This window comes from Budorcas taxicolor, chromosome 1 (assembly GCF_023091745.1).
Source record: "Budorcas taxicolor isolate Tak-1 chromosome 1, Takin1.1, whole genome shotgun sequence".
Lineage (NCBI taxonomy): Eukaryota > Metazoa > Chordata > Mammalia > Artiodactyla > Bovidae > Budorcas > Budorcas taxicolor.
Window position 1 is genome coordinate 172805982 of NC_068910.1, and position 72089 is coordinate 172878070.

The window sequence follows — 72089 nt, forward strand, 5'->3', positions numbered from 1 at the left end:
TTCAGGAACAGTACTTTCTGATCATTAGAAACTTCCTGTGGAAGATTATATTAACATTCTCAATCATTTGCTCTGCCTTCTGGCCCATTGATGCCAGACTTGACTACATGATGTGCTTTGGCCAATGACATGCAAGCAGAATTGAAGCGTAACTTTCTAAGCAGAAGTTTTAAAGGACATTGCATATTTCCTCTCTTGCTTTTCTTCCCCCTGTTATAAGACAAACATGTCCCAGACAGGGGCCATTCCTTCAGCCTAGATCCCAAGATGAGGAAGAGAGATGGGGAAGAGCTGACCCTTACTCACAGTGGCACATGCAGAATGAGAAGCAAATCTGTGCTGTTTTAAGTCATTAGGAGCTCAGGGTTCTTTGTTATTGCAACATCACCTGATGAAAGCTGACTGACACAGTTACCAACAAACTGAAAATCACAAAAATGGTCAGTCGTCACAAAACAACTCATAAAATTGTGAGTAGCAAGACCAACCTCACAACTGTTTTTGGAGATGAAGACAAGTCATAATGCATTCTTTTTTTCTTTCATGTATTCACTTTCACATTGTACAGAATTTCCAAGAGCACTGTGGAAAGTTGGCTATGGGATCATTAATAGGTGCTTTTCATAATGTTCTATATCATCACCCATGGCTTCTAGAAAGGAGGCTGAAGAGTAAGGGCCATTGAGAAATTCAACACACAAACAGCCAAGACTTTGGGGGCTGAAGGCTCAAGCTACTTTTCTCTGTGCCCATCCATGACGGTGGTTCCCCAAACAACTACTGTCTCAGAGGCTAGCCTGTCATCATCTGTATGAACCCAGCAATGAAATCCACCCTGCTTGGGTAAGAGAGACAGTATGGCCCTCCGCAAAGCAAGTCACTTGTCTCCCTCCCTTCAGGGACAGTACACAGCCCACTCCATCATTCAGCTAAGATCTGTTGAGTGCCAACTATGTACAAAGTGCTCTTAAGCCTGAGAATATAAAAAAAGAACAAGACTTCCCTGGTGGTACAGTGGAAAGGAATCTGCCTGCCAATGCAAGGAAAATGGGTTTGATCTCCACATGTCTTGGAGCAACTAAGCTCATGTGCCACAATGACTGAAGCCCGTGTGCCCAGAGCCTGTGCTTTGCCACAGAGGAGCCACTGCAGTGAGAGGCCCATGCAACTAGAGAGTAGCCCCCATTTATTGCAACTGGAGAAGCCCGCACAGAAACAAAGACCCAGCACAGCCCAGGATAAGTAAATAATTTCAAAGAGAAAAAACAGAACAAGACAGACAAGGTCCCTGACCTCAATTAACTTATATTTTAGTGGCATACAGACAAAAACCAAGCAAAGTAATAAAGACATTGTAAAAACTATGGAAAGTAAATTAGGTGCTGTAGGAAGGAATTACAGCCCAAATTGTTTTAGATGGTAAAAAGCCTTCTTAGAACAAGATATTTTAGCTAAGATCTGAAGGATGAGATGAATTTGGTCATACAGAGAAAAAACTGGGCAAGTGTGCTCTAAGCAGTGGGGCAGGAATTGTAAACACTTTGGGGCATGGACAAGCATGATGTGTGCAGGGGACAGACAGGCCTTCAGGGAAGTGAGCTTGTGACTTGGGTCCTGGAACCAAATTCAGCATGAGAATAATCCAAACTGAATGAGAGTCAAGGAATGAACCATGGGTAAACAGGCTATCCAGATGCTTTAAAGCAAGAAGCAGACATTTTTCAGGCTTAACTGAATATTGACTCTCTGTCAATGTGATAATGTGGCTTTGCTGATGCTGAATTTGGTTCAAACCTGGAAAACCAAAGGACACAGTACACAGAAGGTTAGGTTAGGTCTTGAATTGAGTCCTATGTGTAAAAGACTTGAGGTACAGCCAAAATCTGGCTGCTTACTTAGACACAGCAGGCCCCTGTCCTGTTCTGTGCGCACATGCCATGGGGGGTCTAGCACAAAGGAAAAAGTCCTACCATAATAGACTGCATCTGCTCCTGGCCTCTGTGGCTACCTCTCTTCTGAAAAATTCCTCGGCTTTGATGACACCAATCAGGGTGTGGTGTGGTGTGTGTGTGTGTGTGTGTGTGTGTGTGTGTGTGTGTGAGAGAGAGAGAGAGAGAGAAAGAGAGTTTTCTCCTGCTGCACACCCATAGCCCAACGGACGCATTGCAAGTGTGGCTACAGCCCCATAACTAGGGGGTAGAGAGGATGAAATGCAATTGAAGTGTAGATAAGGGACAAGACCACACAGGACCTTGTGGTCTCTGGGAAGACATTTGGGGTTATTCTGAAGGACAGTAGGAAGGCAATAGAATCCCCTTAGAAGGGTACAGAGTCTGATTTTTGCTTCATGCAGATCATTCTGACTGCTGTGCATGGAGTAGGTAAGAGGAGGCAAGACGACAAGTGACAGGTACAGTTGAAGTGGACAAAAGATCCTGGTGCAAACCCCAGGGTGGTGGCAGTGAGTAGGCAATGGTGGATGGTGTGACAGATACCTGGTAAGACTTAGTGATAGACTGGTGTGGGAAAAGGGAAAAGAGAAGAATGAAGAATGATTTCTGGGATTTTGCTTGAATGACTAGATATATGACAGTGCCATTTACTGAAATGATAGAGTGTTCAGCAGAGAGGCAGATTTGGTAGGAGAAAAATGAGGAAATTAGAAGTTCACTCTTGACCACAGGAGATTAGTAAAATCTACCTAAAATATCCAGGTAGTGCCAAACAACCGGATATACAAATGTGGAGCTCAGGGCATGGAACAGAGAAGGTATGGAGGAGTTATCAAGACATGGATGGTGAGAAGAAAACAAGCTTCAGATATTGTTTAGAAATTATTCTTCTAGAATCACAAATATACTTTCCTCAGATAAACTCTACAACAAGAAAGCCAAGACAAAGGGCTTTAATGGTTCCTGACTAGAAGCTGGGTTTATGCATTTATGTAGAAACAGAGTCATGGGACAAAGTGAGTGAAGTCATTAACAGGGCTGGTAGGCACATGACTGCTTAGGTACATAAACTCTATCTCCTACCCAAACATATTCCAATATATACAATTTCTTATAACAGATATATAGTGAATAAATGGAATTCCCCACAACAAATATGTAAAACAAGCTTTGCAGTTACCATAGCCTCGAAGTTAAAGATTGTAGACCATAGATTATTACAATAAACCTGTATAATAAGGAAGGGAAATATCCCAGGTGAATTCTTTACCTTCTCAGCAAGCAACCCAGTCAGAAATTTAGTTTCACAGGGAGAAAAGCAAGTATTTACAGATCTAACTTTAACAAGATTTTTAACCCACCTGGCTAATACACTTGATGTTTTGTGTCTTTATGGTGCATGGTGCGTGCAAAGTTGCTTCAGTCCCATTTCTTTGCGACCCTATGGACTGTATCCTGCCAGGCTCCTCTATCCATGGGATTCTCCGGGCAAGAATATTGGCGTGGGTTGCCCTGCCCTCCTCCAGGGGATCTTCCAGACCCAGGGATCAAAATTGCTTTTCTAATGTCTCCTGCATTGGCAAGAGGGCTCTTTACCACTAGCACCACCTGGGAAGGCCCATGCCTTCATGGTAACTACTTCTAAATATTCTCATACATTATCGCTTATGTTCAGAGCAAAGGATAAGGAGTAACTCAATGCTTTGCCTTCTCAGATACACTTGTGTCAACAATTTTCCTTCCTCTCAAAATTTCCCATTAAGTACTATTTCTTATTATATTCCCTGGCCTACCGTTTCAATACCGTGTGTGAACCAAGGTTTTCTCAAACTGGTTTGCGCAATGCCCAACTTCTCCTTTCATAATGGACTAGATGAAATTGCCTTGAGAACAGTACAGTCATACAAGGGGGGAAGATTTGGAGCTTGGCCACAGGGATATTCAACATTAGAGATCCAGTTGAGGTGAGTGACACAGTGAGTGAAACTGAAGAGTGAAGTCGGAGGCATATTAGGAAAGTGTGGTATCAGAAAAACTGCTCTGGGCATTTGCTGTTTTTGCTATCCCAGAGTCAGTCCATTTCTTGTGGTAACAGGACCTCAAATATGCTTTAGGGGAACCACCCTTTCCTCTCTCTAATATATGGGATTGGGGTGAAGCCAGCTCTCTCTTAGGTGGAACATTTAACCCCAGCCTGAGTCAATCAATGCCTTCCATCTCCTGGCCATGGTGGTTGGTTCAGGAATGGACACTGAGCCCAGGATAAAACAACAGGACCAATCATTGCTAATCCCAGGACTTCCTGGCTGAGGCATAATTTTTCTTGCCAGAGTTGCACGTAATCTAATGAGAGAGTGGAGTTTATGGCAGCCATCTTGTCACTATGAGGGGAGAGTATGTTTGAGAATGGAGCCAATTTGGAGAAAATGGAACCAAGAAATACATATAAAGAAAATGGTCTTAGTAACTCTATCTGAACTCCCAAATCAGACCATGTCTAAAACCAGCATCACCAGGACAGTGATTATATGAGCTAATAAATTATCGTTTAGCTTCATCTCCGTTCTCACCAGCAATGAAGTCTTAACTAACGGAGAAAGCAGGAGGCAAGGCACTTCCAGGAGTACTGAACTGCAATATGGTAAGAGGTTTAAATCAAGTCAGAAAACTCGCCAAGTCCAGAGAATCTGGCAACTTGGTGGCTATCGAGAGCCTTTATCGAGAGATCAGTTTTGGTGCAGTGGCAGGTTGGAAACTAGATCTGGGTAGCTCTGTGGGATATCCTCCAAGAATGTATATTATCAGTCATGGCTTCTAGTGGATAAAATGGAGCAGAAGGAGCCCTGGACGGAGAGCCAGGAGATCTGGACCTCAGATATGGCAGCCACTAGCCAGCTGTGTCTCCTTGGGCAACCTGCTCACTTAATCTCCTGGGGTGTAACAGCTGCCTCATCTATCAAGTGATCACCCCTCCCCCACACCCAGGGTCCCTCTAGCTCTCAAACTCTCAGTATTTCTAAATATCTCAGTATTTCATTGAAATTCAGCACACTTGTTCTGTTCTGAAACTTAGTGGAACAATAAGTCATCCAAATGTACCCAGGTTCCATTAGCATTCTCTCCAATGTTGCTAAGTTACAGTCCCCTTGGTTGCTGTCTATTTCATCATATCATTTCACTGAAAGTCACATCACGGATGTGGCTGGCTTGGGCAGAACACTGGGGTGTGTCCCCTGCCTCTGGAATACTAGACTCTCTTCTCTGTGACCATCCACGGCTGACACTCTACCCGCGTGTCGTGTTTGGGGTTGTCCACTCTGCTTCTATTCTCATCGCTGGTCTCATACAGAGGGCACAACTTATGGCTCCATAATATCTGGCCAGGGGAGTTTCATAGGCCTTTTGAATCTCTAAAAGGAAAAAATATTGGCAGAGTCTTCCGCTCTTCGGGCTTCCCTAGTAGCTCAGTTGGTAAAGAATCTGCCTGCAATGCAGGAGACTCTGGTCCGATTCCTGGGTCAGGAAGATCTGGTGGAAAAGGGATAGGCTACCCACTCTAGTATTCTTGGGCTTCCTTTGTGGCTCAGCTGGTAAAGAATCTGCCTGCAATGCAGGAGATTCTGGTCCGATTCCTGGGTCAGGAAGATCTGGTGGAGAAGGGATAGGCTACCCACTCTAGTATTCTTTGTGGCTCAGCTGGTAAAGAATCTGCCTGCAATGTGGGAGACTGGGTTCGATCCCTGGGTTGGGAAGATCCCCTGGAGAAGGGAAAGGCTACCCACTCCAGCATTTTGACCTGGAGAATTCCATGGACTATACACAGTCCATGGGGTTGCAAAGAGTCGGACACGACTGAGCGAATTTACTTTTCCGCTCTTGACTTCATACCATGGGCCTGCCCCATTGCAAACTGAACATTGTCCAGGAAGCAAAACATGCAACAAAGGTCAGTGGCTATTAAAAGGCATTCTTATTTAGCTCAATCAGGAACAGGACAGGAGAGGTTAATTTTTCAACAGAATAACATACTGTATATATCAGCACTAACAATGAGGTTTTATTTCCCTGAGTCAGCTTTAAAAATAATGTTGACTTTTATGGTCGATACATTATAGATCACCATATTTATGTCAGAACATATTGGCATGCAAATAAATCAATGAAAATATTAATATGTGAGCCTTGTGTTTAAATGAAACCCCTTGCAACTCCACACCTTCCCCTCGTATTTCACTGTGGCACTTTCTGAGCCCTCACCTCTGACATGTTTTACTGAACATGACATCAAGGCCTGATTTTACTCTCTGCAACTCCTGTTTTTCATACATCTTGCATATAATGAGGTTCAAAAAATATCCAGTTGGTTCTTTTACCATAAACATACATATCTGCATTCTATCATTTATAGGACTGTCGATTCAAATATATAGTTTATGCATGAACAAAATATCTCAGAGTCAAATCTCTGACTGGTATACTATTAATAAATGAAACTCTGTGTTGGAGACCACCTTCAAATATTATGTTTGCTATCGACAATCACTTTTAAGAGTCATGGTAAGTTTCTGTTATAAATATGCAATTTAGAAAGCAAGTTCACAATATACACATTATTAAAGAAAATTGGGTTTAGTGAAAAAGAAAATCCATTCTCTTAAGTGTATCTTCTCTTTCTAACACTCTTCTGTACTCACAGAGCATGCCAAGTGCCAGCTGCTCACAGCCCTCTTCTGAGGGGGAATCATCTTTCTCAAAGCCTCCCCAGAAACAGCAACCACTGGTGTGCATCCACCAAGAGTGGCCTGCTCCTACCTCCATGCTCGCATCCCAGCAGCCCCTGGGCACCATGCAGGAGCCACCCAGGCAGCCAGCAGGCGTGCAGACCCACAGCGTGCCAGAGGCCTGGTGTGGCGCTCCTATCCAAACAGGAATAATGGTGACCCCCTGGGCCAATCAGAGTCTCTTGGGGAAAATTCCCATGTTTCCACGGGCAGAGTTAGCCACCTGCCGCAGTGATGGAAGGTGAAGGAAGCCCGGAGGGAAAGCTGAGTCAGAGGAAGCAAGGAGGAAGCAAGAACTGAACAGAAAAGCAACGAAATAGAGGAAAAAAAGAAAAGGGTGAAGGTGTCAGTTAGAGCAGCAGAAAAAGAGGTCACTAGGGGTAGTCGTCAGGTCACCCCCCATATTTAATTCACTAGCTCCTCCCCAATATTTAATTCACCAAAAACTCACATTCATTTCCCTCCCAAATATCCACTGAATACACCCAGAGCTCTCTGGGTGAGGGGTGTACGCCCTCACCACTCAGTCAAAGTTACCATGCTGTCCCTCCTGGACTAGAGCAAACACCCTCCAACTGTCTCCAATGCTCCCCGCTCTCCACACTACACATCATCTAATCCAGTCATGCCATTCTGTGTTTCTTAGACACACACACATACACACCCACACACACACACATTAAACCCTTCAGTAGGAAAAATCAATTAGATCTAAATGGGGAGGGCTTTCATATGCTAATTGGACAAGGAAATAGCGACCCACTCTAGTACTCTTGCCTGGAAAATCCTATGGACAGAGGAGCCTGGTAGGCTACAGTCCATGGGGTCGCAGAGTCAGACATGACTGAGCGACTTCACTTTCACTTCACATGCTAATACAGAAGAATATCTTTATGACCTCAGGGTAGAGAAGGAGTCTTAAACCAGAGACAAAAGGTACAAACCATAAAAGCAATATCAATCATTTCAACTATGTTAAAATTAAGAACTTTGTTTCCTATATATATATATATGCCCTTAAGTCCAGGAAAGCTGGAGTAGGAAAACAAAGACTTGTAACATGAGTAACAGAAAACATTTTTATCCAAAATATGTAAAGAACTCCTAAAACTCAATAACAAAAGGACAGACAACTCAATAGGAAAAAAAAAAAAAAAAAAAAAGACCAAGAAGAAACTACAAGACTCACTTCACACAAAGAAGCAGGTCCAGAGGCAGCAGGAGCCCCTCTCCCACATAGAAGCAGCACAGAGCGCGTGGGGAGGGAGAACACCTCATAGGAAAAGAGAAATAGGGCTCAGTGAGAAAGTCTTATGACAGAGGGTAAGAGTGGACGAAGGCAGGTGCTTCTTTCCCCGGGTCACTCCCCGGGTCCCTCACCCCTGCTGCCTGGAGTTGCTCGCCCAAACAGGATGGTACCACATCCTCCTCCTCCTCCCTTCTCGTGCTGAGAGTCCGGAGCCACTGTGGATTCCTCCCTCCACAGCCCCACCCCGCCCTAGCAACACCCTAGCAACAGGAAAGGCTCCGACAGTGGACCGCACATCCATCGGCGCGTTAGTGCTGTAAACGGCCCTTTAGGGAAGCTGTAGGAGGAGCGTGATGCCTGAGGGTAAGAGTGAATGAAGGCAGGGTCCCGAGATACAAGTTCTCTACTCCGCCGACGCCTTGGGCAACTTTACCACTAGTTCTTGAGCCGCAGGCTCTGCCACTGATCTCCTCTCTTGCCCCAAACCAAAGCAGCTTTCTACATTTCTGCACACAGCACACAGGAAAAGACTCAGTCGTGATGCGTTTAAAGATCTTTGATGCCAGGTGAAATGAAAAGGAAAAAGTTTCCTAAAGATCTCCTTTCAGGGTCATGACTCCAGAGGAAATGATGGACTTCCAGAGCCACAGGACTTTATAGCTATTTTTACTGCATCATTAATGTAAAAAAAAAAAAATCTGATTTCAAAGTCATTGACAGGGTGGTATTACACTTTTGTATAGGTGAAATTAAAGGATTACTTCTTCAGCAGTGATTATTTTCCAGACAGTAACATCCGTTTCAGAGCAGCCACCTTCTCTGTTGTGACAATACAATGTCAGAGCAATGCTTCCCAATCACTCCCTGTGTTTACACTAATTTGAAGCTGCCAATTTTGTCAGATCCTTGTCAACAGAAAACAAAAATGTGCAAGCTGCTATATAATTATTGAAATTAAGTACTCACAGTCTCTAGATATTCTTCTAAATTATTTAAAGGACCCAATTTGCTTTTCCTTTTGAAAAAGTAAAAGCCCTTGCATTCTTATGTTTGGGGACAATTCACACATGGAAAAGAGATCTAGGTACGCAGCAGGCATAAGCCCACACTGCAAAAATATAATACAAAATTATTAAAAGGCTAATCAGCACCTTTTATATTAAGACTCAGGTATAGTTTAAAACTAGGTTGCTATGTAGGTATCATTCTTTTTTTCAAGATATTTTTCTTTTTTGATGACCATTTTTTTAAGTCTTTATTGAATTTGTCACAATATTATTTCTGTTTAGTGTTTTGATTTTTGGGTCATGAGGCATGTAGTATCATAGCTCCCTGACCAGGGATCAAACCTGCACCCCCTGCATTGTAAGGTGAAGTCTTAACCACTGGACTACTAGGAATGTCCCTGGACAGTTTTTTAAAACTCAGATCTGTCCTCTCTCTCTTTACCATTATCTCCAGATCATGTTTTTTGAGACCTGGGTTCAATCCCTGAGTCAGAAAGATCCCCTAGAGAAGGAAATGGCAACCCATTCCAGTATTCTTGCCTGGAGAATTCCATGGACAGAGGAGCCTGGTGGGCTACAGTCCATGGGGTCCCACAGAGTCAGACATGGCTGAGTGAGTAACATTTATACTCTGTCATCTATAAGAGGCACTACCTCTAGTGACTTCAGGGATGACCTGCTTTTCTATTTCCCTTCTTTCTTTGTTATGTGATTAGGTGGGTGAGATGGGGGAAGGTAGCTTAAAAAAAAAAAGAAATCCTCTGGAAACCTGGAAATTTGCTGTCTCTGCTTTGTAAAAGAAGCCAGGCTTTCCCCAAAACATCACAGAAGGGACTTCCACTGCACCTCAGTTTGCTCAGCTGTAAAATGGTGAAAACTCAACATTCAAGAAACTAAGATCATGGCATCCAGTCTCATCACTTCATGGCAAATAGATGGGGAAACAATGGAAACAGTGATAGACTTTATTTTCTTGGGCTCCAAAATCATTGCATATGGTGAAGAACTGACTCACTGGAAAAGACCCTAATGCTGGGAAAGACTGAAGACAAGAGGAGAAGGGGACAACAGAGGATGAGATGGTTGGATGGCATCACCGACTTGATGGACATGTGTTTGAGCAAACTCCGGGAGTTGGTGATGAACAGGGAAGCCTGGTGTGTTGCAGTCCATGGGGTGGCAAAGAGTCGGACATGACTGAGTGACTGAACTGAACCAAACTGAAAATGGGGGAATTATTCCAGCCATGCCTATCTCACAAGATCTTTTTATAACTCAGTCTCAGCAAGGCTGCTTTCAGCTGATTGCAACACCATTTTATTGTGGGAACCTAACATAGTAACTTTAGATAAAAGACCAGTAGGAGGTGGTATAGCTGCTGGGATTTTCTGTATGTCCTCAATGAATTATGTCCATTGACAACTACTAGGCCTGGACCTAAAACCAATCCCAATTCCTGCTTTCATTTGGAGGGAAAAAATTATCAACTGTCAGTCTTCATCGCCACCTAGTGGTTCATTGGCCAAATAACATCAAACGATCTAGTGGATTTCAAACATAGGAAAAGTAATTCAAACTACTAACTCCTGTAATCCACCATCTAATTAAATGTAGCTTGGGGCCCCATTTTAAAAGCTTATTGAAAGACAAATTATGTTGTGAATATGAAAAATAAATTTCTAGTTCATCTTTATAAATTAAGAAATCTTTATAAATTAAGTACTGCATACATTAGCTTTTTTTGGTTGCACCATGCAGCATGTGGCATCTTAGTTCCCCAACAGAGGATCAAACCACCGCCCCCTTCAGTGGAAGCACAGAGTCTTAGCCACTGGACCACCAGGGAAGTTCCCTACAGCAGCTGTTTTGAGAAATCGCCATACTGTTCTGCACACCTTTGTGGGAGGGGCATCATAGGGGAGCAGGAGGGAGAAACTATGGGGTGTAAGACAGGCTCAAGGATTTACAACACGGGGAACACACCCAGTATTTTGTAATAACTCTTAATGGAGTGTAACCTTTTAAAATTGTATTAAAAATAAAAACCCTAAAGAAATGCATCTATTTATCAACAGTTTTTCAGAGTAACTTGGAAAAACAAATTTACTGTCTGAAAGCATTTATAAGCCTCCATTAAGTAGCTCCACTTCTCTAAGGAAGGTTTCTAGATATAGGTAAAATATTAAAATCAATGCATAGATTAAACACATGTAGAATACAAGAGTGGCATTCAAAAATGGAAATAAGAAATGTCCACTTCTTTGGCCCAAAATTTTTTTAAGGGAGATACTATTTTCTTACTTCAACAACCACTCCTCCACAACTGAAAGCAGTAATACTTCGTTGTTACTCACATTTATTCATAACTTTTCCCTTTTCTGAACTCTTGAAGTACGTATCTTACAGATACTTGTTAAAGGCGAAAGAAGAGCCCTTTCTTCATCTTGGCTGAGTCATTTCTCTGGGTAGTGGTAACTACTTCAACCATGAAAATGATAAAGACTTCCCTATTCCCATGGAAGAAGAAGAACTAAAGAGCCTCTTGATGAAAGTGAAAGAGGAGAATGAAAAAGTTGGTTTAAAATTCAACATTCAAAAAACTAAGATCATGACACCTGGTCCCATCACTTCATGGCAAATAGATGGGGAAACAATGGAAACAGTGACAGACTTTATTATTTTGGCTCCAAAATCACTGAAGATGGTGACTGCAGCCATGAAATTAAAAGATGCTTGCTATGCTTGCTCCTTGGAAGAAAAGCTATGACCAACATAGACAGTATATTAAAAAGCAGAGACATTACTTTGCTGGCAAAGGTCCATCTAGTCAAGGCTATGGTTTTTCCAGTAGTCATGTATGGATGTGAGAGTTGGACTATAAAGAAAGCTGAGCACTGAAGATTTGATGTTTTTGAACTGTGGTGTTGGAGAAGACTCTTGAGAATCCCTTGGACTACAAGGAGATCCAACCAGTCAATCCTAAAGGATATCAGTCCTGCATATTCATTGGAAGGACTGATGTTGAAGCTGAAACTCCAATACTTTGGCCACCTGATGCAAAGAACTGACTCACTGGAAAAGACCCAGATGCTGGGAAAGATTGAAGGCAAGAGGAGACGGGGACAACAGAGGATGAGGTGGCTGGACGGCATCACCGACTTGATGGACATAAGTTTGAGCAAGGTCCGGGAGTTAGTGATGGACAGGGAAGCCTGGCGTGCTGCAGTCCACGGGGTCACAAAGAGTCAAAAGGACTGAAGCGACTGAGGACACACATATGAATTTGTAGGTGACACATTTCAGACCACAGCAGAAGGTGATAGCCAGGAAGAAAAGTGACCTTGTCTGTTATGAAGTGGTAATGCCAGACTCACCTGCTCACCCTCCCACATAAGCCAAAGAGCTTAGTCAGATCAGCGTAGTCTCTAGGAGGAAAAGGAAAGGTGGGAACAGAACCAGAACCTGTTGGGTCACCCCCTTTGCAGTGTGCCTTTCTTCCAGCTGATTCTCCCAGCAACCTCACCAGGTTACAGCTGTGGAGACTGTGGCTTGGAGAAAGAAGATGACTTGCTCCTTCACCCTGTACTCACAGTCCCTGCCGAGCTGGGATTGGAGGGCTTCTTACCACAGTCGTGAGGGGGCAGAAACCCACAGCCCACCTCAGGAGCAAGCCCTCCACACTGGAGGGCCTAGCCAGCCCTGCAGGGGTGTCTCCTCCGACTCGAGGCTTCCTCACAGTAAAATAGAGCTAGTGCTTCATCCCCAAGGTTGCTCAGGAGACTAAACAAAATCACAGTGTGAACTGGTGGGCCCAAGCCAGCCCTGAACCAGGCTGGTACCACTCCTCAGCATCCCTCTGAGAGCCCACATTGTGCTGGGAAGGCAGCTTTGCTGAAAATAACTAAGCATTGGCCAGCCCTCCATGTGGAAGATGATAGGGGACAAAATGAATGAAAATGTCATTCTTTCTATGAATACTCACCCAGCCAAAAAGCTTTGCTCTCCCAGTCAGGTGGATCTTAAAGTTGGTCAACAGGCCCCTTGCCTCAGAACATCGGTCCCAGCCTTCAAGCTTCAGGCTTCAGCTCAGGCACTGGCCTCACCTGCCCCCCACCCCCAGCCTCAGGTATACCCTCAACTCCTCCTCTGGCTCACGCCCCATGTTCAATGGGTCCCATTGTTCCTGCCTCAGAAGTGCCTCTGGATCAGGTCCTCTCTCCTCATCGACCCACGTGGCCTCGCTGGGGTCCTGAGCATCTCACACCTTCAGGCACTGCCCGGGCCCCCTTACAGTCTGACTGCTCCAGGCTCGCTTCTGGGCTGCTGCCAGGCCTTCCTCCCACACTGCCTTACCCGTCACTGTCCTGCTTAAGCACATCCATCCTCCTTAAAGCATCCTTGGAGTTCCGCCCCCACAAAGGTCATCCCGCCATCCCAGGACTCTTCAGCTCTGTCTCCTTGCGTGTGCTATGCCTCCAACCCCACCCTTCAAATGCCCTTCACCCTTCTTTCCAAGCAAGCTCCTCTCGGTTCTCCCAAGCAGCTCCAGTGGCACCCAACCCAAGTCTTCACTCGACTCCCTCAGCACCCTGCTGGTTTTTGCAGCGCTTGGCGACCATTTCCCACACTGCAATGCAATCAGCTGTATCTGCTTGTCTTCCCCACCAGACTGTGAGAGCCTGGAGAGCAAGTGCTCTACCCACGTTTTCTCCATAGTGCCTGACCCAACAGATGCTCCATAAGTGCTTGTTGACTGATAGAATGCACGAGGTCCCTGTTCCTTCCGCTGTGAGTAAAGATCTATCCGTTGCAGTTTACCCCCAAATTACCCAATGTACACTTTCCCCTCTTTCCCTGTATTAACTCATCTTTCTGAAGATGAACCCCTAGAAACCAACTTCTCGGAAAGTTCAGGCTTCACCTCAGGCACCCCTGTAGGTCTTGTGCTGGCTGATTTCCCAGTACATCAGGCTCCACACACAGCTGCCTCAGCTCTGCGGCTCTGCCTGTTGGATCTGCTTTGTCAGCGGGGACGAGGGTAAGAAAGAAGCTGCACCTGGCTTCACCAGGTTTCACTGAGGTGAAACACCTCAGATGTGTTTTCTTGGATGTCCAGGATGCTGAGGTGTTTAACAAGCAAATTAGCCTTGGGATTCAAATATGCAGTTAATAAATCTTGATAGAGATACAAATCAAAATCCTCTCGCAGAGCCTGTAGGCAAAACCTATGCTTTCCCTAAACCTCCCTAACCCCCAAGGATCACTTTCCACTCCCACCAAGGCATGTAAGTGGGGTTAGGGCCAGGTTGCAGGAAATACTGCCCTCTACGGATGCACCATCATCTTCGGCTGGAAGAGATCCTCTTGGAGGTTTCCTAACTCTATGCAAAGTAGTCTAGCCAAAGAACAAGTCACAGCGCTTGAGGTGGTATGCCCTGCTTAAATCACAGCAGCACATTTTCCTGCCACCATGGGTATCGGAGCTTCCTATCAACCCAGCCTGGAGCCAAGAGCACACAAGTCACGGTAAGGGAGGCCCTGTGGACCTGGTAAGTTGAAAAGCCCTCCTTTAAAATCTGCTTTGCCCTTGGTGCTAGCTTTTTTTTTTTTTTTTTTTTTTTACTAGCACTGGTCTCTCTCAAACAAGGACTCTGACCAGACTTCAGGAGTTAATGCCAAGTCAAGGCAGAAACTAACACTCAGCTGAGGCCATGATGCTCTTCTAGCCACTCCGTTTCCTCCCCGGGGAAGGAGAAGCACGAAGAGCTGTGCTCCCCGGGGGAGATGGAGAAGCTGGACACCAACATCTCAGAGGAAGCAAGATCCTGCCATCCCTCTGAGCACTACAAGCAAATCTACCTCTCCCTGACCTACAGCATCATCTTTGTGCTGGGGCTGCCCCTGAATGGCGCCGTCCTATGGCTCTCCTGGCGCCAAACCAAGCGCTGGGGCTGTGCCACCATCTACCTGGCGAACCTGATGGTGGCGGATCTGCTGTATATATCGACGCTGCCCTTCCTCATCGTCACCTACTCCCTGGATGACACCTGGCCCTTCGGGGAGCTGCTCTGCAAGCTGGTGCGCTTCCTGTTCTACGCCAACCTCTACAGCAGCGTCCTGCTGCTGACCTGCATCTCCGTGCACCGCTTCCTGGGTGTGTGCCACCCACTGCGCTCGCTGCCCTACCGGACCCGCCGGCACGCCCTGCTGGGCGCCACCGCCACATGGGCTCTGGTGGTCATCCAGCTGCTGCCCACCCTGATCTTCTCCCACACAGACAACATCGACGGCCAGATGATCTGCTACGACTCGACCAGTGCGGATCACTTCGACAAGTTTTTCGTCTACAGCATGGTCCTGATGTTGTCCAGCTTTGTCCTGCCCTCCTTGGTCATCTTGGTGTGCTACTCACTGATGGTCAGGAGCCTGGCCACGCCAGTGGAGACCCTCACAAGGGGGGGTGGCGCAGCCCGGGCCAAGTCCATCCGGACCATCCTGCTGGTGTGCGGCCTCTTCACCCTCTGCTTCGTGCCCTTCCACGTCTCTCGCTCCCTCTACTTCACGCTCCACTTCCTGTCATCAGACAACTGCCAGCTCCTGACGGTGGTCAGCCTGGCCTACAAGGTATGGAGGCCTCTGGTGAGCCTGAGCAGCTGCCTCAACCCAGTCCTCTACTTTCTGTCAGGTGGGAACAGAGTCAGGCTCCTCCAGGAACTGGCACACAACAAGGTGGGTGAGCACCCAGCTGGAGCCAAGGGACAGAGACCCAGGGGTGGGCAGGTCTGGGTCCTGCCAAGATGAAGTTCAGGGGGAGAGCTCCAAGATGCTGACAATGACTTGTCTGAACAGAGTCACGAGCTAGTGGGGTCCTGAAAGGATTTTAATTTTGATGTTAAGTGATTTTAAAATAAGAATATGGAAAGAGCTACCAACACAAAGGAAAACTTTTTCAATGAAGCTGACATTTCTCTCTTTTCATTCAGATTTCAGCTCACATGTCACCTTCTCCAAAGTCACTCCTGCCACCCTAGCCAATGTTGACCTCTCTCCCCTGAAACCAATCAATCTCTATTATATTTCCCGATTTGTTGTCATTATTGTAACACTTATTAGGACCTGGACTTGTTTGCTTACTTATTCATGGTCTCTTCCCCCTAGAATGGAGGCTCCAATAGGACAGGGACTTCATCTGAGTGCTGTCCCCTAACAACAGCCTCCACAGCAGGGCCCAGCACACAGTGAGAGTACAACAGGGGCTGAATGAAGAAGTGGGTGGCTGGCTGGATAGATGGAGCCCTTAATATGTAAGAGCACTTTATAAGAAATAACTCATTTAATCCTCCCAACAGTCCCTGGATGCAGGAGCTATTGTTAGCCCCTCTGACAGATCAGGAAACTGAAGCACAGACCTTAAAGTAGCTTATCCAAGGTCACCCAGCTGGAAAACACCCAAATCATAGTGCTGGGTGGGAGCTCTGAACCCAGGCACTGGCTCTGAGGAACACAGCCCTAAGATTGAAGCAGATGGCCCAATCCAAATACTCAAGAGCTGGCTGAGTTTTTGTTGACAGTACCAGCTCACCTGTTTACCTAACTGCTGTGACCTGAAGACAACTGTAGCAGTCCCCAACCTTTTTGGCACCAGGGACTGGTTTCAGGGAAGTCAATTTTTCCATGGAGCAGGGGTAGGAAGGGATGGTTTCAGGGTGATTCATGTGCATTTATTGTGCACTTTATTTCCATGATTATTACATCAGCTCTACCTCAGATCATCAGGCATGATTAGATCCTAGAGGTTGGGGACCCCTGGTACACAGTATGTGCTCTTTTATTATGCTTCTTAACCGGTGTTCTGGTTAAAGTCAGAAAAGGCTCTGCAGGCTAAAGTGGCTGCAGAAGTGATGATCCACCTTATTCATATGTGAACATCATGTCTCAGTTTATGACATAAAAGTCTACCACTGTCTTAAATCACAAGATGATGCTCATCTTCTTAAAAAAAAAAAGTAATACAAAAACAGAAAGACCTTTTTAAAAAACTCATATTTAAACAGTAACGATCTCCAAGGAGCTCTCAGGTCTAAACATGCATGATTCAATAATTCCTTATAATCTATTAAGAGGTGGATAAGCCTTTTTCATAAAAGCTAAACTGTAACCCCTCATTATTACCCCGACTCTATTTACAGGGAATGTCTGAGTAAACCACATACATGTCTAAATCATAAAATTTTATTCTAAAAGTGCCGTTTATTGCTTTCAAGGGCACACAGTAATTAGAACTAGACTAAGTGTTGCCTAGCAGAATTCCTTCAGATAATTAGTTTAATGAATAGGCAAGGATGTTTTCTAATTAGCAGGTCAGCTGTTTCTATATAAATAAGTGCTTCTATAGTAGCTGAGAGAGCTTAAAACTGTTTGCTCTTTTGAACATTCTCTCAGTTGTCTTGCTGATATTATTACTTTTTGTCCCTTTCTTCTCACAAACACAAAGGAAACACTCAGCTGACCTACAATCTCAACTATCACCTCTTACAAATGAGCAAGGTTTAACATTCCTGGAGAGTTGGCTCCCCAGTAAATGCTTAAAGCCACCCTACATCCCACTTAGACATTATTTCTAATGCCCACCAGCCTGCCAACCCTGGAAATGGAAAGAAAACTAATCTAGAATTTTCAGGATGCATCACTTTTATCTAAAAAGTAGTTTTCAAATACTAAGTGTTAGTCACTCAATTGTGTCTGACTCTTTGCAACTCCATGGATTGTCGCTAGCCAGGCTCCTTTGTCCATGAAATTCTCAAGGCAAGAATACTGAAGTAGCCATTCCCTTCTCCAGGGGATCTTCCCGATCCAAGGATCAAACCTGGGTCTCCTGCATTGCAGGCAGATTTTTTACCATCTGAGCCACCAGGGAAGCCCAAGTGCTTTATACCCCTGGCCAAAGTTTTCCAGTCTTAAGTCCTTGCTAACTTACATGCTTACAATTATTTCTCTGATCCATATAATGCTAATTTTGCTTCTGCAGAATCTTTTGACCTATCTAATAGCAAAGAATAAGCATCCACTTTTAACTTACTTCTCTATCACTGGGATCAAGAAAGTTTCACCTAGTTGTCATCATATCCTAGTTTTCAAGGGTAGTTATCTCAAGATATGAGAATCAAAGTAGACTATTCCCCTTTAGAGAAAGGGCTCCATTGAAAGGGGAGCTGGGAACCCACTGCCCAACAAAAGTCAAGGGGATATTCCTGACTCCCCTTTGGTTAGCAAACACCCATCAACACCAGGGGATGAGGAGACAAAAAGGAACAAAAGTTCTTCCTCAATCTCCCCATTCAATGCCCACCACCCTAGTGAAAGCTTGGGTCCTCAAATGTGTTATCACCCTGGGCTCTGAGCATCTGTGTAATCCGCCTGGCTGCTCGGAAGATCAGCAAATATCATGTTTGAAACACCAGCACTGGGACAGTACTGGATGCAAATGTGATGGCTGTAGCCACCTACAAGGGGCAAGCACGGTGCCAGCTCTTGAGGAGGTTCCAGACTGTTGGAAAAACAAACCCAGACAAACAATATGAGCACTAATTAACAACTTCAGCAGCTACAGAAAAAAGTAATGTCAGTTGGTGATTAATTAAAAGCAAACAACACAGTATAAGCATGAGGGAAGCTTTGTCAGGGGGCAGGGGCTTCGGGGGCCATGAAAGGTGTCATGTGTATGCTGAAAGCTGGGTGAAACTGCAGTTAGAATTTCTCGAGCATTGGAAAGAATGGAAAATTTGTGTGGGGGCCAACGGTTGGTTACTGAAGGGTAGGAGGCAGAGACAATGCTGGAAGGGTAGGCTGAAGTGTGACCACAAAGGCTACCCAAAGCCAGCAAAAGAACTGCTCCTCAAGGCGTGGAACCCACCAAGGGCATCTGGGAAGGTCACAGGATCAAACCTTCGACTGAGAAACTTAATCTGGCAGTCGTTGTGTTTAGCGATAAGAAACAAAATGTTACAGAAGACTTCTGTGGTATCTCCTAACTGGCTTCAAACTCAGCCTACACACCACGTCCAGGTACTTCTTAAAGAACACTTTTCATAGGTCACACTCTCCCTATTTCTGCCCATTCCCTCCCTACAAACTTACCTCTACAGGATAAAGACCAGATATCTCATCCTGGTCTACCAGATCCATCACAGTCCGGGCCTCACTGAACTTGCCAACTCACAGGTCTTATACCGCACCACATGGCTGTCCCCCTCTCACATGTTCACCAGAGGGCCACCATCCACCACTCGACACCCTGCCCCAAACCTTCTCCACGTGCCTCGATACCCATCTCCCCAGATCTTGGGGTCCACTTCCTCCAGTCTCACTGCACTGCTGACTCAGCCTCTGGGCCTATTGCCTTGGACTTGGTGATGGACTTCTTTATCATTCAGGTCTGTTTTGTCTCTCTTTCTACTCCACTTTTCAACGTATAGACTATGGTACCCTACCAACATTCCTAGGAGGAGAAGGGGATGACAGAGGATGAGATGGTTGGATGGCATCACTGACTCAATGGACATGAGTTTGAGCAAGCTCCGGGAGTTGGTGATGGACAGGGAAGCCTGGAATGCTGCAGTCCATGGGGTCGCAAACAGTCGGACATGACTGAGCAACTGAACTGAACTGAGCAACATTCCAAACATGACGGACACTCAGTAAGCAATGGCGATGTTGACAACGAAGAAGAGGTAGAGGAAGGTGATCACCATTTACGAGGCCACTGCAGTGATCCAGGCATACAGATAATGGGCATGAAGAACTAAATCTTTTAGTAGAACCAAAAAGATTTCAAAACATACTGGAAAGAATGAAGATGAGTGAAATAAATTATTGAGACATAGGTGGTAAGGGGGACAGAAAAAAATTGGCTCTGAGACTCCAAGCCTGAGGAATCAAAAGAATGATCAACTAGCACTGAGCACCTAGGGACACTCAATAGTCGCTCGATAGGAAAGCAAAAGGAAGGAAGTAAAGGAGGGAAGGCACAGGCGGTGTATCATGAGGGACAGTTCAGACAACTGAAATGCGAGCTGCTAGTGAGGCCTCAAGTTGGAAATGTAGGATGGAGGGCCAGAGAAAGTTTAGGCTCAAGCTCTGGGTTTAGAGTTATCTATTCAGGCAACTCTTCCAAGCTGCAGATGGAAATTATATCTCTGAGGAAGAAGGGAAGAGAAAGAATAGAGGACCTAGGAGATACAGGAACCATAAAAAGGGTTGACAGGGAACACAGAGGCCGTAGGTGGTGCTGATAACAGTGTGGGAAAACCAAACCAGGACAGTTTCAAGAAAGAGAGTAGTCAAGGGTATCGCATGAAACAGACATGCCAAAGAGAATGAATGAACAGTTGTCTCTCAGCATACAGTTCAAATGCCACCTCTTCCAAGAAGCCTCCCCTGATCACCCATCAGAAGGCCCTTTCTCAGGACTTCCCTGGTGGTCCAGTGGCTAAGACTCTGCACTCCCAAGGCAGGGGGCCCTGGTTCGATCCCTGGTTAGGGAACTAGATCCACATGCTGCAACTAAGACCTGGTGCAGTCAAATAAATAAATACTAAAAATAAATATTAAAAAAAAAAGAGAAGGCTTTCTCTCTTCTCTGACCCCTCATCCACATCTCCCTTGGACCAAGTATGAGCAGCATTATTTAAGTCCCCTATTTCCTATCCTACAGGATCTAACAGAGATTTCAACATATGGGTACTCGCTAATCTTTGTGTAGTAAATGAACATACAGCAAATAATTCTCCTGTGTATGCTTTCTGGAATTACTGCCTGAATCCAGTTTATGAGTGTGTGCCTATAAAGCTAAATCACAAATCGTTTGGGATTTATTTGTTCTCACACTCACCAACTGCAATTCAAAGCAATTCCAGGACACACAATACCTGCAAGCATTCTCACTTCTTAGCCCATATTTCAAGAACAATAAAGAAGGGAAATTTTTCATCAAGTTGTTTACAATTAAGCATAACCTAAGCTTATAAAGTTGCGTATTCTCATTGTCTTTTACTTTTTTGTAAACAAGCTCAATCTCCTTAGTATTTCAACTTCTCAACTTTTTGTTTTGTTAATGTTTTCTGTTTATTTGTTTGTTAATGTACCGAACAACTTCAAAGGTAATGGCCTCAAGAATTCCATGATAAGATGGAACTCATATTCCTGCAGCAAGCTCTAGCTGGGCATTATTATAGTGTTAAATCATGAACAAAAAGCAAAAAGTGCCACTTCAAGCAAATTAAAGAATCGTTGAGTCTGAGAAAGTTCCACTCCACAGGTAGAAAAACACATTAGCCAAGAGACCTTTAGAAAGCATTAACCCAACAATCAAAGACACAGTCACTGAACACTCCTTATGGTCTCTCCTTTTATAGCCTAGTTTCCTGCAAGAGTAGGCAATGCTTTTTATTGCAGTTTCTACCTTGAATTCACAGTGCCAAATCATCGCAAGCTGGCTACTGCCCATCTCACCGTCCCAGCGCACTGTAACTGCTCTTCACAACACACCAGCGGTTTCCAGTTACAAACCGAACGGTCATGCCCTGTCCTGCTTGGGCTTCCAAGCCATTTGTCAGCCACCCACTTCCTCATTAAACTGACTGCACACACTGCACCCTCTCCTGTTTCCACCCTGTAAGTGTGGGTGGGAGGCCCCAGGGTTCCGCCCCCGCACACTTCCTATTCTACCCCTCTCCTCCCGGACAACCTCACTGACTCCCTGAGGGCCCCAGTGATGACCCGCAAACCCCTCTCCAGGGAAAGCCTCTTGCATTGCAAACCCATGCTCTTGTCCATACAACAGTTCCTCGGGCATGGCAAGTTCCATAAAGTCAAAACTGAAATCGTTTTCCTCCCAAACCTGCTTTCAGCTCAATGGCACCACCATCCATCCAAGCCAGAGATCTGGGAGTCGTGCTTAACTCCAGCCTCTTCCCACACTTCAAACTGTCATGATCCTGTGGTCAGATCGGCCTCCCTAGCATCACAGGAATGTGTTTTCTCCTGTTCATCTGCTCCACCACTGCCTTGGTTCAAATTCTATCACTTCTTGTGGGCTTCACTGCTCCAACCGATTTATCATTCTCTGACCCCTAGATTTGTTCCCCTCATCCTCTAATTCATTCCCTTCCTTCTGCTTCTACAGTCATCTTTGTAAGATGTAAATCTCAATTCCCAACATGTGTATCTTCCAAAATCGCCCAAACGCCTTCAGGCTTAAGATCAAAATGCCGAACATATAACAACAGTCCTTCATCAATCTCATCTCCTATCAAAGCTTCCAACCTGGGATTTCCCTGGTGATTCAGTGGTTGGGACTTCACCTTCCAAAGCAGGGGGTGTGAATTCAATCCCTGCTTGGGGAGGTAAGATCTCACATGCCTTTGGGCCAAAAAGCCAAAATACATAAAACAGATGCAATGTTGTGACAAATTCAAAAAAGACTTTAAAAGTGGTCCACATTAAAAAAAATCTTTAAAAAAAAAAAAGCTTCCAACCTGAACTCTACACTTGCCTCCTTCACTCCATCTTCATCAATCAGCAGGGTCCAAGATTAGCTCCAGAAACTCATTCATACCTCGCTCATACCTCCTCATTCATACCTCGCTCCTCCACTGCTTAGGTAAGTCATCTTATTCATCCTTTGTCATGCAGCTCAAGGACCATCTTCCTCTGGAACCTCAGTAGTCGTCTAGGGTCCCTAACCCCCATCAGTCATTGCTCTATGACAGTGCTCTTGGCACCACATCACCATCTCAGAATCACTGATCTTTAGTCTGTTTCCCTCGCTCATCGATGTGTGGCAGATGGTCCACAATTTTCACATTTCTGAATCACCACCTCTAGTAAAGAGCCTTAGGTTCAGTGCTCCCAGAAATGAATGATGATACAGAAGTCTGTGCATATCATCACGTATCATCTATTGTTACAGTATTATGGCTTGGTTTTCCTCACTACTATATCTCTTTGAATCATAAGATGCTGTCGCTTACTCCTTGGAAGAAAAGTTATGACCAACCTAGATAGCATATTCAAAAGCAGAGACATTACTTTGCCAACAAAGGTCCGTCTAGTCAAGGCTATGGTTTTTCCAGTGGTCATGTATGGATGTCAGAGTTGGACTGTGAAGAAAGCTGAGTGCTGAAGAATTGATGCTTTTGAACTGTGATGTTGGAGAAGACTCTTGAGAGTCCCTTGGACCGCAAGGAGATCCAACCAGTCCATTCTGAAGGAGATCAACCCTGGGATTTCTTTGGAGGGAATGATGCTGAAGCTGAAACTCCAGTACTTTGGACACCTCATGCGAAGAGTTGACTCACTGGAGAAGACTCTGATGCTGGGAGGATCGGGGGCAGGATGAGAAGGGGATGACAGAGGATGAGATGGCTGGATGGCATCACTGACGCAATGGACGTGAGTCTGAGTGAACTCCGGGAGTTGGTGATGGACAGGGAGTCCTGGCGTGCTGCGATTCATGGGGTTGGCAAACAGTCGGACACGAGTGAGCGACTGAACTGAACTGAAGATGCTGTCAAAGACACATCCCAATTTCAGAGATGTTAAGAGGTGAAATACTACAGTATACAGAATACAGCATATTAAGTTACATGATTATAAAAACTTTATAGTCATCACACTAAAAAGACATTTTAAAAAAGTCCAAGTGCTGGAAAATAACCCAAAACTTTCTAAAATAACTCTTAAGTGAAAAGAACACATGTATGTTATCTTAAAATGTTACAACATTTTTCCTTTGAAATGTTCATTAAAGAACTGTTTGTTCTGTATTCTGATTGTGGTAGCCAAACACAAATCTACATCCATTAAAATTCATAGAACCATTAAATTCATGTAATCCATTAAAATTCACAGAAAATAAAATTAAAGTCATGGGAAACATTTTTAAATCTCCATTAAATATGGCCCATTCCTTGCCTCTCCTCTCCCCCAAGCCTGGACTGCACCTCCACAACCCCATCAGAACCCAAAGAGGACACTTACTTCTCACTTACACTCTCACTCCAGCCCCTGAGCAATGACTCTGAAATTGGAGATGGCCCATGTCCGGGCCCACCTCCCCACACCTCCACATCTCAGGCCAGGCTTCCTGCCACTCACATAAGCCCTGCTCCTCCTGCAGCCAACACCCCTTGCAGCTGATTCCATCCCTGCTCTCCCACCCCTGTTCCTGCCAGTTCAACAACCTTGAACTGGTACCTTGCATATTTTTTCTCCTCTCTCACCCTCCTCCCACTTCACTCTCTCAACTCTTGTCCACTGTACCCTACAAAGTCTGGGCTCTACTGGGGTGCAGAAGGGGGAGAGGAATTCTCCTTTTGTCCTGATTATTTACTATTTAAATATTTATTAATATTTACTCAGAGCAGATAGGGTCTGCTTTGAATGGTTAAAAACTGCCTGAACATGGTAAAACACAGAATCTGGACAATAATCGGATTTTCCTTGGGAAACTGAACCAGACTCTGCAAAGAAGGCAAGTCTGCTGCTGTGCAGGGCGTGTGTGGTCTCGCAGCCGCCTTACACTTCCTCTGTGCCTCAGCTGCAGTGAGCAGCTTACGTTTGTTTTTTTTTTAATTGGTCATGTTCCATCCCTTCTCAGGGGCTCCGTCCATACTGCTCCCTTTTCTTAAGACTATTTTATCCAAGATTCTCTACAACCTGGTTTCACAGAATTTACAACAGAAACCTGAGCCCCAGTGCAGCTTTTCCGAACTGGTAAGGCCAACTTTCAGTAGCCATAGACTAGAACGGTCACATGGCAGTCAAAGCCTAAAGAAATAACAACTGAGTAATGATACAATAAACCAGAAAAACGGATGTGCTGCAGAAATAAACTTACCCTAAGTAATACACTTTCAAGCTGTTCTAGGAATTTTAAACTTACAATGTTATGCCATGTACATCAAACAATATAATCAGCTAAATATGTTAAATGTTGTCTAAAACATCTGCATGTCCAGAGAATGCGATACAAAAAAATTCCTTGACTTTAATATATAATATGACAAGACCAGTGTTAATTGCTCAGTTGTGTCTGACTCTTTGCAGTTCCTATGGACAATGTAGCCCACCAGGCTCCTCTGTCCATGGGATTATCCAGGTAAGAATACTGGAGTAAATTACCATTTCCTTCTCCAGGGATTCTTCCTGACCCAGGGACTGAACCTGTGTCTCCTGTACTGCAGGCAGATTCTTAACTATCTGACCACCAGGTAAGCTAAAGAGTATTTCAGTTTGACAGAAAATTTCCATATCCATATTTTATTTAATGCAAAAGACATAAATGTTACTTAAGGTCCTACTCTGGAGGAAAAAACTACTCCCATAATCTTTCAATGACAGTAACTAGGCAAATTTTCCATATTCCAACTTAGACTTTCTTTTTATAGAAATAATTTTCCCCATAAATAAGAGTTAAAATCAGTGTTTTAATGTTTTTTTAAGTCAAAAGTTAAAGACATCAAGTATTTCTTTTGCAGCACTTTTATTTATCTGTGTAGATACACAATTATCATAATTTATAGTTATATAACTTTTAGTAATTAACTGGACTATAGGAAAAATCATACAGAAAGTTTGTACCACAAAATCATGTCCCTAAGGGATTAGGGTTCTCAGTAACAGAGAAATATAGAAGCTCAAAAGAGTCAGCAACCTCTCATAACTAAAGAGAGAACAGAATCTGTTATATGTGGAAATGAGACTTCACAAAAGTTATCTTTCAAATATCCCCTATTACAAAAGGGAATGCCTATTAAAATGCCATTATTTATTCTATATAAAACATCCTTTCAATCACTTCAAAAGCTTTTTTTTTTCAAGGTTAAAAAAAAAAGGGCCAAATCCTTAAGACAGATTTTGTGAAAATTATGTCAATACAATATCCAAAGATTTCCATTATTTACTGTCCTTACTCAAAATCACCTGCATGTACCAGGTGCAATTTTGTAAACTTCACCACAGATAAATCTATTCCAAAGCAGAATTTTTCAGCAATACAGAAGACACAGTCCTCACAGTTATGCTTTTGAATAGGTATATTAAAAATATAAATATAAAATCTCATTATTATTTTTCCTAATGACTAAACTCTAAATTTAAAAAAAAAAATGGAGGTTTTCAAACCAATGATGTGTGCAGCCCATTCTCATGACACAGTCATTTAAACTTCTCATCTGTAAAACACAATATAATACATTATCAAAAAAGGGAAGGAGAAAAACCCACAAAACCCTATCATTAGAAAATAAAAACCATAACCACTATAAAAAACATGCAGTGTCAGGTATTAAGTTACACATTTTGCTGGATAATCTTTTCACTCCTTTTGACCATAAAAGTAACACAGGATCAATGTAGAAAATTCAGAAAATATACAAAAGCCAAGAAAAAAAATAAACTCTTCTAACCCTACCATTCAAATGGAATTGGTAATATTTGGGGATTTTTCTTTCAGCCTTTTTTCCATTATATACAAGTAATGGATTTAAGAAATACATATGCCTGCATACTTTTTCTTGAATAAAATTAGGATATATTTGCATTTTCACCTTTTGTTTACTTAACATATGGTAATGTTGAGTATCTCTGACTTTAAAAATCCTTCTAAAATATGATTTTAACAACAACAACTATTTACAGAAGTAGAATTACCATGTTAAAAGGGGATTTGAGGGAGTTCCCTGGCAGTCCACTGGTTAAGACTCCACACTTTCACTGTTGAGGCCCTAGGTTCAATCCCTGGTTGGGGAACTAAGATCCCATAAGCCTCAAGGTATGGCCAGAAAAAAAAGGAATTTGAGACAACCAAGAATCAGTCTCCAGAAAACACAGCCTTGTTCTATCCTATTTCAGCCTACTCAAAATTCATAAAACATACATGGTATATATTTACAAGTAAATTTTTTAAATCATAAAAAATTCAATATCTAAAAAACTAGAAATAACAAGAAAAAGAATCATCAGGAGAAAGTATTTGCAAATGATGTGACTGGAAAGGGATTAGTCTCCAAAATTTACAAACAGCTTATGATGCTTAACAGCATCAAACAAACAACCCAATCAAAAAATGGGCAGGAGACCTAAATAGACAGTTCTCCAAAGAAGACATACAGATGGCCATTAGGTACATGAAAAGATATTCAACACTGATAATTATCAATATTGATAATTATGAGAGAAATGCAAATCCAAACTACAATGAGACATCATCTCAAACCCATCAGAATGGCTACCATCAAAAAATCCACAAACAATAAATACTGGGGAGGGTGTGGAGAGAAGGGAACCCTCCTATACTGTTGGTGGGAATGTAAATTGGTATAGCCACTATGGAGATCAATATGCAGATACCTTTTAAAAAAACTAAAAACAGAGCTACCATATAACCCTGCAATCCCACTCCTGGCCATATATCCAGAGAAAAACATGATCCAAAAGGATACATGCACCCCAATGATCACTGCAGCATTGCTTACAATAGCCAAGACATGGAAGCAACCTAAATGTCCATTGACAGAGGAATGGATAATGCAGATGTGGTACACATATACAATGGAATAATACTCAGTCGTTAAAAGGAATGAAATAACGCCATTTTCAGCAACAAGGATGGAACTAGAGTGTGTCATGCTGAGTGAAGTAGGTCAGACAGAGAAAGAGAAGCACTGTATGACATCCCTTATATGTGGAATCTAAAAAGAAATTATGCAAATGAACTTACAGGACACAGAGAAACTCACAGACATAGAAAACAAACATTGCTACTGGGGTGGGTAGGGACAGTTAGGGAGTTTGGGATGAACGGGTACACACGGCTGTGTTTAAGATGGATAACCACCAAGGAACTACTGCATAGCACATCAAACTCTGCTCAGTGTTATGTGGCAGCCTGGATGAGATGGGGGTTTAAAAGAGAAGGGATGCTTGTATATTTATGGCTGGGTCCCTTCACTGTTCACCTGAAACTATCACAACATTGTTAATTGGCTATATGCCAGTATAAAATAAAAAGTTTAAAAAAAATAGAATTACTACTATGGTTCAGCATACACTCATGGAAAAAACGGATATAACTTAAGTTCCACACTATATACTTTAATCTGTTCCAAGTAAGAGAATACAGAATAGCATGTTAGTACCAGGAGGAAATAAAAGATTATCTTAACTAGTTAATGTCAACTAGCTTATCTCAACTAGATAATAAAAGATTATCTCAACCATCACAAAGAGTCGGACAGGACTGAACAACTGAACAACAATTAGTTAAGAAAAAGAAAATACGAGAAAGAATGAAAGGATAAGCCTAGCACAGAAGTGAGGACAAAGCCCTTTCCTCCAATAAATTACAAATATTGCAGGCCTCTCTCTCTCTCCTCTCAGAAGGAAAGTTAAAGCCCAATTTGCTTTTTATTCCCTTCATTTTAACCTTTGATATCTACCCGTTAAAATTTTTCTAGTATAAACAAGAATGTTACAGTAGTCCCAAAGATAATTGTTAGCTCTCAAAACTCAAGAGACTAATTTCTTAAAAGTCTAAACCCAATCTAAAAATAAACTACTAATGCTTCAAGATTTTCAAAATAAAGACTTTTCTCTTGCAATACTTACTCTTCATGAGAAAGTTTCATTTCTTCCCTTTTTTTTGCAGAATAATTTAGGTTCCCACCTAAAATACATACAAGTGTGAAATTTTTTCAATATAACTATCAGAAGTAAAATTCAAACATTCACATGCCAATGTGCACGTGCACACATACATCTTAAAGTAACAAAAAAATCTATGGAAGGTGACAAGTAGTTTATCTCCTGAAAACTTCCCAAGGGGGAAAAAGTGTTTTTTAAGAACCCTTATATGATACAAATAATCACTCCTTAATGTTAGCATTTTTTAAGAAATTTGGACTTATGTATTGCTCAAGGTTTTGGGACACTGTACTATTAATAAGTAGTAAAAATTAAGAGACATTAAAAGACATGACCTAAAATTATTTAAACATCATATATACTCATCTTTTAAAATACATGACAACCCTTAGGAGGCAAGCCAGTTTAGAAAAATTAATAAAGGTAATAGAAAAATTTTATTAAGGACAAAAAATACAAAAATAAATATAAGCAAATGAAAAAAATCTGTAACTTCTCATTCACATGAAAGTATTATCAAACACTTTCAACCTTAAAATGCGAACTTCAGCCATAAATGTGTTTACTTCTCATTTTTTAAAAATGTAAGACACAGGCTAAAACAGTCCTCACAATTATACTTTAAAGTAAGTATATAGGAAGGACTTCAGGTTACTTTTTTTTAAAGTCATACTTCTTTATGATAATATAAAAATAACATCTAACACAAAACTTAAACTGAACTGACCAGCAAGAACAGAACAATTTTAATAAATAAATGTGAAGGTCCAGAATACATAATTATATGCTATGAAGGAAAATGTGTTTCAACACTATAAACAGAATGTTATTACATGAACTAAAGCACTGGCCTCTACAGGGGCATGGAGACAATCCAAGGGCCCCAAACAATTGTCCACTGTGGTTGATATTTGGCAGAAAACAATAAAATTCTGTAAAGCAATTATCCTTCGATTAAAAAATTAATTAATTTAAGAAGATACCTCAACTTCTCTTACCTTGGGCACGATTCACCATGTAGAGTAAGACGACAGATAAAAGTGACACTGGAAGTGAAAAGAACATAGTGTCCTTAAAAACACGTACTTTTCCCCAGTGGTTCCTATGTAATCATAATTGCAACCCCATGGACTGTATGTAGCCCGCCTGGCTCATCTGCTCATGGGATTTCCCAGGCAAGAATGCTGGAGCGGGTTGCCATTTCCTTCTCCATGAGATCTTCCCAACTCAGGGATCTGGAAGATGGGTGGATTCTTTACCATCTGAGCCACCAAACCAGGGAAATCCATTAATTCATATACAGCCCACTATTTAACAAGAAATAATATATTTTTAAAATGTGGTGTGCTAATTTCTGCTAATTTTGAGACAATAACATGCATTCAGGCTAGTCATAGCAATCATCTGCAAATACCACACTTTACGTAGTCTTTATTCCGGTAAATGAAGTCAGATAAAATTATCACTGGAGTATACCATTTTAAATACAACTTACTGAAGTATAAAAGACATCTTGGTATGTTATGTGACATTTTCTTCAGATGAACACAATTTATGTGTAAGGTGACCACATTAGTGGAAAAATACTGATTTATGTTTGCAGTTTTCAGCAGTTTCCTAATGCTTCCTATTTTTAACCAATGAATCATTAAATAAATGATTTATTGGTAAAATTAAATAACAGGACCAACAATAAAAATAATTCAAAACAGACTAATGAATAAACCATGAGTGCTCAGCCCCAAGCCACACTAATGTCCACACCTTCACACTAGGGACATACTCAGGACCCTTCAAATAGTTCTACTCTAAAGGGGAAAGTGTTGTTTTTTTAAAAAAAAAATTTTAAGTCTTTATGAAACAGACAAGATGAGTATAGGATCTGGGTGACTTTTTCTGTGTAACTTTTTCACTAAGAATGTTTTTAATGTTCATTCACGCTGTAACATATATCTGTACTACATTCGTCTTTGCACTGTAATTAAAAATATGTAACATAACTTTTACCAGTGGAAAAAAACACAAATATTTAGAACAGAATAGAAAGTAGATTCTGTTGCTACCTTTATGGATAGGAATCTTCTGAAAAGTGCCAATGAATCTTCACAGAACTAAAAAGTCACTAGTTGGAGTAGGAACACAGGGAGCTCAGCCTCATGTTCTGTGGGTTTTGGGGGAAGGAGGTTCAAGGGGGAGGGGACATATGTATACTTATGGGTGATTCACACAGCCATACGGCAGAAACCAACAAAACATTGTAAAACAATTATCGCCAATTAAAAATAATTTTAAAACCTGAGAGATCAAAAAAAAATTAAGAATACCCCCCAAAAAAATTACTAGCTGGAAAACAGATGCACAGGCTAAGAATTAGGCAAATCTGAGTGCAACACTTTAGGGATTTGATTTTTAAAAGCGAGGAAAAGAACAATAACAAAAACCTAGAAGTATAAATGACAACGTGTGCATGCTAAGTCACTTCAGTCGTGTCTGATTCTGCAACTGCATGGACTGTAGCCCGCCAGGGCCCCTTCAGGTTCTTCTGTCCATGGGATTCTCCAGGCAAGAATACTGGAGCAGGCTGCCATCTCCTTCTCCAATAAACAAGGACATTCTGCCACATATTAGAAGAAACTAAATGTTGCCAGGTGGCGCACTTACAGGAAACACAGGCAATGAAGAAAACTTCTAAAAACAAGTATCCCCGAGTATCCAAGATCATTCCAGCAATGATGGAAATGACCGCCAACCCAAGATTCTGAATGGACTGCATGCTACAATTTAAGAAATCAAAAAATATATATATCAATTCTAAAGTCATCATACACAAAAAGCAAGTCACTATAAATAACCGTATCTATAAACCACATATTATTAATGCTAAGAGATGTTTTCAACCAGGAATGATCTGATTAGATATTTTTTTTTTTCCCATGACTGTTTCCACTTCTTAACTTTAGGCTCACAGGTAAGGGAATCTGCCTCAGCAAGGGCAGGATGAACGTGACACTTTCCTGCTGAAGGAGACAAAAGGCTAAGCGAATGCCAACCATAGATGTGGTTCCCCGCTTTGGCCTTTCCCACCAGAGACGACAGGAACGCAGCGTCTCACTGAGAAGTCTACAGATAAACAGGCAGCAGGATGGTCAGCAAGCAATGCCCTTTTACGGGATAGCTTATCGCTAATTCTCCTATTAGGGACTTGGTGCATTTTTTTGCCACAATAATAACACAAATAGATTAACGGACTTTTCTGGTTATTTCGAGGTTCAGAGCTGTCTCAAAAGCCTGAAGATGACTAGATTCAAGAGGTCTGGATTTTAAATCGATACAGCAGGGAGAGACATATGATCCATGTGCAAACACTTACAAGCCATATGCAGTTCCCAGTTGATGTTCAGGAACTACAAACGCCACCATTGGCCACAAGGCACAGGCAAGTAATGAGTAGGAGAGTCCCAGGAGACACTACAGAAAGCAACACAGAAAAGAGTAAACAACTCTTATATTTACCAAAAGGTGATTTTTCCTTTGATGCAGATTAGCAACAGTGACATAATAACTAACACATGCATATCCACACAAATTGCGTTACAAAATAATTAGGCTAAAAATTCACATTCAATACAGAAAGGTCCTGACTGCTCTCTAACAGTATTCCTCCAGTGACAAAATACACCAAGTAAGAAAATAAAGCTAATTTGCAAAAAGTCATTACCAATGTCTCAGGAAAGCTAATTGTCCAGTATTCATTAGGAATTACAAATTAAGCAATCATGGGAACATTATGCCAGTAGTCTATTATCTTACCTCTGGGTCATCACCACCCATCTAGAGAGCCAAGCACAGAACCAGAAACAACCACTGCTCGTTAAACAGCACCTACTGCTAACTTTTTCTCCAGTTAAAGAAGAGACTTTATGATTTAAGTTAAAATGAGATCACTCATCATTTATCCCTATCAAATTGGCAACAATTAAAACAATGCCAGTGTCCAACATAGCAAGGACACTATTAATAAAAAAAAAACACATTCATATATTATTGGTGAAGTTCTAAATGGGTAGAAAGTTATTACAGAAGAGGTTTCACAGCATCCACCAAGATGTTCAATGTGCAAAATCTCTGCTCTAGCATTTCTATTTCTAGGAATCCATCCCACAGATTTCTCACCAAGGGCACAAATATATATATTCACAATATTCTTTTATTAACAGTTAAGAAATATAGCACTTCAGCCTGTGGTCTTAAAAAATGACATTTTTGATGAATAATAACAAAAACTTGATGAATTCATCATTACTCTTTGACCTACTTAGAGTCAAAGACCAAAAAATGTAAAATCATAGATACTGGGCTAAATGATGGAATGACTTCTCTTAATGAAAAATAAATGGAACTAACAGGCATTTTGGCTTTTATACGATTATTTTATTTCAAATTCTCCATTAACATTGAGAGTATTATACAGCCAAATGAAATCAAAAAGACTTTATGTATTAATGACTATTATTTATATACTTTAAAAATAGTTATCCTGTGGAAACTGAAATCAACTCATTGTTTTCCCCACTATCATGAGCACTGGGATCAGAAGAGCCGAGCACGGCTTCTGCTCCAGGCTGTACAGTCCTCCCTGAGCCCCTGAGTGTCAGCAGCCACATTACCATAGCAATCCAGGGGTTCCACAGTGTGAAGGCCAGCATGATGTGGGAAGCAAGTGTGGTCACCACTGCACACAAAACCCAGATGAGGTTCTTTCCTGTTTTATCCACCAGAAGCCCAAATATTGGGGACATGGGAGCTGATATTACATATACGATACTGCCCAGAAAATACAAAAGATATTTAATAAAAGATACCACAGCAAAAAAAAAAAAAAACAAAAGTCCTTAATTCTAAAATTCCTAGCTCATTTAACATTCTTCTAAAATGTTCATCAGTAAATAGAAATATAAAGATATAAAAGTGATCCAAGACTTCGCTGGTTTTCCATTAATGTAAAGATGGCCATTTTCAGGATCACGACCCAAGACAGACTTGGTTTCACACTATAGACGTTAGCTCACATAAGTCTTTTCTGGCTCTAACACGGGGTTATAATTAAAGACCCACAGTAAGCACACAGTAAGCATTTCCAGAATTAATGGAATACCTGTTAATAGCACTGGCTGCCTGGGAAGAAAATCCAAATTTCTCTGTAAAGAAAACTCTAAAATAGAGAGAGAGCGGGGGGGGGGGGGGGGCGGAAAATAAACCCTTTAGAGAGAATTATTCTGTTTTTGTAAAAATAAAAGCAAAATAATACTGAATAAAATAGTCAACTTCCCCTTCTTTCTAAACTGTTTTCCCATCTTATTTGGTATTCATCTTCGAGCAATTTGCTAAAGCTTTAGTATTTATGTATGTACTTCACCAACTAAATAAAATACACTGATGCCTAATTTTTCCTCTTTTACTTATACAGAAAATAATACACACAAATTTTCAGAAACCCAAATGTATTACTATATGAAACCAAGATGGCTTCTTTTCCTTAAAAGTAACACTGGATGCGTCCTTTGCTAAATAATGTGTAAGGTTCCTCTCTTAAACTGTAAAATGAAAGGCTGAATTTAAGGATTATGATTACAAAGATGTTTCCCACAAACACACACTCACACACTGCTCTGTTTCAGTGACAGTGAAAATCACTCAGTCGTGTCTGACTCTCTGCAACCCCATGGACTATACAGTTCATGGAATTCTCCAGGCCAGAATACTGGAATGGGTAGCCTTTCCCTTCTCCAGGGGATCTTCCCAACCCAGGGATCCAACCCAGGGATAGAACCCAGGTCTCCTGCATTGCAGGCAGATTCTTTACCAGCTGAGCCACAAAGGAAGCCCACTCTGTTTAAGTAGGTGGCTACAGAAACATAGAGGAGGTAGGAGATAAAGCAAAGAATTTGATTTAAACCCTGAATTTGAGTCTGGTAGAACTGCAGTTCTAACAAATGGAGATGTGCCTTGTCACTATGAGCTAATGCACTGTCTCCATTCTCAGTAAGAGACTTCCTAGCAAAAGAATAAAGAGGAAACAAAGAATACAAATCCAAAATCAAGCATTAAAATAAATCAGTATCATGAATCAAAAACTGTACTTAGGTATTTCCTCAAAAACCTGATACAAATATTAAACCAATACTAAACCTTAAGCTTCAGCTTCCTGGGTGGCTCAGTAGAAAAGAATCTGCCTGTCAATGCAGGAGATGCAAGAGAAGTGGGTTTTATCCCTAGGTCAGGACGATCCCCTGGAGGAGGGCATGGCAACCCACTACAGTATTCTTGCCTGGATAATCCCACAGACAGAGGAGCTTGGCGGACTACAGTCCACAGAGTCGAAAAAGAGTCGGACACAACTGAGTGACTGAGCAAACAAACCTCAAGCTAAGAAAAACAGTTGCATCCCAGGATGTAAAACAATTTCTATGAACATACTAACAACCAGAGAAGCAAAATTTACAGCTTAAAAATTTACACTTATATGATTAAATTCTCATTATAATTTAGCCAACAAAAATGGAAGGCTAGAAATTACTTACTTTCCAAGTCCAATGAAAGGGAAGATGGCGACATAGTAGCAGACACAGATGATAAATATAAGCCACAGGGGTAAGGAGAAGTCCTTCACGTCAGTTAACTTGATCACTTCACCTGAGAGGAGAAAAGAAGGATGCTGTCAGTGCAATTCTGCATTTCTAAGTCAAGATTCTTTTTCTTTTATCACCTGATTAACTTTTGCAGTTTAGTTAAAAAAAAAAAAACTTTTCTCAGTAAATTACTAGAACACAGCTTGGGGATAATTTTAAAAGACAATAGAAAAATATAAAATCTCAGATTAGTATCTACCTTCTTCCTCTCCTCCAGGAACACTTATCACTTTGCAAATATACAAAGTACAATCAAGAAGGTAAATTCTGCCAAAACTACTTACAGGGGGAAAAAAAAATGTATCCAAAACTTTAGACAAGTGGAAATAGATTTGGAAATAAAAGATTTAAACTGAATATACATCAGTATAAAATTTAAAAAAAATTTAAGTGGAAGAAAAAGATTTAATAAGCATGTATTAATAAGCTTTGCTGGGTTCACAACATTACTATTAAGAACTTACCTCACTGTAAATTATCTCAAAAAGGCCATACTTCCCAAAAGCCTAAGTTTTCTTGCATTCAGACTAACCTGTTTTTCCTTGTTCTTTATGAAGGATTCGTTCCGCTCTCTGATCCAAGTAAGCAAGGGCCAAGGCACAGACAAGTGAAAGAATGCATGTTATACCCCCTATAAAAAAAAGAGAGAGAGAGTTTTTAGAGAACCAAACTGAAGGTTCCTCAAAGGCAGCACATTATATTAACAGCAGAAAACTTAGCCACGGAAAGGGATGGCATCTGGATGCATATATGAAAAAACTACAGTTACTAAATCAGGACAGAAGGAAAAGAAGTGAATATGGGAAGCACTCAACACATAACAGTTGCTATTACTATACATTAATTATTTCCCAGTAGAAGGTTGGAGATTTAGAAGGAAAAGGCTCGAACGAACTAGTCTAGTCTTATAATCAGAATACAGATTAAAGAAAGCTGATGACCAGCTAGCAAATTAGTCCAAATTTCTTAATTCAGTCTAAGCACCCATTATTGATGGAAGCAGGAGAAGAGGATAGAATTGCAAAAGCAAGTCTGATCCTATGATCGGCTCATGTTCTTTCTGACCCCTTCCCAAGTCTACCCCTGTCCCCAACCCGTGGTGACCCCAAGCGCACCAGCTCAAGTTACTTCTGACCCCTTCCCAAGTCTAACCCTTGCCCCCACCTCGTGGTGGCCCCAAGGGCATCAGTCCTCCCACAGCACAGCCCACTCACTCTCTCCTCCGTGCAGTCAGCATTACTCACCGATGCTGACTCATATCATTAAAGTCAATCAGGACAGAGAGTGAAGAAAGTTTACGCTTCTCAAGATTTTAATAAACAGAAGTTTAGTAAAGCTAATGAATCTTTAATTGGCTGATGCAATACGACATAATATGAAAGACTGCAGAGTCAGGAGACATGGGTTCTGCTTCTGGCACTAACAAGCTGATTGATCTTGGGCAAGGAATTTAACCTCGCTGAGCTTCAATTTTCCCAATAAGAAGCTTTCACTTGATGGCACAGATCCTTCCTGGCTCTAAGATTCTTTAAAATTTATTCTTGAATTCTCCATCGTGAAGGGAACTAGAAGGAATACTGAAGAGCATTTGCGAGTAAGAAAAAGCTTTTGAGAGACAAAGGATTTGAGAGGGAAGGGAAGGGAGGAGGGGTCTCTAGAAACAAGCTGCCTGTCTAGCATTACCTCTCACTACCCCCCAGTTCAATTCCTGGGTTGAGAAGATCCCCTGGAGAAGGGATAGGCTAACCACTCCAGTATTCTTGGGCTTCCCTGGTGGCTCAGATCGTAAAGAATCTGCCTGCAATGAGGGAGACCTGGGTTTGATCCCTGCGTCAGGAAGATCCCCTGGAGGAGGATATAGCAACCCATTCCAGTATTCTTGCCTGGATCTCCATGGACAGAGGAGCCTGGCGGTGCGGTTGCAAAGAGTCAGACATGACTGAGCAACTAAGCACAGCCCAGTCCTCCCTTTACCCACCTGTACGAAGGAATTATAAGGAATAAAAGATGGTACAGAGCCTGCAGCTCGCCACCCACAAGTCTCCCTAGGGCTCTGCAAGCAGTTCTCCACACCCCATGGGGCTCGGTTAGACAAATTTACCACACAGGGGAGCACAGCTGGTGAGTCCAGAGAGCCTCAGCCGCTTCTCACTGACCCAGCTGGCAACCAGCACAACCCAGCCTTAGCCAACAGAGCTTGGAGCCAGAAGTGATCATATGGCTTAGTCAAACAGCCACACTTTTACAGAAAACTAAGACATGGAGGTTAACTTCCTTGTTAAAGATAAGTCAGGACCAGAATCCAGACCTGGGCTCCCAACCTGGTAGGTTTCTAATCACATCCTATCACCTCTGACATCTACAAAATCTAAGTTCCATAAGCAAACTGAATTTGATCAAAGGGAACAATTCTCCCTTTTGCTTCAGACCATTAATGAACACCTTACAGGGAGGTATAAACTCCCTGACTGCTTTCAGAGTTCTCACAGATACTCTCACTTGCTCTTCACAACAACACTGAAGCACACATGGGACAAGATCCTCATTTTAAGAAAGTGGGGAAAAAAACACAAATGGGATGAATGATGTTACTATGTTCACTGTGTCTAATTAGGTCCAAGACCTAGTGAACTGTGCAGGCACAACTATAACCAAGGGGTCTAACCCGGGTTCCCCTCTCTGTCATGCCACTTTGTGTAACAAGCTTTCAAAAGAGACAAAACGTGGGACTTGAGCTTTCACTAACCGATCATAAGTGTGACCCCAAGGGTTGTGTGACCAGCAGAACCCAAGGAAGCTTCAACCTTAGAATACAGCCATCCCATGAGGTTCATGTTTACTGTGCTTCCCTGGAAGAGAAAGAAAAAAAAAATCATCATAATTTTCATTTGTATCTGTCCTGCTTGAAAAAAAAAAGATGTGAGTAGCTTAGAGAAATAGGTATAATAGGGATCATTAAACAACAGATAATTGAAAAAAAAAAAACACTAAAAGGAAAAGTAACAACCTAAGATAAAGCCACAGCTAAGATTACTACACAAAAATAGCAATTTACAGAAAATGCTAGTATTCAAAACAGCACAGTACATCTAGAACTTCCTAGTAGCCCAAACAAAAATAAAACACAAGTTACAAAATTTACAGGGTACCCAAGACAATAATAAACTCTGGCTCAGAAAAAGCACAGCTTTTCCTGATAGTGACATCTGGGGGAAAAATTCATCCTGATTGTCCTTGGCGCAGAATGCTCAGTCGTGTCTGACTCTCTGTGGCCCCATGGACTGTACCCTGCCAGGCTCCTCTGTCCATGGGATTTCCCAGGCAAGCTTACTAGAGTGGGTTGCCATTTCCTTTTCCAGGGGATCTTCCCAACCCAGGGATTGAACCCGAGTCTCCTACAAGTCTCTTGCGTTGCAGACTGATTCTTTACCACTGAGCTACCTGGGAAGTCCATATCAAATAGCAATACATGTTTCCTTAAATAACAAGGAACAAATAAAGCATGGAAGGACAACAGAAAGGGGTGGACACCTTGCTGAGAATGTGACTGTGGATTAAGAATTTAAAGGAAGCTGTCAGATCGCCCCAGCGAAAAGCACAGCATTCCAGATCGGAGAATAGCCAGTGACCTGGCCCCGGGAGGGAGGCCACCCGGCGTGCCCAAGGCAAAGAGCACAGAGTCTAGAGCAGTGTCTGCAAAGGAGAGACAGGAAGAGATGAGGTCCTCAGGGAGGAACTGGGGGGAAGGCAGGCTACTGGTAACAAAAGAACTTCTGGCTTTCACTGTATGAGATGGGAAGCCACTGGGATTCTAAGTAGAGCACTGGTACAGTCCCTTACATTTTAACAGACTCACTCTGGCTGCTATACTCAAAACACCCTACAAGTGAGGATGACACGGAAGCCAGGACATTGCCGGGGGGATGCTGCCGTAATGAAGAAGAGAGATGATGGTCTGGGACTGGGGAGACTGGCAGAGGACACAGTGAGAAGTGATCAGATTACAGATACATTCTGATGGTAAAGCTGACAGGATTTGCTGCTGGAAAATATGTGGAGAGTTGAGCGAGTGGTAAGGAGTGGCTCACAGTGGATATCAAGGTTTTTGCCTGAGAAACTGGAAGATAAGAGCTGCTCATAAATGAAGATGAGAAACCTTTAGCATGAGCTGGTTTGGGTGATGGTAGGTGGAATAGCAAGAACTGGGCTTTGGCTGTGTTGAGTCTGATACGCCTACGAGACATCAACATGGAAGTGTCAGCAAGAAAGCTACACATAAGGGATGGAATTCAAAGCAAAGGCCTGGACAATACAACTTCAGGAGCAAAGATATGCTATTTAAAACTTCAAAACCAGATACGATTACCAAGGAAGTTAAGTGTCAAAAGAAATGAGAAGGTGTCCAACGACCCAGCCCACATTACAGGTTGAGAAGACTGAGATGGATGCAGTGAAAGAGGTACAGGAGCAAGACGAAAATGATGAGACTGTAGAGTCCTTGAAGCCAAGAGAAGAAATCAAGGAAGTGTTCTAAACACTACTGCTAACGTCAGACACTGGAGATTGAGAAATGAATGGGTCCTCAACCAGATTCTCACAGCAAATCGCACAAATGGCTATTTCTCACAAAACGGTAGCCAGTGGCACTACTCAGATGAGCATGAAGGTATAAATGAAGACCTACCAGAAACTCTCCCCAATATCATCAAAAACACAAGCCTCTCCAAGACATGTTGTCTTAATAACCCTTTAAATCTAAAATGCCTAACATTGCCTGGCTTAGCAAGTACTCAATAAATATTTCTCAAAATAAGGAAATTTTAGAAGTAACAAAGAAGAACCAAAAGGCCGCTGGACTTCCAACCCCCAGGTAGGGCATGAAAAATAATAGAAGTGAGAAGTCCACTGCCTGAAGGGTAATGGTAACAGCCTAAGCGTCTAAAATTAGACAAACTCCCAACTCAGCCAACAAAAAAATCATGACGAGGTAACGCCAGAACCTCCACGATCCTTCTGAGTAAGTGCAGGGACACGAGAAATGCACAAAAAAGACTGAACCTCCATCTATCCCAGCGGCTCTGTGATGGACTCCTCTGGCCTCACGCGTCTCACAAGGACCCTAAATACACCATCCAGACCAGAGCCGAGCCACCCTCGCTGTTGCAGAGGTGGCTGCCTGAGCTCTGTTTCGTTGCATGTCCAGCTCAGGTCCCTTACCATTCGATAAGCCCTGCATCACAGAAGCCCCTGAGACACCTTTTGAGAAACTTAGGGCTCCTCAGGACTAAGGTGAATGGATTATTAACTAGTTTGTGACCACAAACAAAAGAACCTGAAGATCACTAGTAATCACAGTGGCATCACTGAGAATGAGTCTTGCTCAACGGCTCTACTTCCTTCTTTTAGGAGTTACTGGATGATGAGATCCACCAACTGCTAGACGTGTCTTGATTTGCACAAGATACATTGTGAAGCACCCAGAATGTCTCTGTGGATAAAATTTAGAAAACATGGAAGTTATCAAAGGTAAAAAATTAAAATAATATCTGGGTGTTTCCTATCCAATTGACAAAATGACTTTTTAAAAAATAATAGCCTCCACTATCAAAGCTACAATAAGAAGGATCCTCTCATACCCCAAAGACAGAGACAGAAACATCTCTGAAAAGATAAGGTGGAAATATGTCTCAACAGTCCTAAGAAACCCAAACAAACCCTCTGACTCAGTAATAATTCCATTCTGAGCAATCTAGCCTCAGGAACAATCAGAGATACAGACAAGTTTTGGAGTGTTGCTGCACAACAGCTCTATTTATGTTGGAAAACTAGAAAAAGCTTACGTGTACAAAAATTAGAAATGTTTTATATACATACGACACACATATGTGTAATATATCTCATAAGATGAAGCATTACATTAAAACTATTTTATTTCTACTGCATTTTTTTTGTACTGGATTTCTTCCCTACGACTATGTTCCAAGGATTTTCATGCCATTTACAGTCTTTAAAATCTTGACTTTTAATGGCAAGAATCTTTTTAAAAACCTCTATTCATGGGAGTTCATGAGAAAAAAAACCTAACAGGGTTTGGGACGGCTAAAGCACCTTCCAGGTTGAGTTTATAACAACTTGCCAAAGTCTCTGACTGTGTGGTTCACAATTAACTGTGGAAAATTCTGAAAGAGATGGAAATACCAGACCACCTGACCTGCCTCTTGAGAAACCTATATGCAGGTCAGGAAGCAACAGTTAGAACTGGACATGGAACAACAGACTGGTTCCAAACAGGAAAAGGAGTGCATCAAGGCTGTATATTGACACCCTGCTTATTTAACTTATATGCAGAGTATATCATGAGAAATGCTGGGCTGGAAGAAGCACAGCTGGAATCAAGATTGCCGGGAGAAATATCAATAACCTCAGATATGCAGATGACACCACCCTTCTGGCAGAAAGTGAAGAGGAACGAAAGAGCCTCTTGATGAAAGTGAAAGAGGAGAGTGAAAAAGTTGGCTTAAAGCTCAACATTCAGAAAACGAAGATCATGGCATCTGGTCCCATCACTTCATGAGAAATAGATGGGGAAACAGTGGAAACAGTATCAGACTTAATTTTGGGGGACTCCAAAATCACTGCAGATGGTGACTGCAGCCATGAAATTAAAAGACGCTTACTCCTTGGAAGAAAAGTTATGACCAACCTAGATAGCATATTCAAAAGCAGAGATATTACTTTGCCAACAAAGGTCCGTCTAGTCAAGGCTATGGTTTTTCCAGTGGTCATGTATGGATGTGAGAGTTGGACTGTGAAGAAAGCTGAGCGCCAAAGAATTGATGCTTTTGAACTGCGGTGATGGAGAAGACTCTTGAGAGTCCCTTGGACTGCAAGGAGATCCAACCAGTCCATTCTGAAGATCAGCCCTGGGATTTCTTTGGAAGGAATGATGCTAAAGCTGAAACTCCAGTACTTTGGCCACCTCATGCGAAGAGTTGACTCATTGGAAAAGACTCTGATGCTGGGAGGGATTGGGGGCAGGAAGAGAAAGGGACGACAGAGGATGAGATGGCTGGATGGCATCACTGACTCGATGGACATAAGTTTGAGTGAACTCCGGGAGTTGGTGATGGACAGGGAAGCCTGGCATGCTGCAATTCATGGGGTCGCAAAGAGTCGGACACGACTGAGCGACCGAACTGAACTTTGCTCCCCTGGGTACCCTCTACCAGACCATCTATCATGAAACACCATGATCATTTCCAGGTTCCAAATTCTGGAAGAAGCATGCCCAACCACAGTGAAGTCCAGAGAGGCAGGAGCACCACAGTCAGGGAACTGAAACCCAGGCCACATGGTTTAGACAAGCACAGGAAATGAGTATGTCTGACCAAGACCCTCAGATCTGTCTTTGTAAGCAAAATGCTAGTGCCTGACAGAAAATAAACACTCACTAGAAGGCAAAAGTCCAACAACCAGTAAAAGCTACTTGTGCACGCATATCTCATCTCTATGGAAGACTGAGCTTCACTAAGTTAATTGTAGTTGGAACTTCCCTGGTAGTCCAGTGGCTAAGACTCCATGCTCCCAATGCAGGGGACCCAGGTTCAATCCCTGGCTGGGGAACTAAGATCCACATGCTGCAACTTAGAGTTCACGTGCTGCAAGTAAAGAACCCATATGCCACAACTAAGACCCAGGGCAGCCAAATAAATAATAATAATAATGTATTTGGATGCTTTTTATAAAGTGACACGACTCTGAGAATTTGTTTAAAAAACAAAAAGTTAACTGCAGTAGATGAGTCAGAGCTTCTTATTGCTAGAAATGTGCAAGCAGAGCCGGGATGACCATACATAAAGATCTTCACTGCAGTAATGCTGAAAATGGGTAAAGAATAAAAACTCTGTGATCCGTCTGTCCCAATGCTCAGAATCTCTGAACTAATGAATGCTCAATTAGCATTTGAAACTGCTTCCTCTTAGGTGAAATAAGATTAGAAATGCCTTCACTAAAGGTAAATGCTACATTATGGTCTAGAAAAATATATAAAAAATCAACACAACTTATACACAATTATATTTCATCCTGTAATCTTTAAGACAGGGTTACAAGAGTCAATCTTTTGCTTCCTATTTGGCTTTGTTATCTGTCATACTTACAATTCTCGCCATGCTAAGCTGGAGTCCAAACACCAAGTTTAACTCTTTGCCTTTAAACCAGCTCACAGCATATGTATTCTGGGCAACTGCTAAGGACTCCCCACCAATCCTAAAACAAGGAAAGAAAAGTCACAGCTTTTAAAAGAAATACCACAGTTAGCAATGCAGCAGGTGTAAAATTTTGACACTCCTCCTGTCAAGAGGTAGTGTCTATGCCCCTCCTCTGAATCTAGATGGACTTGTGATTGCTTCAATGAGTAGAAGGTGGTGGAGGTGGGGCTGGGATAGAAAAGGGGGTATCTGCCTTTCCACGCAAACGTTCACACTTAGAATCCTGAGCCACTGTGTAAGAAGGCCAAGCACCCTGAGTCCACCACACTATGAGAAAGCCAAGCCACACAGAGAGGCCACGTGTAGGTGCTCTAGTCAGCAGTGCCAGTCCTCAAGTCACCCCGGTCCAGGCTCCAGATGTCAGGTGCAGACACACTGTCCACACTGTACCCAGTCCGAATTCCTGACCCACGAAGTCCACGATGTAAGGGTGGTTTTGTAACCGACCAGGATCTATGGGGCCTTCCTGGGACAGGCCTTTGCCCGTATCCTCTGCTGCAGCTCCTCTCTGAAGTACACAGATAACAGTATTTGGTACGAATTTCCTGAGTTGTGTTGCAGATGTGAAAACTGGCCCCACCAAAAGGAAGACCTACTTGATGACCATGAGCACACAGCCCAGGCCTCCGGGAGCCTAAGGGCTGATACAGCTAACCCCTGTGACACCACCCTACTCCTCCCATCACCACCACCCATCATCAGCCAATAACAGAATTGCGCATGAGCTGATCAGGTACCCTGAGACATCCTCACTTCATCTGTCTTTTAAAATGCTTTGCCAAAACCCTTCCTGGAGCATGAAGCTTTTTAAGGCATGAGCCACCTCGTCTCCTTGCATAGCTCTGCAATATACCTTTCTCTGCTCTAAACACCTACGTTTCACTGTACCTCACTGTGCATCAGGCACACACACCTGCATTTAATAGTTTTATACTGCTAAGTACAGGTAATTTAATATACTGCAATGACAACCCTGCCTGGCAATAAAAGGGGTTCGAGCTACCACATCATCTACGCTGTATAAAATGTTCATCTGGGAAGAGCGGTCCATACTTTGTGAAAACACATAGATTCACACTTTTTAGGCCAGTATCTTCCATATTTGACATTCTCCTACTTTCCAGATTTTAATTTTCCTTCTGCAGGTTCTAAATATTGACCTTCAGTTAAGAGATTCCTCTTCTCTGCATCCGAACACTGAGTCCTCCTCACCACTGTCCTCATCTAAAAATATTTCCCCTCTTCTATGAATCCAAATCCTATATGGATGGCCATTTCTGATCACCCATCTATCTCTGAGTCCCTTTCACATTTTAATAAACCATTTTTCCCTTCTCCCTCACTTAGAGCACTTTTGGGGATGTGTTACCTATGGCTACATGTCCCTCGTACCTGTAAAAAGCGTAAGTTAGGTTGTCTGCATCCCTCCAGGCAGGAAGCCCAAGGCTGAATTGAGAATGAGCTTATAGAACAGACAATGAAATTCATCGACAGCTATTGGTCTTTTAGTAATCTGCTCATTAAAGTCTCTTCAACATGATTCAAAAGGACCTACACATTACCCAATAAGAAACAGCAAAATGTCCATTAATCACCAAGCTAGAAATTGACAGTCTATACTTCTCTACATGAGGTTTAAATCACAGTCTTCAATACAACAGAAAAGCAAAACACCTAAGAAAAACATCATCTCTGGAAAACTATTTAATATTCAAACCCTATACAGAGTTAACTATTACCACTCAAAATTGTTGCTTACTGGAAAGGAAAATTAAGACAACAACTGAGCAGTCGTATGTGTCTGTGTGTGTATATATGCACACACACACATATAGAGAGAGAGAAAGAAAGAGAAAGAGAGGTAGATTTCAAGGATTTGAAGTAATTCTCCAGAAGATACAATAATATATTCTGGCAAATCTTTAATAAATTGATGAACAGTAATGCATCCGTGTGTTCAGTCGCTCAGTCGTGTCCAATGCTTTGCTCCATGGACTATAGCCCACTAGGCTCCTCTGCCCATGCAATTTTCCAGGCAAGAATACTGGAGTGGGTTGCCATTTCCACCTCCAGAGGATCATCCCCACCCAGGGACCAAACCCATATCTCCTGCAATTCTCCTACACTGCAGGCGGATTTTTTACCACTGAGCCACCTGGGAAGCCCCCAAAACAGTAATTTGTTAAGACAAATGAAATTATGCATAACTTACCCAAATACAAACCTTCCCAATTCCATCAGCCAAAAAGCATTAAATATTCCACCCAGGGCAAAAACAACCTATAACATGGAATATAATGTAGGATCAGTGAAAAAGAAAATTCAAGGAATCCAAAATAAGTAACATATGATGAAACACAACTTCTACAATGATTTTAGTGTTTCTTCTTAGTAAATCTGTGAAATTTAATTATCAATGTTCATTTGTCTCAAGGCTTAAAATGGACTGTGCATTATGTCGCATGGACATTTGTGAACTCTGCTTACTTAAGTTAGGCTTTCACCAAACACATCCATGCTGGTGAAGTAGACAAGAATTCAAGAGACAGTGTTCACAGTGAATCAGTGAACAATTTGTCTTACCTGCCCAACGCAAACAAAGCAACTAAAAATGATGGTGCCCCATCTGTTAGAAAAAGAGAGAGAGCGTGAATTAAGAGTTTATCACCAAATCCTTCAGTAATAATTCACTTTGGATTTCTTGAGACTCCTCTGCATTCCCTCCAAAGGAAGAAAAATGAGGTTCTGGTTGGCCTCTGAAATCAGCAGCTTTCCGAGGCTGAATGCTAATCCATAGAGGTCTCTAATCCCAAAGGGATTCCAGAGGCTTTGGTAAGGGCATGTTTAAGCCAATATCATCTCTTAAACAAAACTTGTTAAATAATGTTCAAGAAGTTCCCAGGGTTCCCATTTAAAAATGGACATTCTTCACAAATTTTTTACTGAGTTTAGGGTTGATTCCAAGGGATTCTATATTAAATAATTTTAAGTGGTTTTAATTCTGTATGCTGCTGCTGCTGCTAAGTTGCTTCAGTTGTGTCCAACTCTGTGCAACCTGATAGACGGCAGCCCACCAGGCTCTGTCATCCATGGGATTTTCCAAGCAAGGGTACTAGAGTGGGTTGCCATTGCCTTCTCCATTAATTCTGTATAACTAAAAGCTATTTTTAAAAGGAAAAACAGGGACCATGAGAAATGATATAAATCTCCTTACTCTAACATTCCATACTCTGAATAGCTCATTAATGTTTCCCCAGAGTAATAAAATACCAGTATTAGGAGAGTAATTGAAGATTATATGAGTAAACCATCTTTCTGAAATCCACGTCCCTCCAAAAATCCTTGTGAAATGGTCATAACACAGTCTACTGAAAGTTTTCCCAAAGTAACTCATGGCCTCTCCTGTTATCCTGATCAAGCAAAATCTTCATCACACATAAATGGCATCTGTTTCCTTCAAGTTCAAGCAAATTCTACCCCTTTAGACCAAGCAAATTAAAGTCCTCCTTTATACACTCATCAGAGTGTTTAAAAGTTAGTCTCCAAGCTTAAACACATATAGTTTCTTCAATTCTTTTTCACCACACACGGCTGGAAAGCCCATCGTCATTTTGCCCGCTGCCTTCTGAAAATATTCCAGACTACATCCCTCCTAAAGTCTCCACAAACAGCACACAATCATCAGGATGAAGACTGACAAAGCTAATAATGTGATGCCTTACTCAGCATCTAACTGTGGTCACAAAGAGTTTAATGCCTAAAGAAAGGCAGAAGAGAAAATCTCACTGGGGCTGGGAGAGGTAAACAGTAAATACTTGCCAAGTACTGTGCATCCATCTCCCTCAATCCTTATAACCACCTTGCAAGGCAGGAAATACTATCCATATTTTACCAATGAGAAAACTGAGGCTCAGGAATCTAGGAACAGCTCAGAAGAACTAAGAAGCTGAGCAAGTAGCAGCAACAGAAATCAGACCTGGCTTGCTGATTCCAAGTGAGGGCATAATTTACCTTTAGATAACTGAGTTACCATATGCCATGAGCAGCATTTAACTGAAATACCAACCAAGTTTCAAAAACCAAAATCACACACACACACACACACACACACACACACACAAACAAATGCAGATTCACACACTCAATATAAAAGTTTATTCAGTTCTTTCTAGAAATACTTAATCTAGTTTTGTGTTTTCTTAATAATCATCTTTACCCATAAGTGAGATTTTTCCCAAGCTTACCGTATTCCAAATACTCGGTCTATCAAAAAGCCACCAAAGAAACACAAAACTACATTGGGCCAAGAATACCAGGCATACAGCAGCATGAATTTCGTGGTATTCACCTGCATATCCTACACGGAAAGAAAACAAAACGATTTTTTTCAAAGCAGTTAAATGTAGCAACTAACAGTCAAAACATTCTTTCTGGTAGTGGAGGCACTTCTTAATCATTTACTGTTACTAACAGCTTTGGCCTCTACCTCCAGAAAAACGGTCACACCTGGGAACTTCTTGAGTCTGCAGTCATTTCCGAGGCTTCGTGGGGTTCAGCATCCATCAGCTCTTGCACTATGGGGGTCACCTCTGCCTACATCTGCTTGTATCTTCTACCTTTCTACTCCCTGTGTACTACCGGCTGTGGGGCTTCACCCACATGAAAAAGAACAATCTTTAGCATATCCTTTCCCCCTACCTCACTAATTCTTGGTCTTTCTCACTCATTCTAGAATGTGAAGGGCCAATCTGTGTTGTTTCTCCCTATCCAAATGTAAAAAAAAAAAAAACTTACAAAGGAAAAAAAATCTAAATACATAGGAAACTGTAAATATCAAAAATACTGACACAGACCATCCTCTGGAATCAGTATCCACATTTTAAAAATGAAATAACAATAACATATTTAAGAAAGCAAAATGCTCTCTTACCAAATCATCTGTCATTCTGATGATTACACAGTGGGAGAGAGAAATGCCAACAAAAATTCGCAATACTTTTTGGGCTGCACTGTGGAAATAGTAGTTATTTATCTAAGGCATGAAACAACACTAAGTCATAAGTGCCATAAGTGAATTCTTTGTGGCCACTCATTCCAAGTCAAGAATACTCCTTGCCTACACAGATTTGGTGACAACAGATGTTCAAATGGATTCATTAGACAATGTTTTGGACCATGCAATCTGAGAGTTGATGCTCCAGCAATATATCTGCTCCAGAGACAACAAAAGAAACAGGTGAAAAGTCAACTTACCCGTTTAACTTGAATCTGAAGGGCAGCAGGATTATCATAGCAAAAGTAGCTGCCTAGAAAAAGGAAAGGCAAATTTCTTTTTAGTAATACTTTCCATATAAAAGTTTCAAGTTGCAGTTACTACTCCAATGGTGATTTTAAATGTTTATACTAGGGACTCAAAGAAACTGGAAACTTTTTGGACTGCTTCCTTGTCCACTAATACTTTCTAAGTTGCAGCCAAATAACCCAGAGAAAACATACCAAGTGATTTACAAATTATTAGCCTCCATACACAGCAAATACTGGGAACCTGGATTAAGAAGTTAATCAACAACTATTTTTCCACCTTGAAAGTGAAAGTCACTTAGCTGTGTCTGACTCTTTGCCACCCCATGGACTATATAGTCCATGGAGTTCTCCAGGCCAGAATGCTGGAGTGGGTTGCCATTCCCTTCTACAGAGGATCTTCCCAACCCAGGGATCAAACCCAGGTCTCCCACATTGCAGGCGGATTCTTTACCAGATGAGCCACCAGGGAAGACCCTTTTCCACCTTACTTTCATCCTGTTTCCTATGTCTATTGTTTTATTAGCATCTTCATGAAACAGCTATATTTTCCTTAAAGCTACCAACACACACACACACACACACACACACACACACACACACAAATGTCAAAACATCCTCAGTAGTTTCCTAGTAATGTTACCTAAAGCCACCACTTGAGCACACAGGAATGGAGTTTAACTACTCTGACTAGATCTGTTTTCAAAATAAGAATTCTAATTTCACAAACAGTATATCCAAGATCAAATAACTCAGCAGATACACAGCCAGGAATGAAGAAAAATAAAATAGAGTTCTAAAAGGTTAAATTAAAACATAGTAACACCTTCTGGAGGGTCAGAAACAAAGAAGTGGAGAGAGGTTGGACTTTTTGCAGTAATAAAATCAACAGAGTTTTGATAAGCCACGAGATAATGCTGCCTCTGTTTCTCCACTAACTCCGTCTAGAAGTATACACGAGAAACAACCAGTTCAAAAGAAATAAAATTGTCATTAGAAAAGTTATGACTCTGGCTTCTGAAACCCACTGAAGGTAAACATAAAAATCACTAAAAATAAATTGTTAAAGTAGGGGCAATTTTCAAGTATTTTGTGTTGTTCTTGATTTTTTGTTCCTAAACTCAGAACTTTATGAATCCTGTTTTAATGGCATATCAATGTCAAAGGAATCATATCTTATCAAAGGAATATCAATGTCAGGCTTCAAAGTTAATGAATGGGCACCATCTTTCCACAAAGTGAAAAGAAGGGGAAATAAAAAGAGATGCAAAGAAACTAAAGCACAAACCAGCCTCCATGCCTACTTATATATTCCAGCAGTAGCATAAAGGTATCCACCATAAACCTGTTGATTACACCAAATCCAGCGAGTGCACGAAAAATACATTATTACTTTCACACCAAGCTGATACTGACGCAGAATGTTACTGGAAAAATTAGTTCCCGGGACATAATAAGCAGATATTTTAAAATCTCCAGAAACTGCTTTCACAGTCACCAAATTTCGTAACTGAAACCAAACAGCACATGTCCAGTCCAGTAGGATTGCTTCGGATTAGCAGAGGGGAGGAGTACGAGAATACATCTACCCACTGAAGCAATCAACAAGACACACTCATACCTTCTACCAAAGAGGAAGAGATACATAAACGACTGCCAACGAATTCTTCAATCAAAATATTTAAAGTATTCTTTAAATACTTTAAAGTATTTTTGGAGGCTTCTTTGGGGGAGGGGATTACATCTTTCTGAATTCCCTCTAAACAAAGTGTCATGAGAGGAACCTTGACATCTAAGGATTCTCTCTTATCTACAGCCTCAGAAGGCAAATTGCTAGCTTTTGGAACTTCTTGCGAGAGCAAATGAGTGGGACAAAAGTCGCTCGGCTCAGTCCCTTGACCCCGCACCTTCGGGACACTGAATAGCCAGCAACAGGCTTGAATGGGGTCGCGAAGGTGGTGGGGGAAGAGCGGGAGGACCTAGGAGTTCAACGCAACTCCGAGACAGTCTGGAATTCCTTGATTACCAGTCCCACCCCACCAGGCCGGCCGGCTCACCGAAGCCAAGGAAGCACATCAGCAATAGAACCACAAGCCGGTGCGCTAGGCGACTGGGGTCGCAGAGGGCCTGCAGCGCCCCGGAGGCAGCGGGGGCAGCCCGGGTTTCTCTGCCCGCCTCGTCCGAGCCGCCTGGCAGCAGCGCCCTCGCTTCCTCATCCTCGTCCTCCATCGAGCCCGCGGGAGACCGAGAGATGACAGCGAGTGCCACTCCAGGAGGAAGCCGCTGCCGGAGCCCAGAGCAAACTGTGCTCACGTGACCGCAGCCGCTCACGTGACGCCGCGGCAGATCACGCAGGGCTACGCTCCCGTGAGTGGGCGTGGTACTCGGTGGGCCGGACCGGCGGGGCACGAAGGGTAGCGGCAGCGTGAGTTTTTCACTCGGAACTTTCTAGGCCGGGGGCCGCTACCCTTCCTCCACGGACCGCGCTGTCCTCTCGTTTCCTGCTTTGCTCCCGCTGCCGACTCCGTGCCGCTCCTCCGGAGAAAGTGCGGGCCTCCGCTCCGGCCCGACGCCAGGCTCCTCCTGCGCGATCCCACCCGCGCGAAGGACGCGAGAACGCGCGCAGCGCTCCTCTCAGCACTGCTCTCCGCAGCTTCTTTGCTGCTTTTAATAACACACAGTTGATTGAGCACCTTATGATGTGTTTCAGGTACTGGGGAAACTAAGTGGAATGTGACAAGCTCTCGGACCTCAAAGAGTTCACAGTTCAATTGGAGAGAGCGGCAGAAACTAATACCTTAGAGAACAGTATGGCGAATGAATGAGTGTAGTGAGAACTGCGGCTGAAATGAGCACTGAATTCTAGCGGAATGTCAGGGAAAGGCGTTTGGGAAACGGAGAGTAAGTGTACCGTTTAACCAGCTGTAGGGGAAAGTGACGGCGAGGGGGTGAGGAGTACTAAAGATCCTTAAAGTTCATACCTAAACTAGAATTAATAAGAATGAGTCAGTCTTGGTTCTTTATGAAGGGGTGGGTTATAGAGGTGAGGGGAGCGTTACGGATAATAAAGATGAAACAACTGAGTGAGTGAGTGAGTTGATCTGGGAATGAGAGCGGGAACTCCAGAGTAGGAACAACGAAGCTTGTTTCATGAGGAGCCATGCAAGATAGAAATTTCTAGCAGAGCAGCAAGGACGCCAGACCTGTGGTGGTTGCCAAGCTTCATGACAGAACTCTTGAGGGTGACAAAGCTAGAGATTGAATAACAATGAGGATTACTAGATATTAGGAAGATTAGAGGTGATGAAGGCCTATCCTGGATGGAGCAAGGGAAACGGTCTTCCCAGGTGGCGCTAGTGGTAAAGTACCTGCCTGCCAATGCAGGAGACCGCAGAGACATGAAATCGATCCCTGGGTTGTGAAGATCCTCTGGAGGAGTGCATGGCAAACCACTCTATTCAGTATTCTTGCCTGGAGAATTCCATGGATAGAGGCGGCAGGTGGGCTGCAGTCCATAGAGTCGAAAAGCGTCAGACAGGAGTGAAGCAACTTGTCTGCAGGCAAGGGAAACAGATGAGTGTTTCACAGGTGAAATGGATGACTTTGTGAATAATAGCTTATGAGGTCTGAGAGAAAGGCTGGACTTGAGAACCTCTCCCAGGTTTCTAGCGTGGGCTCCCCAGTAGAGATCAGAATGCAGGGAGAGGGGAGTGAGGGAGGATGCCAGAGAAGAGAGATCAGTTTGAAACATGTTGCCTTTGAGATGTCTGCACAAGACGACTCCACCTTCCACCTCCCATTCTCCAGCTCCGAAGGAGGAGTCCCCCAGTCTAATAAAGCTGTCTTGCCAAGATTATTAACAATGTCATCTTCCCAATCTCAGTGGTCACTTCTCTCCCTATCTTACTCCACTTCTCAACATCAGTTGATGCAGTTGACAGCCCCTTCTTCACGGCTCGTTTGACATACTCTTGCCTTGTTTTCCTGCTGGTTTAGTGGGCTCTCATTTGCTATCTCATTTGTCAGCTGCTCCTGTTCTACCTGAACTCATGTTCAAGTGCTCCAGAATCCAGTCCTGGACTTTCCTCCACTCCTGCAGTTCCATAGCTTTAAATATCATCACTGTTCTGTACTGTCCAATAGGTAGTCATCACCACATGTGACAAGTTGACACTTGAAATGTGGTTAGTCCTATTTGAGGTGTGCTATAAGTGTAAAACACACCAGATTTCAAAACAATATGAAAAATATATATATCTCTCTGGGAATTCCCTGGTGGTCCAGTAGTTAGGACTCCACACTTGCACTGCAGGGAACACAGGTTCGATCCCTGGTTGGGGAACTAAGATCCCACATGCCTCAAGATGCAACCCAAAAGAAAATCATTAATTTTTATACTGATTACATTTTGAATTTATAATATTTATGTATATTGGGTCAAATAAAATGTTAAAGTTAATTTCACCTGCTTTGACTTTTTAATCTGACAGCTAGAAAACTTCAAATTATGTGTGTGGCTTACATATTTCTGTTGGTGCTGATTTATATGCTGATGCCTTCTAAATAACCTCCATTCCAGACTCCTTTCTTAAACAATGACTCCTATTTCAACTGCCTATATAACATCTCTGCATGGATGACTAATAGGCATTTCAAATCTTACATATCCAAAACAGAATCCTTGAGTTCTCTCAAATGTTCTACCTGTTCCTCCCTAGCTGCTCCGAGCACAGTAAATGGCACATCTCCCCACCTGTTGCCAGCCACGAGCCTAACATCCTAATGGCTTCCTTACCTCAGCGCCAATATCTGCTCCCCACCTTTGCAGTTGTCAGCTTTCCTCCAAAACATAACCTGAATCCATGCATGAGCTCCACCACTACTGTTCTTAAAAGACTGATGCTTGCAATGGTGTACTGCAACAGATGTTTAAATTCTTTTTTAAATTTTGCTCAGTTTTCATGAGAAACACACCTAGTATGACATTCAAACAGTACCAAAGAGAATTGAGCTCAAGGCAAGACTTTTTTGCCTCTCCCCAGTTCTCCTGGGAAGCAATCACCTTTTCTAGATTCCTTTGTATCTTTCCAGAGGTATCCCACAGTTTTTTTTTCTTTCAACAGAGCAATATAACAAAAAGAATGGCTTCATTTTGTGTAACAGATCCAAAGGATTCTGTCCTATAAATATGTTATACTTAGCAAGTCCTCCATTGATGGACACTTAAGTTGTTTCCAAACTACTGTACACAGTCCTGCTGTGAATTGTCTGGACAATGTTCATTTCACATTTACCTGTAGGATAAACTCTTGAAAGTAGATTGCTGGGTCAAAGGGGTATACCTTTAAAATGCTGCTCAGTTCAGTTCATTCACTCAGTCATGTCCAACTCTTTGCAACCCCATGAACCACAGCACTCCAGACCTCCCTGTCTATCACCAACTCCCAGAGTTTATCCAAACTCATGTCCATTGAGTCAGTGATGCCATCCAACCATCTCATCCTCTGTCGTCCCCTTCTCCTCCTGCCTTCAATATTTCCCAGCATCAAGGTCCCCTTTTCAAATGAGTCAGCTCTTCGCATCAGATGGCCAAAGTACTGGAGTTTCAGCTTCAGCATCAGTCCTTCCAATGAACACCCAGGACTGATCTCCTTGCAGTCCAAGGGACTCTCAAGAGTCTTCTCCAACACCACAGTTCAAAAGCATCAATTCTTCGGCGCTCAGCTTTCTTTATAGTCCAACTCTCACATCCATATATGACTACTGGAAAAACCATAGCCTTGACTAGACGGACCTTTGTTGACAAAATAATGTCTCTGCTTTTTAATAAGCTGTCTAGGTTGGTCATAACTTTCCTTCCAAGGAGTAAGCATCTTTTAATTTCATGGCTGCAGTCACCATCTGCAGTGATTTTGGAGCCCCAAAAATAAAGTCAGCCACTGTTTCCCCATCTATTTGCCATGACGTGATGGAACCAGATGCCATGATTTTAGTTTTCTGAATGTTGATCTTTAAGCCAACTTTTTCACTCTCCTGTTTCACTTTCATCAAGAGGCTCTTTAGTTCTTCTTCTGCTACATAGTGTCAGATTGTTCTGATTAAAGTCATACTAGTTTACACTCCACCAGCACTATCCCTAATTGGCCTTGTGATCAGAACTTTTTGCAAATCTAATAAGTGAAAAACAGTTCTCATAGTGTTGTCTCAAATTGCATTCCTGTGCGAGTTGCAGGTTCAACCTCTTTATATGATTAATAGTCACATTTTCTAGGAATTCTCTTCATATACTTTGTTTATATTTTCAGATGAGTCCTTGCTTTCTATCACTGATGAAATTGGCTGTTTGTGAGATAATTTCCTTTGACTATGTTTATAGTGTATTTTTTCATACAGTTTTTTAGTGTAAATTTTTTTGTGTGTGACTCTGGGGATTTGCTTCTCACACAAGATTTCAACAGCCTTAACTGGGTTTCCTACTTCCACTGTTACATTTCTATGATATGTTGACCACACAGCAAGTCAGAATGATATTTTTGGTTAGTTTTAGGCTTTGGCCTGTCAAAAGATAATGAGACAACCATCCAATATGTGAACTAAAAAAGACAAAACTGGAGTTGTTGTGTACTCTTTGTAAGGGAAAGCTGTGTGAGTGGGTAGGTAGGTAGGTGCACACCACCTTAACCAAGTGATCAAAGTTAATATTACCAGTACTGAGATAAACTGACATCATGTGCCTGCTGATATTATGCACTGAAATGGACGCAGCCCTCTGTAGTAGCCCTACCAAAGCTCATGCCTAGATCTAATCATGAGGAAACGCCAGACAAACCCAAATCAAGAGACGTTTTACAAAATAACTACCCTGTACACCTTCAAGAAGTCAGTGTCATGAAAGACTAAGGATTTAGCAGACTAAAGGGACATGATCATTGACTACAACATGTGATCCAGAATTTCTTCAGTTGTAAGGAGCATTATCGGGTTAGTTGACAAAATCCGCATAAGGCCTATGATTAGATAATTTATACCCTATCAGTGTCACTTGCTTTGACTATCACACTGTGGTTATGAAAGAGAAAATACATCATTTTAGAAAACACACTGAAATATTTAGTACCAACTTAACCGGCAACTTAACTTTCAAATAGTTCCAAAAAATGTGTCTGTGTGCATGCTTACACATGTGTATATATGTATGCATGCATGCATGCACGCAGAGGGAGGAAAAGAAATCAAATGCCAAAAACATTGACGTTTAAGGGATCTGGGTCTAGAATATATGAGAATTCTGTGAACTAGTCTTACTTTCATGGAAGTCTGAAATGATATCTACCAGACATTGACCTGCCCTAAGTGCCTTGTGCATTCTGGTATCTAAAACACCTTGTACAGGACCCAGCTTGAAAAAACACTAAAGTGGAGGGATGACGCCATTAAACCCAAGGAGTGTTGCTCCAGCTCAAGGTGTAACAAGGAAAACATATGGACTTGGAAAAACCCATTCCTGCCTACACAATAAACATGCTCATTCTACCTTCTTTGACCTCTTATAAGTCAAGCAAATCACTTATAGGAATGAGGGTATAGGTGTAGAGTTTATCATCTGGCTGGGATCAAAGGCCATTGGGTTGACCAGCTGGTTTCATTGGTGTGGAGATGGCTGCAGCCTCTGGAGCAAAGTTAGCCCTGTAGGCAGAGAAGAGGGTTGGATTCTCTCAAAAATCAAATTTCTAGATTCAGCCTTCACCTACTTTTACTTCCTACCACTCATCCTGAGGGCTGTGTGGGTCAGAACTTTTCACTGTCTCCCTCCTACTCAGAAGCCAAGCTGGAAACCACTCAGTCCTCTTCAGTGTCTTCCTGCCGGGATGTGCCCCAGCCCCACCTCTCCACCAGCAGGGTGAGATGTTAACATGGGACAAGAGAGAGGAGTGTTGGGTTCTACTTGGGAGTCCAGGAGCAGTGATAAGTGAGCTCGATCTCAAAGAATGGAGAAGGTTGAGGAGGAGAAGAGTGAAGGTTTTTTAGGCAGAAGCAACATCATATGCAAAGACTTAGAGATTCAAAATTGAACGTGTGTGAAGGAAAGTGTTGGATGTCTACCAAAAATTATTTTTAAATTAATTAAAATCCCGGAGTTAAGATTTTTCCATTTATCAACTCATAATGGATATTTTATAGTCTCTAGTCAAGTTTATATAATCAGAATGAAAATTCTGTAGATTCTTGAATGAGGCACCAATTTTAAGAAAAAAAAATATGTGTTTTAGTAGTGTGTGTGTGTGTGTGTGTGTGTGTGTGTGTGTGTGCATGCTCGGTTGTGTCTGACTCTTGGCAGCCCCATGGACTGTAACCTGCCAGACTCCTCTGTCCGTGGAACTTCCCAGGCAAGAATACTGGAGTGGGCTGCCATTCCTACTCCAGGGGATCTTGCTGAACAAAGGATGGAACCTGCACCTTCTGGGAAGTAGTATAGTAGTATAAGATAAGATTGCCCTTCCATTTTGGTATTTAATTGACAAAGCTCATGGGCCAGATCATGAAAAGGCATCCACTAGAAGGTCTGGGTAGCCTTGGCTAGTTCACCTACTAATCATTCTTTAAATGCTTTCTTTTCCTTTACCTTTTCTTTTGGCATTAGCAACCATGACCTGAGAACCTATGTCTTTCACACGTTTTGCCTGGTACCTTGCCTTTGACTGTCACTGGTGTGGACCACGCTCTTCACCTCTCAGCTCTGGGATTTAGGTAATGTTCCTGTTCATTTGTTAACATTTCTCTCAACAATATATTTGCAAGGAAGTCCACTCTGAATATCTACTTCCTCTGCCCAAAATATAAAATTCACTCATTTATAAGGAACAATAGCATGAGATAAGCCTGAAATGATGTCCTCAAAAAGCATAATTTTAAAAGTCTCCTGAAACACAAGTGCTTTTGCAATAGGGAAAGATACCATGTGACTATAGTCATACTATATGACTATAATCATAAGCTTAAATGATTTAGACTTATTTCAGATTTTAGCACCATAATTTTCCCATCAGTTAAACAAAAGATGCTTACTCCTTGGAAGGAAAGTTATGACCAACCTAGACAGCATATTCAAAAGCAGAGACATTACTTTGTCAACAAAGGTCCGTCTAGTCAAGGCTATGGTTTTTCCAGTAGTCATATATGGATGTGAGAGTTGGACTATAAAGAAAGCTGAGCGCCGAAGAATTGATGCTTTTGAACTGTGGTGTTGGAGAAGACTCTTGAGAGCCCCTTGGACTGCAAGGAGATCCAACCAGTCCATCCTAAAGGAAATCAGTCCTGGGTGTTCAGTGGAAGGACTGATGTTGAAGCTGAAACTCCAATACTTTGGCCACCTGATGCAAAGAACTGACTCTTTGGAAAAGACCATGATGCTGGGAGGGATTGAGGGCAGGAGGAGAAGGGGACGACAGAGGATGAGATGGTTGGATGGCATCACTGACTCGATGGACATGGGTTTGGGAAACTCTGGGAGTTGGTGATGGACAGGGAGGCCTGGTGTGCTGCGGTTCATGGGGTAGCAGAGTCAGATACGACTGAGCAACTGAACTGAACTTTCCATCAGTGAAAATCATATTTGTGACTTGCATACTTTATTGGGATAGCAAAGTAACAGTAGAATTTTTAAGCATGTCCATGTCCTCATATGGGAAAACAATACGAACAAAAAATACTAGTCTTAATGTCTTTTGGGAACAAAGCCTCAAATCTAAAATAATTAAAGCCAAAGAGCAGTCTTTATGGGTCAGAGCCTCTGCAGCCAACCTTTTTTTTAAAGGTCTGAACGAATGTTTGCATGCTCGATAAATAATGCTTTTAATTGTATAGCAAAATACACAAGAACTATTTAGATCTATTTTAAACACTTCCAATGGAATAATTTTATTGTTTTCCTCATTTATTTATGGCAAACTCAAGTCTTGAAGGAGCAGAGTTTGTTGCAATACAAATTAGTGCATGAACAAAGATTAAACAGTAAAGTACTATATAACTTACTTCAAACCTCTGGCTAAAAGAAGGAACAAAAGTGAAAGTGAAGTCACTCAGTCATGTTCGACTCCTTGCGACCCCACAGACTGTAGCCCACCAGGCTCCTCCGTCCATGGGATTTTCCAGGCAAGAATACTGGAGCGGGTTGCCATTTCCTTCTCCAGGATATCTTCCCAACCCAGGGATTGAACCTGGGTCTGAAAGGGATTGTAAAAGATATTGCATTATTTCTATATATGACTATTCCACTGAATGAAAAAATTCATTAAAAATGCAAAAATTGGGACTTCCCTGATGGTCTGGTGGTTAAATCTCTGAGCTTCCACTGCAGGGGCCACAGGTGCAATCCTTCATTGGAAAATCAAGATCCCACATGCCTTGCAGCACAGCCTAAAACATTTTTTAAAATTATTTTTTTAAATGCAAAAACCTATAAAAGTATAAAAAATATATGAGGCAATATGACCAAACAAAACTAAAAAGATACATAATACAGACTTTAGAAATGCGAAGCAAAAGATAAAAACAAACAAGACAACACCAAAACCAGCCCCTTGCAAAAGCTGCTTTAGAAAGTAAATCTGAGTGCACTAGTACAGAAGCACACAAGGTTCCCCAGTGGGAAGAGTGAAAAATGGGAAGGGGAAAGTTCTTACACCTTAGAGCTCAGAGCCTCTGACTCTCAGATCCCAGCATGACTGTTAGGGCTGTAAGTACATGAGTGTAAAGTGTAAGAGTAAATACGTGTGTTTCCATTCATACACAGACCCCCAGACTGACACATTACTATCTGTTTTGAAAACCAGTTGAAGAGATGGGACCTTCCCCAAAGATACTAAATTGGTGAATTTGTCAGGATGAAGAAAAGAAAAGGCTGGCTTATGGGGGAACAAAGATATGTACAATGCCTTAAGAGATGCTATCCACAGTTGCCCCCAATTTCTAACACCAATGGTTGAATTTATGCCCTGCAGACTTCAATTTTTAATAAAGTTAGAATCTGCCTACAATGCAGGAGACACAGGAGATGCAGATTCAGTCCCTGGGTTGGGAAGATCCCATGGAGAAGGAAATGGCAACCCACTCCAGTATTCTTGCCTGAAATATCCGATGGACAGAGTAACCTGGTGGACTATAGTTCAAAAGGTTGCAAAGAGTTGGACACAACTGAGCGACTAAGCACACACATCTCTCTCTTACTATGTGTTATCTGTGTATGAATTCTTCTTTCAACTTATTTCTGTTTTTCTCTTTATGTGTCTATATTCATTCATCCATATATCTATGTATTTATCTGCCTATTTGTCTACTATAGTTGTGGAAGTCTCTGTTACTAGTTGCAAAAATAAATTCATCGTATTTTTTCTCCTTAATAACAGGTGAAAGAATAAGTAATGTTACATCTTCTAATTGGAGAAATATAAAGAAACTCTCCCTCTCTTGGTTAAATATATATATATGCACATATACATATATGTGTGTATATATGAATACAAACAATGAAATATGTTCACATATTTATGAATTACATGCTGAGAAAGAGAAAGACAAAGGATGAGCAAATATATTAAGAAAGAATTAAGCTGCTAGAGGAACAGCCATAGGACATGTGTGTGGACACTCCTTATGCCCATTACAGATTTACTGTCTGACCTCCAGCTCATCCTTTTCCCCTCTTCTGTGATAATTTAAATATGCTGCCTTTGCCAAGTGGCCCTGGTTAAGTTTTGTCAGTAGATGGCAAAGGAGAGACATCTCAGATGGAAAGGGTTTCCCCTTCAGTCCTTCTGTGCTCCATCCAGAGTTTCCTGTGAGTGCCCAGGCACTCCAGCTCCCAGTTCTGCAGTACCGTGTTTGGTTGGTGTTTTTCTTTTTTTAAGGAAAAATGTTAAGAAAACTACAATTTTAATAGAAGAAAGAAATAGAATACTATAAAATGAGTACTACTGCAAAACCATACAATAAAACTGCCTCATGAAATTCAAAGTGAGACAAGGAAAGAGAAAAGGATGAGACAAAATTAGATTAGATTAAATTAAATTAAATTTCAGTGACCAGCTTGCTGGAAGAACAATAGAAAGAGAAATATGAGCATACCTCTACCGAAGCAATGGCAGATTTTACAACCTGGGAAGTGGTAATTCTTCCCTACTCTAATCTTGAAATTTAAGTCAGCACACACCCATGTCAAATCTTGAAGTAAACAATCTTACTAGATTCTGGTTCACCTATTGTCATCTGTTCAAGCATGATTTGTCTGTAAATACTGCAGAGTCAATGTATGATTCAATTCATACATATAAACCCACACATTTTAATTATCTGTTTCAGATATCTATATACCTACATATGTATATGTGTATATGTCTCTGGAGAAGGCAATGGCACCCCACTCCAGTACTCTTGCCTGGCAAATCCCATGGGCGGAGGACCCTGGTAGGCTGCAGTCCATGGGGTCACTAAGAGTCAGACATGACTGAGCGACTTCACTTTCACTTTTCACTTTCATGCATTGGAGAAGGAAATGGCAACCCACTCCAGTGTTCTTGTCTGGAGAATCCCAGGGATGGGGGAGCCTGGTGGGCTGCCGTCTATGGGGTGGCACAGAGTTGGACACGACTGAAGCGACTTAGCAGCAGCAGCAGCAGCATATATCTCTACCTATACATATAGATGTATGGTACATCTGTATCTATCTGTAGAAATGACTGCCCCGATAGATTGTATCAGTGTGTATATCAGGAGGCTGGCCCATGAAAGACAAAGACAAGTATCACAGGTATCATATCTGACTTGAAATGCCTTTCTCATCCATCTCTACTATGCCTGATTCACCACACATTTATAGTACAATAAAATTTTTCATTATCTCCTGGCTTAGGTTAAAAAACAACAACAGTATTGTTACCTATGTCAGTCATTGAGTGGTTTCTCTCTGCCTAATGATCTATCCTGAAAAACTCTCCATATCAGTTCATATAGATCTTAATCTTTCTCTTCTTTCTCTTACCTGCATAGCACTGTGTCGTATGTATGCACCATCATTTATTCAGCCACTCTCCTATATTGGGGCATTTATTAAGTATTCAATACTTTGCAATTATAAATCATGTCACAATAAATAATTTCATGCATATGTATTTTATATTGTCAGAAGTGTCTCAGTCTAAAGTGGGATTGCTGGGTCAACAGATAAATGCATGCGTGGTTCTGTTGGATGTTGCCCAATTTCCCTTTAAAGGGTTTGTAACATTTTATGTCATGAAAATACCTGTTTTTGAGGGGCGATCCTAAGATGGCAGAGGAATAGGATGGGGAGACCGCTCTCTCCCCCACAAATTCATCAAAAGAACATTTGAACACTGAGTAAATTCCACAAAACAACTTTTGAATGCTGGCAGAGGACATCAGGCACCCAGAAAAGCAGCCCATTGTCATCAAAAGGAGGTAGGAAAAAATATAAAAGATAAAAAGAGAGACAAAAGAGTTAGGGACAGAGATCCATTCTGGGAAGGGAGTCTTAAAAAAGAGAGGTTTCTAAAAACCAGGAAACACTCTCACTGGCGAGTCTTTGGCAAGCCTTGGAACCTCAGAGGGCAACATAACTGGGAAGAAAAATAAATAATTAAAACCCACAGATTCTGTGCCCAGTGGTAACTCCCAGCAGAGCAGCAGCACAGAAATCCGCATCCGCCACTAGCAAGCGGGGGCTGGGCAGGGAGGCTCAGGCTGCATTGCTTAGGGTAAGGACAGACCTGAATACCGCGAGGGCTGCTGCTGCTGCTGCTGCTAAGTCGCTTCAACAATCTGAGGTAACTTGAGATAGCAGACCAGACTGTGGGATAGCTACCCCCGAAAAGCCCTAATTCAAGACACCGCCAGGCCTGCTCACAGAACAAAGGATTGAGTAGAGCTAGCCGGCTGTGGACCGGACCATCCCCAGCTGGAGACACACAGGTAAGAGCAGCCAGAGCCGGAAGGGGGCAATCGCGGCCCCAGAGAGGCAACATCTACCAAACTGCAAGCAGGCTTCGTTGCTAACCAAGACTTCTTGGGTTTCTGAACAGTCGACATCCGCCTGAGAAGGTGCACTGGTTATACACCCAGAAAACCGAGTGGCAGGGACGGGGGAGGCAATAGGTCACAGCGACCACACTTGCCAAACACCTGGTCACCTGAGCTGCTCGGACCTGGGAAGGGCACAAAACGCAGGCCCAACCTAGTCTGCACCTCTGAGGACTAGCCAAATACCTGAGCCTGAGGGGCTTAGACCTGGGAAGTGCATACAACCCAGGGCTGGCCTCAGACAGTTCCAGGCAGAGCAACCTAGAGCCTAAGCAGTGTAGACAGGGAAAGCACACATGCCGTGAGTGGGGAAAAACCCAGTGTGGATGAGAAACTGCGCACACACACCAGTGTTACTTGTTTGCAGCGTCTCTCCCTCCCCATAGCACAACTGAACAAGTGAGCCTAAAAAAGTGTCCACCACCACACCCTTGAGAGACCAGCAAACAGAAGAAGCTAAAACAGAGGGAACCATCTTGGAAGTGACAGATGGTGAAGTCTTGAGGCTACTGTAAGAATAAGACTGAAAACTAGAGGTAGGAGGCTTAAGTCCAAATCCTGAGAACATCAGAAAACTCCTGACTCCAGGGAACATTAATTGATAGGAGCTCATCAAACGCCTCCATACCTACACTGAAACCAAGTACCACCCAAGGGCCAACAAGCTCCAGAGCAAGACATACCACGCAGATTCTCTAGCAACACAGGAACATAGCCCTGAGCTTCAATATATAGGCTGCCCAAAGTCACTCTAAACCCATTGACATCTCATAACTCATTACTGGACACTTCATAGCACTCCAGAGAGAAGAAACCAGCTCCACCCACCAGAACACTGACACAAACTTCCCTAACCAGGAAACCTTGACAAGCCAACCCGTCCAACCCCACCCACAGTGAGGAACCTCCACAATAAAGAAGAACCACAAACTGCCAGACTACAGAAAAGCCACCCCAAACACAGCAATATAAACAAGATGAAAAGGCAGAGAAATACCCAACAGGTAAACGAACAGGATAAATGCCCACCAAACCAAACAAAAGAAGAAGAGATAGGGAATGTACCTGATAAAGAATTCTGAATAATGATAGTGAAAATGATCCAAAATCTTGAAAACAAAATGGAGTTACAGATAAATAGCCTGGAGACAAGGATCTAGAAGATGCAAGAAAGGTTTAACAAGGACCTAGGAGAAGGAAATGGCAACCCACTCCAGTACTCTTGCCTGGAAAATCCCATGGACGGAGGAGCCTGGTAGGCTACAGTCCATGGGGTCGCAAAGAGCCGGACACAACTGAGCAACTTCACTTCACTTCACTTCAGAAGAAATAAAAAAGAATCAATATATAATGAATAATTCAATAAATGAGATCAAAAACACTCTGGAGGGAACCAACAGTAGAATAACGGAGGGAGAAGATAGGATAAGTGAGGTAGAAGATAGAATACTAGAAATAAATGAAACAGAGAGGAAAAAAGAAAAACGAATTAAAAGAAATGAGGACAATCTCAGAGACCTCTGGGACAATGTTAAATGTCCCAACATTCGAATTATAGGGGTCCCAGAAGAAGAAGACAAAAAGAAAGACCATGAGAAAATACTTGAGATAATAGTTGAAAACTTCCCTAAAGACAGGATAAACCAAAGGCGAAACACCCCAAGACACATATTAATCAACTTAACAAAGATCAAACACAAAGAACAAATATTAAAAGCCGCAAGGGAAAAACAACAAATAACACACAAGGGGATTCCCATAAGGATAACAGCTGATCTTTCAATAGAAACTCTTCAGGCCAGGAGGGAATGACAGGACATACTTAAAGTGATGAGAGAAAATAAGCTAAAGCCCAGATTACTGTACCCAGCAAGGATCTCATTCAAATATGAAGGAGAAATCAAAAGCTTTACAGACAAGCAAACACTGAGAGAATTCAGCACCACCAAACCAGCTCTCCAACACATGCTAAAGGATCTTCTCTAGACAGGAAACACAGAAAGGGTGTATAAACTCAAACCCAAAATAATAAAGTAAATGGCAACAGGATCATACTTATCAATTATTACTTACCAATAATTACCTTAAATGTAAATGGGTTGAATGCCCCAACCAAAAGACAAGGACTGGCTGAATGGATATAAAAACAAGACCCCTATATATGTTGTCTACAAGAGACCCACCTCAAAACAAGGGACACATACAGACTGAAAGTGAAGGGCTGGAATAAGATATTCCAGCAATAGAGACCAAAAGAAAGCAGGAGTAGCAATACTCATATCAGATAAAATAGACTTTAAAACAAAGGCTGTGAAAAAAGACAAAGAAGGACACTACATAATGATCAAAGGATCAATCCAAGAAGAAGATATAACAATTATAAATATATATGCACCCAACATAGGAGTACTGCAATATGTAAGACAAATGCTAACAAGTATGAAAGGGGAAATTAACAATAACACAGTAATAGTAGGAGACCTTAATACCCCACTCACACCTGTGGACAGATCAACTAAACAGAAAATTAACAAGGAAATACGAACTTTAAATGATATGATAGACCAGTTAGACCTAATTGATATCTATAGGGCATTTCACCCCAAAACAATGAATTTCACCTTTTTCTCAAGCACACACGGAACGTTCCCAGAATAGATCACATCCTGGGCCATAAATCTAGTCTTGGTAAATTCAAAAAAATTGAAATCATTCCAAGCATCTTTTCTGACCACAATGCAGTAAGATTAAATATCAATTACAGGAGAAAAATTATTAAAAGTTCCAACATATGGAAGCTGAACAACACGCTGCTGAATAACCAACAAATCACAGAAGAAATCAAAAAAGAAATCAAAATATGCATAGAAATGAATGAAAATGAAAACAACAATGCAAAACCTGTGGGACACTGTAAAAGCAGTGCTAAGGGGAAGGTTCATAGCAATACAGGCATACCTCATGAAACAAGAAAAAAGTCAAATAAATAACCTAACTCCACACCTAAAGCAACTGGAAAAGGAAGAAATGAAAAACTCCAGGGTTAGTAGAAGGAAAGAAATCTTAAAATTTAGGGCAGAAATAAATGCAAAAGAAACAAAAAAGACCATAGCAAAAATCAACAAAAGCCAAATTAAATCAATCAACAAAGACAAAAGCTGGTTCTTTGAGAGGATAAATAAAATTGACAAACCATTAGCCAGACTCATCAAGAAACAAAGGGAGAAAAATCAAATCAATAAAATTAGAAATGAAAACGGAGAGATCACAGCAGACAACACAGAAATACAAAGGATCATAAGAGACTACTATCAGCAACTATATGCCAATAAAATGAACAATTTGGAAGAAATGGACAAATTCTTAGAAAAGTACAACTTTCTAAAACTAAACCAGGAAGAAATGGAAAATCTTAACAGACCCATCACAAGCATGGAAATTGAAATTTTAATCAGCAGTCTTCCAGCAAACAAAAACCCAGGTCCAGACGGCTTCACAGCTGAATTCTACCAAAAATGTAGAGAAGAGCTAACACCTATACTACTCAAAATCTTCCAGAAAAATTGCAGAGGAAGGTAAACTTTCAAACTCATTCCATGAGGCCACCATCACCCTACTACCAAAACCTGACAAAGATGCCACAAAAAAAGAAAACTACTGGCCAATATCACTGATGAACATAGATATAAAAATCCTCAACAAAATTCTAGCAATCAGAATCCAACAACACATTAAAAAGATCATACATCATGACCAAGTGGGCTTTATCCCAGAGATGCAAGGATTCCTCAATATCCCCAAATCAATCACTGTAATATACCACATTAACAAATTGAAAAATAAAAGCCATATGATTATCTCCATAGATGCAGAGAAGGCCTTTGACAAAATTCAACATCCATTTATGATAAAAACCCTCCAGAAAGCAGGCATAGAAGGAACATACTTCCACATAATAAAAGCTATATATGACAAACCCACAGCAAACATGATCCTCAATAGTGAAAAATTGAAAGCATTTCCCCTCAAGTCAGGAACAAGACAAGAGTGCCCACTCTCACCACTACTATTCAACATAGTTTTGCAAGTTTGGACCACAGCAATCAGAGCAGAAAAAGAAATAAAAGGAATCCAGATTGGAAAAGAAGTAAAACTCTCACTGTTTGCGGATGACATGATCCTCTACATAGAAAACCCTAAAGACTCCACCAGAAAATTACTAGAGCTAATCAATGAATATAGTAAAGTTGCAGGATATAAAATCAACACACAGAAATCCCTTGCATTCCTGTACACTAATAATGAGAAAATAGAGAAATTAAGGAAACAATTCCATTCACCATTGCAATGAAAATAATAAAATACTTACAAATATATCTACCTAAAGAAACTGTTTCCACTGTTTCCCCATCTACTTCCCATGAAGTGATGGGACCGGATGCCATGATCTTCGTTTTCCGAATGTTGAGCTTTAAGCCAACTTTTTCACTCTCCTCTTTCACTTTCATCAAGAGGCTTTTTAGCTCCTCACTTTCTGGCATAACGGAGGTGTCATCTGCATATCTGAGGTTATTGATATTTCTCCCGGCAATCTTGATTCCAGCTTGTGTTTCTTCCAGTCCAGCGTTTCTCATGATGTACTCTGCATAGAAGTTAAATAAGCAGGGTGACAATTTTTTGGGCTCCAAAATCACTGCAGATGGTGACTGCAGCCATGAAATTAAAAGACACTTACTCCTTGGAAGAAAAGTTATGACCAACCTAGATAGTATATTCAAAAACAGAGACATTACTTTGCTGACTAAGTTCCGCCTAGTCAAGGCTATGGTTTTTCCTGTGGTCATGTATGGATGTGAGAGTTGGACTGTGAAGAAGGCTGAGCGCCGAAGAATTGATGCTTTTGAAGTGTGGTGTTGGAGAAGACTCTTGAGAGTCCCTTGGACTGCAAGGACATCCAACCAGTCCATTCTGAAGGAGATCATCCCTGGGATTTCTTTGGAAGGAATGATGCTAAAGCTGAAGCTCCAGTACTTTGGCCACCTCATGCGAAGAGTTGACTCATTGGAAAAGACGCTGATGCTGGGAGGGATTGGGGACAGGAGGAGAAGGGGATGACCGAGGATGAGATGGCTGGATAGCATCATGGACTCGATGGACATGAGTCTGAGTGAACTCTGGGAGATGGTGATGGACAGGGAGGCCTGGCGTGCTGCGATCCATGGGGTCGCAAAGAGTCGGACACGACTGAGCAACTGAACTGAACTGACTGAAAGAAACTAAAGACCTATATATAGAAAACTATAAAACACTGGTGAAAGAAATCAGAGGACAATAATAGATGGAGAAATATACCATGTTCATGGATCGGAAGAATCAATATAGAGAAAATGAGTATACTACCCAAAGCAATCTATAGATTCAGTGCAATCCTTATCAAGCTACCAAAGGTATTTTTCACAGAGCTAGAATAAATAATTTCACAATTTGTATGGAAATACAAAAAAACCTCGAATAGCCAAAGCAATCTTGAGAAAGAAGAATGGAACTGGAGGAATCAATCTGCCTGACTTCAGGCTCTACTACAAAGCCACAGTCATCAAGACAGTATGGTACTGGCACAAAGACAGAAATATAGATCAATGGAACAAAATAGAAAGCCCAGAGATAAATCCACACACCTATGGACACCTTATCTTTGACAAAGGAGGCAAGAATATACAATGGAGAAAAGACAATCTCTTTAACAAGTGGTGCTGGGAAAACTGGTCAACCACTTGTAAAAGAATGAAACTAGAACACTTTCTGGCACAATACAGAAAAATAAACTCAAAATAGATTAAAGATCTAAACGTAAGACCAGAAACTATAAAACTCCTAGAGGAGAATATAGGCAAAACACTCTCCGACATAAATCACAGCAGGATCCTCTATGACCCACCTCCCAGAATATTGGAAATAAAAGCAAAAATAAACAAATGGGACCTAATTAAACTTAAAAGCTTTTACATAACAAAGGAAACTATAAGTAAGGTGAAAAGACAGCCTTCAGAAAGGGAGAAAATAATAGCAAATGAAGCAACTGACAAAGAATTAATCTCAAAAATATACAAGCAACTCCTGCAGCTCAATTCCAGAAAAATAAATGACCCAATCAAAAAATGGGCCAAAGAACTAAACAGACATTTCTCCAAAGAAGACATACAGATGGCTAACAAACACATGAAAAGATGGTCAACATCACTCATTATCAGAGAAATGCAAATCAAAATCACAATGAGGTATTATTTTATGCCAGTCAGAATGGCTGCTATCCAAAAGTCTGCAAGCAATAAATGCTGGAGAGGGTGTGGAGAAAAGGGAACCCTCTTACACTGTTGGTGGGAATGCAAACTAGTACAGCCACTATGGAAAACAGTGTGGAGAGTCCTTTAAAAACTGGAAATAGAATTGCCATAGACCCAGCAATCCCACTTCTGGGCATACACACCAAGGAAACCAGAATTGAAAGAGACATGTGTACCCCAATGTTCATCACAGCACTGTTTATAATAGCCAGGACATGGAAGCAACCTAGATGTCCATCAGCAGATGAATGGATAAGAAAGCTGTGGTACATATACACAATGGAGTATTACTCAGCCATTGAAAAGAATACATGTGGATCAGTTCTAATGAGGTGGATGAAACTGGAGCCTATTATACAGAGTGAAGTAAGCCAGAAAGAAAAACACCAATGCAGTATAATAACACATGTATATGGAATTTAAAAAAGATGGTAACAATAACCCTGTATGTGAGACAGCAAAAAAGACACAGATGTATACAAGTCTTTTGGACTCTGTGGGAGAGGGCAAGGGTGGGATGACTTGGGGAAATGGCATTGAAACATGTATAATATCATTGTGAAACGAATCGCCAGTCCAGGTTCGATGCATGATACAGTGCATTCGGGGCTGGTGCCCTGGGATGACCCAGAGGGATGGGATGGGGAGGGAGGTGGGAGGAGGGTTCAGGATGGAGAACACATGTACACCCACGGCTGATTCATGTCAATGTATGGCAAAACTAATACAATATTGTAAAGTAGCAAAAAAAAAGAAAATACCTGTTTTCCTTCAGCCTGACCAAGAGAGTACATTGCCAAGCTTTTTAATTTTTGCCAGTGTGGTTTGGCATATGCAGCATAGATTTGTAAAACTAATGTTAAGAAGTGTATACAATAGTGGATATAACTTTTTAAATTTGAATATATTTGCTTTTGGATAGATGTATTCACCTATGTCAGAGAAGGCAATGGCACCCCACTCCAGTACTCTTGCCTGGAAAATCCCATGAACGGAGGGGCCTGGTGGGCTGCAGTCCATGGGGTCGCTAAGAGTAGGACACGACTGAGTGACTTCACTTTCACTTTTCACTTTCATGCATTGGAGAAGGAAATGGCAACCCACTCCAGTGTTCTTGCCTGGAGAATCCCAGGGATGGGGGAGCCTGGTGGGCTTCTGTCTATGGGGTTGCACAGAGTCGGACACAACTGAAGCGACTTAGCAGCAGCAGCAGCATTCACCTATGTGGCTCAGTAGTAAAGAAACTGCCTGCCAATGCAGGAGATGCAGTTTCAATCCCTGGGTAGGGAATATCTTCTGGAGAAGGAAATGGCAACCTACTCTAATGTTCTTGCCTGGAAACTCCCAAGTACAGAGGAGACTGGCGGGCTACAGTCCATGGGCTCACAAAAGAGTCGACATGACTTAGCAACTGAGCAACATTCAACTATGTAGAGCATCTGTTTTGGCATGTTCTCTTGTTTTGTCACTTGTCACTAAAGCTATTTGGCCAGTGGATGTCACCCTTGTACTACTTTAAGGAATAGGACAATAGCTCTCTTTAAAAATCCACTCCATGTGTTCATTAGATAAACCATGCAAGAGTTTCCAAGGAACAAGTCATTTTTGAAAAGCCTAAGATTAATATGCTTAATGGGAGGGAACTTTTTGAAGGGCTAAAATCAGCATGTTCTGATTTAAACTGTATAATAGATGTGAGCTGATACCTAAAATCAGCCAAAGTAAGGACAAAATTAATGAGCAGTGAGAACTAAACGTTGATCGTATGGCTCTTTGGTGTATGTAAACATTAACAGTTTGGCATTTTTGTCCTTGGGGAAATACCCTGTGAGGGATCCGAGAACTAGAGGGAGGGTGTTTACCTGCACTTCTACAGACCCCTCTCCAGCCCAGGGCAATGGACAATCTCTAAACATGAAATGAAAATCTCTTAACTCTTGCAGTCTCTCTCCTGACACTACCTTCATAAAATCCATCTTTAAATTAATTCCTAAAGCATTATGCATTTTTTAATTGGCAAGATCAGTTTTCATTCCAATCTCAAAGAAAGGCAATGCCAAAGAATGTTCAAACTACCACACATTTGCACTCATATCACACACTAGCAAAGTAATGCTCAAAATTCTCCAACCTAGGCTTCAACAGTTTGTGAACTGAGAACTTCCAGATGTTCAAGCGGTATTTAGAAAAGGCAGATGAACCAGAGATCAAATTGCCAACATCCATTGGATCATAGAAAAAGGAAGAGAATTCCAGAAAAACATCTACTTCTGCTTCATTGATTATGCTAAAGCTTTTGACTGTGTGGATCACAACAAACTGTGGAAAATTCTTCAAGAGATGGGAATACCAGACCACCTGAGCTGCCTCTTGAGAAATCTGTATGCAGGTCAAGAATCACCAATTAGAACTGGACATGGAACAACAGACTGGTTCCAATTTGGGAAAGGAGTATGTCAAGGCAGTCTATTGTCACCCTGCTAATTTAACTTCTATGCAGAGTACATCATGTGAAATGCCAGACTGGATGAAGCACAAGCTGGAATCAAGATTGCCAGGGGAAGTATCAATAACCTCAGATACACAGATGACACCACCTTTATGGCAGAAAGTGAAGAGGAACTGAACAGCCACTTGATGAAGGTGAAAGAGAAGAGTGAAAAAGCTGGCTTAAAACCCAACATTCAAAAAACTAAGATCA

At 41.8% G+C, this 72089-nt stretch overlaps 2 protein-coding genes and 1 non-coding gene across 4 annotated transcripts; 2 read left to right on the top strand and 1 right to left on the bottom strand.

Moving 5' to 3' along the window:
* Positions 1-14773: 14773 nt before the first annotated feature.
* Positions 14774-15851, top strand: LOC128052939 (P2Y purinoceptor 3-like). Its single transcript, XM_052645444.1, is given in 4 exon segments — positions 14774-15367; positions 15370-15668; positions 15670-15739; positions 15741-15851. Coding segments are annotated over 4 exon segments (1074 nt in total).
* Positions 15852-20459: 4608 nt separating this feature from the next.
* TRNAG-CCC (transfer RNA glycine (anticodon CCC)) lies at positions 20460-20532 on the top strand. Its single transcript has one exon. It is a non-coding gene; the product is annotated as a tRNA-Gly (tRNA).
* A 2441-nt stretch (positions 20533-22973) lies between these two features.
* On the bottom strand, positions 22974-51231 carry MFSD1 (major facilitator superfamily domain containing 1). 2 transcript variants are annotated; one of them, XM_052638433.1, is made up of 17 exons: positions 51011-51231; positions 48906-48958; positions 47897-48009; positions 46236-46278; positions 45865-45932; positions 43542-43650; positions 38129-38231; positions 35915-36013; positions 35275-35386; positions 33849-33905; positions 33361-33517; positions 32064-32161; positions 31355-31467; positions 29692-29739; positions 28658-28715; positions 26174-26223; positions 22974-23555 (listed from the first exon to the last, which is right to left on the bottom strand). In XM_052638433.1, the coding sequence occupies exons 1-16, from the start codon at positions 51180-51182 to the stop codon at positions 26220-26222; spliced, it is 1407 nt and encodes a 468-aa protein (XP_052494393.1). In that variant the 5' UTR covers positions 51183-51231; the 3' UTR covers positions 22974-23555; positions 26174-26219. The 2 variants fall into 2 exon arrangements, with proteins under 2 accessions (XP_052494393.1, XP_052494396.1); XM_052638436.1 differs by lacking the exons at positions 22974-23555; positions 26174-26223 and having other exon boundaries at positions 28654-28715.
* Between the last annotated feature and the right edge of the window lie 20858 nt (positions 51232-72089).

What these genes read in the sequence shown, in the direction of transcription:
- MFSD1 (XM_052638433.1), bottom strand. Translation starts at nt 51,182, where the DNA reads ATGGAGGACGAGGATGAGGAAGCGAGGGCGCTGCTGCCAGGCGGCTCG. An exon ending in GCAGCCAGTGCTATTAACAG is followed by an intron (nt 33,518 to 33,848) that starts GTATTCCATTAA and finishes TTTTCTGGGCAG; the next exon opens with TATCGTATATGTAATATCAG. An exon ending in CATGGTGAATCGTGCCCAAG is followed by an intron (nt 28,716 to 29,691) that starts GTAAGAGAAGTT and finishes TATGTATTTTAG; the next exon opens with GTGGGAACCTAAATTATTCT.